The sequence below is a fragment of the Bos taurus genome, chromosome 21 (genome assembly GCF_002263795.3).
Source record: "Bos taurus isolate L1 Dominette 01449 registration number 42190680 breed Hereford chromosome 21, ARS-UCD2.0, whole genome shotgun sequence".
NCBI classification, from domain to species: Eukaryota; Metazoa; Chordata; class Mammalia; order Artiodactyla; family Bovidae; genus Bos; species Bos taurus.
The window spans coordinates 28394-99291 of record NC_037348.1 but is presented as its reverse complement, the minus strand read 5'-3'; the positions used below and the strand labels follow the sequence as shown (position 1 = coordinate 99291).

The window sequence follows — 70898 nt, the reverse complement described above, 5'->3', positions numbered from 1 at the left end:
CTGCAGTGATTTTGGAGCCCAGGAAAATAAAGTCTGTCACTGGTTCCACTTTTTCCCTTCTATTTGCCATGAATTGATGCTACCAAATGCCGTGATCTTAGTTTTTTGAATGTTGAGTTTCAAGCAGCTTTTCCATTCTCCTTTTCCACCATCATGAAGAGACTAGTTTTGCCTCGAGTTTCTGCCATTAAAGTGGGATCATCTGCGTATCTGAGGTTGATATTTCCCCAGAAATCTTGATTCCAGCTTGTGATTCATCCGGTTCAGCACTTCACATGATTTACTCTGCATAGAATTTAAATAAGCAGGGTGACAATATACAACCCTGTTGTACTCCTTTCCCAATTTAGAATCAGTCTGTTCTTCCAAGTCATGTTCTAACTGTGGCTTCTTGACATGCACACACATTTCTCAGAAGATAGGTAAGGTGATCTGGTTCTCCTATCTCTTTGAGAATTTTCCATGTTTGTTGTGATCCACGCAGTCAAAATTTTAGCATCATCAATAAAGCAGAAGTAGATGTTTTTCTGGAATTCTCTTGCTCCCCCATAACCGATCAAATGTTGGCAATTTAATCTGTGGTTCCTCTGCCTTTTCTAAATCCAGCTTTTACATCTGGAAGTTCTCAGTTCACATTCTGTTGAAGTCTAGCTTGAAGGATTTTGAGCTAGCATGTGATACCTTGCTAGCATGTGAAATGAGTGCACTTGTACAGTGACTGGAACATTCTTTGGCATTGCCCTGCTTAGGGACTGGAGTGGAAACACCATTTCCAGTCCTGTGATCACTGCTGAGTTTTCCAAATTGGCCGACATATTGAATGCAGTGCCTTAACAGCATCATTTTTTAAGATCTTAAATAGCTGGGCTGGAATTCTGTCACCTCTACTAGATTTGCTCCTCATAATTCTTCCTAAGGCCCATTTGATTTCACATTCCAGGATATCTGGCTCTAGGTGAGTGACCACACCGTCTTGGTTATCCAGGTCACTAAGGCATTTTTATATAGTTCTGTGCATTCTTACCACTTCTCCTTAATGTCTTCTGCTGCTGTTAGGTCTTATTTGAGATTTTTCTTGTTTTTCTATGAAGCCCTATATCACTATGAACTCCCCTCTAAACACTGCCTTTGCTGTATCCCATAGACTTTGTACATGTTCTCATTGTCTTTTGTCTCAAGGTATTTTCCATTTCCTCTTTGATTTCCTCATTGACTCGTCGGTCTTATAGTAGCATGTTATTCAGTCTCCAGGTAGTGGTTTTTTCTCATTTCCTTTTCTGTGGTTGGTTAATGGTTCATGCTGTGTGGTCAGAAAAGGTACTCGAGATAATTTCTGCACTCTGAAGTGTGCTGAGGCTTGTTTTGTGCCCCAGTTTGTGCTCTGGAGAATGTTCCTTGTGTGCTTGAAGAGAATGCGTGTTCTGGTGTTTGGATGCAATATCATGAACGCCTCAGTCAAGTCTTACTGGTCTATTTGTACCATTTACCATCTCTGCCGTCTTATTGCTTCTCTGGAAGATCTGTCCGTTGGTGTCAGTGGGGTGTAAAGTCTCCTATTGTTGTATTCCCATCCATTTCTCCTTTACGTCTGCTGGTATTGTTTTATGTATTGGGTGCTCCTGTATTCGGAGAAGACAATGCACCCCACTCCAGTACTCTTGCCTGGACAATCCCATGGGCAGAGGAGTCCATGGGGTCGCTGAGAGTCGGACACGATGAGCGACTTCACCTTCACTTTTCTCTTTCATGCACTGGAAAAGGAAATGGCAACCCACTCCAGCGTTCTTGCCTGGAGAATCCCAGGGACGGTGGAGCCTGGTGGGCTGCCATCTCTGGGGTCGCACAGAGTTGGACACGACTGAAGCGACTTAGCAGAAGCAGCTCCTGTATTAGGGGTATATATGTTGATGCGTGTGAAATCCTCCTGTGGTGATTCTTTTATCAGTATTTAGTGTCCTTCTTTATCTTTCTGTATGGTCTAAGTTTTGAAGTCTATTTTGTCTGATATGAATATTGTGATTTCTGCTTTCTGGTCATGTACATTAGAGTGGATATCTTTTCCATTCCCTCAGTTTGAATCTATGTATGCCCTTTGTCCTAAGGTCAGTCTCTTATAGGCAGCACATTTCCAGCTCTTCTTTTTTTATCTAGTATGCATTCTAATACATCTAGTAGGAGCATTTATTCCACTGCTATTTAAGATAATTATGAAAGATATGCATTTATTGCCATTTTAAACCTCATTTTCTAATTGGTTTTATATATTTCCTTTGGTCTTTTTTTTTTTTCTTTTCCTCTTGTGGTGGTCAGTCTAGTCAAGGCTATGGTTTCTCCAGTAGTCATGTATGGATGTGAGAGTTGGACTGTGAAGAAAGCTGAGTGCAGAAGAATTGATGCTTTTGAACTGTGTGGTGTTGGAGAAGATTCTTGAGAGTCCCCTGGACTGCAAAGAGATCCAACCAGTCCATTCTCGAGGAGATCAGTCCTGGGATTTCTTCGGAAGGAATGATGCTAAAGCTGAAACTCCAGTACTTTGGCCACCTCATGGGAAGAGTTGACTCGTTGGAAAAGAGTCTGATGCTGGGAGGGATTGGAGACAGGAGGAGAAGGGGCGACAGAGGATGAGATGGCTGGGTGGCATCACTGACTCGATGGATGTGGGTTTAGGTGAACTCCGGGAGTTGGTGATGGACAGGGAGGCCTGGTGTGCTGCAGTTCATGGGGTCACAAAGAGTCGGACACGACTGAGCGACTGAACTGAACTGAACTGAACTATGGTTTGAAGATTTCCTTATATTTTATGCTATTGTTGTATTATCTTTTGGGGTTTTGTTAATCTAGTGTATTTTTTTGATTTGTGGTTGCCCCATTTTTAAGTATTAGTGAGTGAAGTCACTCCGTCATGTCCAGCTCTTTGTGACCCCATGGACTGTAGCCTTCCAGGCTCCTCCGCCCATGGAATTTTCCAGGCGAGAGTACTGGAGTGGGTTGCCATTTCCTTCTCCAGGGGGTCTTCCTGACCCAGGGATCAAACCCAGGTCTCCCACATTGTAGGCAGATGCTTTACCTTCTGAGCCACCAGGAAGCCCTTCCTATATTAAGTATGCTCAGATCAGTTCAGTCGTTTAGTCACGTCCGACTCTTGCGACCCCATGAATCACAGCACACCAGGCCTCCCTGTGCATCACCAACTCCAGGAGTTCACTCAGACTCATGTCCATTGAGTCAGTAATCCCATCCAGCTATCTCATCCTCTGTTGTCCCCTTCTCCTCCTGCTCCCCAATCCCTCCCAGCATCAGAGTCTTTTCCAATGAGTCAACTCTTCGCATGAGGGGGCCAAAGTACTGGAGTTTCAGCTTTACCATCAGTCCTTCGAAAGAAATCCCAGGGCTGATCTCCTTTAGGATGGACTGGTTGGATTTCCTTGCAGTCCAAGGGACTCTCAAGAGTCTTCTCCAACATCACAGTTCAAAAGCATCTATTCCTTGGCACTCAGCTTTCTTCACAGTCCAACTCTCACATCCATACATGACCACTGGAAAAACCATAGCCTTGACTAGATGGACCTTTTCTGGCAAAGTAATGTCTCTGCTTTTCAATATGCTGTCTAGGTTGGTCACAACTTTCCTTCCAAGGAGTAAGCGTCTTTTAATTTCATGGCTGCAGTCACTATCTGCAGTGATTTTGGAGCCCCCAAAAATTAAGTATGTTAACCCTTCCTATATCTACTCACTTTAGAATGATAGTTGTTTAGGCTCAATCACATCCTAAAAAGTATTTATATTTTCTTACTCTCCTTTTCCATATTTGATGACTTTCATGTCGTTTTTTACATCTTCATTTTTATCCTTTTTCTGATCATTGTGGTTATTATTACTTTTCACAAACTTTTTTTATTTTTTAAATATGTATACTGGTTTATTTAAGTGATTTACTTTCCAGTTGTGATTTTCTCATTCTTATAGCTTCTTTCTTATTTTCTATTTAGAGAAGACCTTTAATATTTCCTTGGGACTTCCCTCGTGGCTCAGACAGTAAAGCCTCTGTCTGCAATGCAGGAGACCCGGGTTGGATCCCTGGGTTGGGAAGATTCCCTGGATAAGGAAATGGCAGCCCACTCCAGTATTCTTGCCTGGAAAATCCCATGGACTGCAGAGCCTGGTAGGCTACCGTCCATGGGGTCGCGAAGAGTCGGACACGACTGAGCGACTTCACTTTCACTTTAATATTTCCTTAAGGATAGGTTTAGGATTGCTGTATTCTTTAAGTCTTTGCTTGTATGAGAGATTCTTTATCTCTCCTTTCTGAATGATAATCTTTCTGGGTAAAGTATCCTAGGCCGTAGGGCTTTTCATTTCAGGACTTTGACTATATCTGCCTTCTGGCCTACAGAGTTTATGTAGAGAAATGGGCTGACGGCATAGCAGACGTTCTTTGTTTTCATCTTGCCACCTTAGAATCCTCTCTGAATCTTTAAATTGTGCCCCTTTTACTATAGTATGTCTTGGCGTAGGTCTGTTCAAGTTCATCTTGTTTGGAACCCTCTGTGCTCCTGTATCTGGATAGCTGTTTCCTTCTTTAGGTTTGAGAACTTTTCAGCCATATTTTCTTCAAATACTTTTCAATCCCTTTTTCTCTTTCTTCTCCTTGTGGATTCTCTATTATGCATAGATTTGCACACTTTATGTTATCCCACGGGTCCCTTACTCTTTTCTTTTTAATTTATTTTAATTGGAGGCTAGTTGCTTTACAGTATCGTGGTGGTTTTTGCCATACATTCACATGAATCGGCCAAGGCTATACATGTGTTCCCCATCCTGAGCCTCCCTCCCACCTCCCTCCCCATCCCATCCCTCAGGGTCATCCCAGTGCACCAGCCCTGAGCACCCTGTCTCATGCATCAAACCTGGACTGGCAATCTATTTCACATATGATAATATACATGTTTCAATGCTATTCTCTCAAATCATCCCACCTCGCCTTCTCTCACAGAGTCCAAAAGTCTGTTCTTTACATCTGTGTCTCTTGCTGTCTCACATATAGGGTCATCATTGCCATCTTTCTAAATTCCATATATATGCATTAATATACTGTATTGGTGTTTTTCTTTCTGACTTATTTTGCTCTGTATAATAGGCTCCAGTTTCATCCACCTCATTAGAACTGATTCAAATGTATTCTTTTTAATGGCTGAGTAACACTCCATTGTGTATATGTACCACAGCTTTCTTATCCATTCGTCTGCTGATGGACATCTAGGTTGTTTCCATGTCCTGACTATTATAAACAGTGCTGTGATGAGCATTGGGGTACACGTGTCTTTTTCAGTTCTGGTTTCCTCGGTGTGTATGCCCATCAGTGGAATTGCTGAGTCATATGGCAGTTCTATTTCCAATTTTTTAAGGAATCTCCACACTCTTCTCCACCGTAGCTGTACTAGTTTGCATTCCCACCAACACTGTAAGAGGGTTCCTTTTTCTCCACACCCTCTCCAGCATTTACTGTTTGTAGACTTTTGGATAGCAGCCATTCTGACTGGTGTGAGATGGTACCTCATTGTGGTTTTGAGTTGCATTTCTCCGATAATGAGTGATGTTGAGCATCTTTTCATGTGTTTGTTAGCCATCTGTATGTCTTCTTAGGAGAAATGTCTGTTTTGTTCTTTGGCCCATTTTTTGATTGGGTCACTTATTTTTCTTGAATTGAGCTTCAGGAGTTGTTGTATATTTTTTAGATTAATTCTTTGTCAGTTGCTTCACTTGCTATTATTTTCTCCCATTCTGAAGGCTGTCTTTTTACCTTGCTCATAGTTTCCTTCGTTGTGCAAAAGCTTTTAATTTAATTAGGTCCCATTTGTTTATTCTTGCTTTTATTTCCATTACTCTGGGAGGTGGGTCATAGAGGATTCTGCTATGAATTACGTCAGAGCGTGTTTTGCCTGTGTTTTCCTCTAGGAGTTTTATAGATTCTGGTCTTCATTTAGATCTTTAATCCATTTTGAGTTTCCTTTGTGTATAGAGTTAGAAAGTGTTCTAGTTTCATTCTTTTATAAGTGGTTGACCAGTTTTCCCAGCACCACTTGTTAAAGAGATTGTCTTTTCTCCATTGTATATTCTTGCCTCCTTTGTCAAAGATAAGGGTCCATATGTGCGTGGATTTATCTCTGGGCTTTCTATTTTGTTCCACTGATCTATATTTCTGTCTTTGTGCCAGTACCATACTGTCTTGATAACTGTGGCTTTGTAGTGTAGCCTGAAGTCAGGCATGTTGATTCCTCCAGTTCCACTCTTCTTTCTCAAGATTGCTTTGGCTCCTTGACGTTTTTTGTATTTCCATGCAAATTGTGAAATTATTTGTTCTAGTTCTTTGAAAAATACCATTGGTAGCTGGATAAGGATTGCATTGAATCTATAGATTACTTTGGATAGTTTATTCATTTTCACTACATTGATTCTTCCAATCCATGAACATGGCATATTTCCCCATCTATCTGTGTCATCTTTGATCTCTTTCATCAGAGTTTTATAGTTTTCTATACATAGGTCTTTTGTTTTTTTAGGTAGCCTTGAGAACCCCATGAACAGTATGAAAAGGCAAAATGATAGGAGATGAAAGAGGAACTCCCCAGGTCAGTAGGTGCCCAATATGCTACTGGAGATCAGTGGAGAAATAACTCCAGAAAGAATGAAGGGATGAAGCCAAAGCAAAAACAATACCAAGCTGTGGATGTTACTGGTGATAGAAGCAAGGTCCGATGCTGTAAAGAGCAATATTGCATAGGAACCTGGAATGTCAGGTCCCTGAATCAAGGCAAATTGGAAGTGGTCAAACAAGAGATGGCAAGAGTGAATGTCAACATTCTAGGAATCAGTGAACTAAAATGGACTGGAATGGGTGAATTTAACTCAGATGACCATTATATCTACTACTGCGGGCAGGAATCCCTCAGAAGAAATGGAGTAGCCATCATGGTCAACCAAAGAGTCTGAAATGCAGTACTTGGATGCAATCTCAAAAAAGACAGAATGATCTCTGTTCGTTTCCAAGGCAAACCATTCAATATCACAGTCATCCAAATCTACGCCCCGACCAGGAATGCTGAAGAAGCTGAAGTTGAAAGGTTCTATGAAGACCTACAAGACCTTTTAGAACTAACACCCAAAAAAGATGTCCTTTTCATTATAGGGGACTGGAATGCAAAAGTAGGAAGTCAAGAAACACCTGGGATAACAGGCAAATTTGGCCTTGGAATACAGAATGAAGCAGGACAAAGGCTAATAGAGTTTTGCCAAGAAAATGCACTTGTCATAGCAAACACCCTCTTCCAACAACACAAGAGAAGACTCTAAACATGGACATCACCAGATGGTCAACACAGAAATCAGATTGATTATATTCTTTTTAGCCAAAGATGGAGAAGCTCTATACAGTCAGCAAAAACAAGACCAGGAGCTGACTGTGGCTCAGATAATGAATTCCTTATTGCCAAATTCAGACTTAAATTGGAGAAAGTAGGGAAAACCACTAGACCATTCAGGTATGACCTAAATCAAATCCCTTATGATTATACAGTAGAAGTGAGAAATAGATTTAAGGGCCTAGATCCGATAGATAGAGTGCCTGATGAACTATGGAATGAGGTTCGTGATACTGTAGAGGAGACAGGGATCAAGACCATCCCCATGGAAAAGAAATGCAAAAAAGCAAAATGGCTGTCTGAGGAGGCCTTACAAATAGCTGTGAAAAGAAGAGAAGTGAAAAGCAAAGGAGAAAAGGAAAGATACAAGCATCTGAATGCAGAGTTCCAAAGAATAGCAAGAAGAGATAAGAAAGCCTTCCTCAGCAATCAATGCAAAGAAATAGAGGAAAACAACAGAATGGGAAAGACTAGAGATCTCTTCAAGAAAATTAGAGATACCAAGGGAACATTTCATGCAAAGATGGGCTCGATAAAGGACAGAAATGGCATGGACCTAACAGAAGCAGAAGATATTAAGAAGAAGTGGCAAGAATACACAGAAGAATTGTACAAAAAAGATCTTCACGACCCAGATAATCACAATGGTGTGATCACTGACCTGGAGCCAGACATCCTGGAATGTGAAGTCAAGTGGGCCTTAGAAAACATCACTACGAACAAAGCAAGTGTAGGTGATGGAATTCCAGTTGAGCTATTCCAAATCCTGAAAGATGATTCTGTAAAAGTGCTACATGCAATATGCCAGCAAATTTGGAAAACTCAGGAATGGCCACAGGACTGGAAAAGGTCAGTTTTCATTCCAATCCCAAAGAAAGGCAATGCCAAAGAATGCTCAAACTACTGCACAATTTCACTCATTACACATGCTAGTAAAGTAATGCTCAAAATTCTCCAAGCCAGGCTTCAGCAATACGTGAACCGTGAACTTCCTGAATTCAAGCTGGTTTTAGAAAAGGCAGAGGAACCAGAGATCAAATTGCCAACATCCGCTAGATCATGGAAAAAGCAAGAGAGTTCCAGAAAAACATCTATTTCTGCTTTATTGACTATGCCAAAGCCTTTGACTGTGTGGATCACAATAAACTGTGGAAAATTCTGAAAGAGATGGGAATACCAGACCACCTGACCTGCCTCTTGAGAAACCTGTATGCAGGTCAGGAAGCAACAGTTAGAACTGGACATGGAACAACAGACTGGTTCCAAATAGGAAAAGGAATACGTCAAGGCTGTATATTGTCACCCTGCTTATTTAACTTATATGCAGAGTACATCATGAGAAACACTGGGCTGGAAGAAGCACAAGCTGGAATCAAGATTTCCAGAAGAAATATCAATAACCTCAGATATGCAGATGGCACCACCCTTATGGCAGAAAGTGAAGAGGAACTAAAAAGCCTCTTGATGAAAGTGAAAGAGGAGAGTGAAAAAGTTGGCTTAAAGCTCAACATTCAGAAAACAAAGATCATGGCATCCGGTCCCATCACTTCATGGCAAATAGATGGGGAAATAGTGGCTGACTTTATTTTGGGGGTGCTCCAAAATCATTGTAGATGGTGATTGCAGCCATGAAATGAAAAGACACTTCCTACTTGGAAGGAAAGTTACGACCAACCTAGACAGCATATTAAAAAGCAAAGACATTACTTTCCAACAAAGATCCGTCTAGTCAAGGCTATGGTTTTTCCAGTTCTCATGTATGGATGTGAGAGTTGGACTATAAAGAAAGCTAAGCACCGAAGAATTGATGCTTTTGAACTGTGGTGTTGGAGAAGCCTCTTGAGAGTCCCTTGGACTGCAAGGAGATCCAACCAGTCCATCCTCAAGAAGATCAGTCCTGGGTGTTTATTAGAAGGACTGATGTTGAAGCTGAAACTCCAATAGATGGCCACCTGATGGGAAGGGCTGACTCATTTGAAAAAACCCTGATGCTGGGAAAGAGTCAGGGCAGGAGGAGAAGGGAACGACAGAGGATGAGATGGTTGGATGGCACTACTGACTCAATGGACATGGGTTTGTGAGGACTCCGGCAGTTGGTGATGAACAGGAAGGCTGGCGTGCTGTGGTTCATGGGGTCACAAAAAGTTGGACACAATTGAGCGACTGAACTGAACTGAACTGATTCCTAAGTATTTTATTCTTTTCATTTCAATGGTGAATGGAATTGTTTCCATAATTTCTCTTTCTATTTTCTCATTGTTAGTGTATAAGAATGTAAGGGATTTCTGTGGGTTACATTTATATCCTGCAACTTTACTACATTCATTGATTAGCTCTGGTAATTTTCTGGTGGAGTCTTTAGGGTTTTCTATGTAGAGGATCATGTCATCTGCAAACAGTGAGAGTTTTACTTCTGCTTGTCCCATCTGGATTCCTTTCATTTCTTTTTCTTCTCTGATTGCTGTGGCTAAAATTTCCGAAACTATGCTGAATAGTAGTGGTGAGAGTGGGCACCCTTGACTTGTTCCTGACTTTAGAGGAAATGCTTTCAAATTTCACCATTGAGGTTAATGACTGCTGTGATCATTATCTGCTTAATATGCTGATATATATCTGATCAATATGCTGCTTATCACATGCGGCTCTTATTATGCTGAGGCATGTTCCTACTATGCCTGATTTCTGGAGGGTTTTTATCATAAAGGGATGTTGAATTTTGTCAAGGGCTTTCTCTGCATCTATTGAGATAACCCTATGGTCTTTATTTTTGAATTTGTTAATGTGGTGCATCACATTGATGGATTTGTGACTATTGAGGAATCCTCGCATCCCTGGGATAAAGCCCACTTGGTCATGGTGTATGAACTTTTTAATATGATGTTGGATTCTGTTTGCTAGGATGTGTTAAGGATTTTGGCATCTATGTTCATCAGTGACATTGGCCTGTAGTTTTGTGGCATCTGTGTCTGGTTTTGGTATTAGGGTGATGGTGGCCTCATAGAATGTTTGGAAGTGTCCCTTCCTCTTCAATTTTCTGGAAGAGTTTGAGTAGGGTAGGTATTAGCTCTTCTCTAAATTTTCGGTAGAATTCAGCCGTGAAGCCATCTGGTCCTGGGCTTTTGTTTGCTGGAAGATTTCTGATTACAGTTTCAATTTCTGTGCTTGTGATGGATCTGCTAAGATTTTCTATTTCTTCCTGGTTCAGTTTTGGGAGTTATACTTTCCTAAGAATTTGTCCATTTCTTCCATGTTGTCCATTTTATTCGCATATCGTTGCGTATAGTAGTCTCTTATGATCCTTTGTATTTCTGTGATGTCGGTTGTGATTTCTCCATTTTCATTTCTAATTTTGTTGGTTTGCTTCTTCCCCCCTTTTTTTTTCTTGATGAATCTGGCTAATGGTTTGTCTATTTTATTTACCTTCTGAAAGAAACAGCTTTTGGCTTTGCTGATTTTGGCTATGGTCTCCTTTGTTTCTTTTGCATTTATTTCTGCCCTAATTTTTATGATTTCTTTCCTTCTACTAACCCTGGGGCTTCACTTCTTCTTTTTCTAGTTGCTTTAGCTGTGAAGTTATGTTACTTACTTGATTTCTCTCCTGTTTCTTGAGGGAGGCTTTAGCTGTAAAGTTATGTTACTTACTTGATTTCTCTCCTGTTTCTTGAGGGAGGCTTGTACTGGTATGAACTTTCCGTTTAGCACTGCTTTTACTGAATCCCATAAGTTTTGGGTTGTTGTGTTTTCATTTTGATTCCTTTTATGCATATTTTTATTTCTTTTTATTTCTTCTGTGATTTGTTGATTATTCAGAAGTGTGCCATTTAGCCTCCATATATTTGTATTTTTAATAGTTATTTTCCTGTAGTTGACATCTAATCTTACTACACTGTGATCAGAAAAGATGCTTGAGATTATTTCAAGTTTTTTAATTTACCAAGGCTAATGGCCCAGGATGTGATCTATCCTGGAGAAGGTTCCGTGTGCACTTGAGAAAAAGGTGAAATTCATTGTTTTACGGTGAAATGTCCTATAGATATCAATTAGGTCCTACTGGTCCATTGTATCATTTAAAGCTTGTGTTTCCTTGCTAAGTTTCTGTTTAGTTGATCTGTCCACAGGTGTGAGTGGGGTATTAAAGTCTCCCACTATTATTATGTTAATTTCCCCTTTTATACTTGTTAGCATTTGCCTTACATATTGCGGTGCTCCTATGTTGGGTGCATATCTATTTATAATTGTTATATCTTCTTCTTGGATTGATCCTTTGACCATTATGTAGTGTCCTTCTTTGTCTCTTTTCATGGCCTTTGTTTCAAAGTCTATTTTATCTGATATGAGTATTGCTACTTCTGCTTTCTTTTGGTCTCCTTCTGCATGAAATATCTGTTTCCAGCCCTTCACTTTCAGTCTGTATGTGTCCCTTGTTTTGAGGTGGGTCTCTTGTAGACACCATATATAGGGGTCTTGTTTTTGTATCCATTCAGCCAGTCTTTGTCTTTTGGATGGGGAATTCAGCCCATTTACATTTAAGGTAATTACTGATAAGTATGATCCCATTGCCATTTACTTTGTTGTTTTGGGTTCAAGTTTATAAACCTTTTCTGTGTTTCCTGTCTAGAGAAGATCCTTTAGCATTTGTTGGAGAGCTGGTTTGGTGGTGCTGAATTCTCTCAGCTTTTGCTTGTCTGTAAAGCTTTTGATTTCTCCATATTTGAATGAGATCCTTGCTGGGTACAGTAATACGGGTTGTAGGTTATTTTCTTTCATCACTTTAAATATGTCCTGCCATTCTCTTCTAGTTGAAGAGTTTCTATTAAAAGATCAGCTGCTATCCTTATGGGGACCCCCTTGTGATCCCCAATTTTGTTGTTTTTCTCTTGCTGCTTTTAATATTCGTTCTTTGTGTTTGACCTTCATTAATTTGATTAATATGTATCTTGGGGTGTTTCACCTTGGGTTTTTCCTGTTTGGGACTCTCTGGGTTTCTTGGACTTCAGTGGCTCTTTCCTTCCCCATTTTATGGAAGTTTTCAATTATTATCTCCTCAAGTATTTTCTCATGCCCTTTCTTTTTGTCTTCTTCTTCTGGGACTCCTATGATTCAAATGTTGGGGCACTTAACATTGTCCTTAGGGTCTCTGAGGCTGTCCTCGTTTCTTTTCATTCTTTTTCCTTTTTTCGTCTCTGCTTCATTTACTTCACTGTTCTATCTCCCACCTCACGTATCCTCTCTTCTGCCTCAGATATTCTGCTGTCGGTTCCCTGCAGAGTGCTCTTGATCTCAGTTGTTGCATAAATATTCATGATTGACGCTTTTTTATTTCTCCTAGGTCCTTGTTAAACTTTCCTTGCATCTTCTCAGTCCTTGTCTCCAGACTATTCATCTGCAACTCCATTTTGTTTTCAAGATTTTGGATCATTTTTACTATCATTACTCTGAAATCTTGTTCAGGTAGACTCCCTATCTCCTCCTCTTTGGTTTGGTTTGGTGGGCTTTTGTCATGTCCCTTTGCCTGGTGAATTTTTCTCTGCCTTTTCATCTTTTTAGGTTGCTGTGTTTGGGGTGGCCTTTCCTCTTACTGCTTTACTAGGGTTTTTTCTGTTTTGGGGGGGCAGGGCTGGCTTTCTGTGTGCTCTTTAAATTGGATACCTTTCATTAGTCTATCTTCCAGGTCACTTATTCTTTCTTCTACTGGATTCACCCTGCTATTCATTGCCTTGAGCTCAGCATTCATCTCAGCAAAGGAATTTTCTAATTCTTCTTGCTCCTCCTTGAGTTTTTAATTCCTTTTAACAGTAATCTGCCTTTCTGTTGATAGCCTTTCATAATTCCTTCAGTATTTTCATTACTTCCTTTTTGAACTTGGTGTCCTTAGGCTCAAGAGGTCTGACTCATTGTTTACTCCTTCTGGGGAATTCCCTTGTTCTTTTATGTGGGAGTGGTTTCTCTGATTCTTCATTTTGCTCATATTTCTCCCAGTCTGTGAGTTTAGGAAAAACAGTTGTCTACAGTGGTCTTCGTGGGCTATTTTATAAGGGAGTAGCCTGTGTGGGCTTAATATACTTTGGTGCAAAGGCTGTTTTTAGTGTGAATGCCTGCCGTCCCTTTCCACAGTGTGTGCAGGCTGTCAGTCATCCCCTTGATAGGAGGTGTGCACTGGGCATTGAGCAAGGCTTGCCCTTTGCTCTGTGGGTGTCACAACCCTGTTGGGGAAAAGTCTTTGCCCTCGCTGTTGGAGTAGAGGCCCTCAGATCTGTTTCTGAGCTGCATTTGTGATCTGTGGCGGGAGGTAGGTGTGACTGGAGCACCGCCACTGGAGAGCAGCCACTGAGTGCTCCTCCTCTGGAGCTGTTCATCCGGGAGTGTGCAGTGCTGTGTCACCCGTCACCCGAGGTGACAGCTCACAAAGCACACCTCTGCTGGCACTGCGCCTGGCCCCTCCTCATTGGTGGGAATGCTGGCCACCTACCCTGGTGTCCCTCAGTCATTGTTTTCACAAGGCCACCGGCTCAGATTCGCTGAAGGCAGGCTCCAGGAACACAGCGGTTGTGCGCCTGGACCTACCATGGAGGCAGCTCAGAGCCAGACCCAGCCCAGTACTGGCACACACACACCTACACAGCCCACAGCTGCCAAGAACAGACCTTTCCAGCTTCCGGAGAACCTGCTGTCCACCTGGATGACCTACAGCTGCTGAGTTCACAAAGATGGCCATGGTGATATATTCACAGCATACACAGCTGCTGGAGGGGATCTCAGCCCTGCTTCCTAAGTCAAACAGACCATGGGGCTCAACTGTGGTTTCACCCCACCTCCATGAGTGGGCAACCCACTGTGTCTGCTCCTGGAGCCTGCCGAGGCAGCAGCAGCTGAGACGTACACTCCTGAACCTGCCACTGTGGTCCTGTTGAGCACAGCCCCAAACTGCCAAGGTGCTATCCTGTGGATGACATCCCAGAGCCCACCACGGTGGTGTCCTGTTGGGCAAACCCTGGAGCCCACCACGGTGGTGTCCAATCAGGCACACCCTGAAACATGCCACAGTGGTGTCCTGTCGGGCGAACCCTGGAGCCCTCCATGATGCTGTCCTGTCGTACACACCCAAAAACCCAACAAGGTGGTGTCCTGTGAGGCGCACCCTAGAACCCATCAAGCTGGTATCTTGTGGGGCACACCCTAGAATCCGCCAAGGTGGTTTCCTGTGTGGCACACCCTATAACCCACCAAGGTGGTGCCCTGTGGGGCTCACCCTAGAACCCTCCAAGCTGATGCCCTGTGCAGCACATGGGGAACAAGGTCGCTAAGGCATGTCTTGCCCAGTCATTCACACGCCTCTCACCAATGGTGCTTTGCTTCTAAGGCAGCTCCAGACCTCTTCCACGTACTCCCCTGATTGCAGCCGTACCACACTCCTGCCCCTTCAGGCTGTCTCTGTGCTGCCAACACCACTTCTCTTCCTGAGTCCTCTAAAGCCCAAGTTTCATCCCTCAGTCCCTGCCACACACCTCCTGCCACAGGGAGCTGGTGTGGCTCCAAGCAGAAGCAGTACCACCAGCATAAAAGCAGCTGGCCATAAGTAGGCTGACGTGGCAGGTCAGTTATGGTGGAGGACGGTGGGGGGGGGCACCTTTGGATGTGAAAGCCAACTCATCACCACGCCTTCAAGGGGGATCTTCCTGTTGTGGGAGCTGAGCTTGCCACCTTATCTGGTTCTGTCCATCCTGAGACCTCATCCACAGGTCAGCCACTTTCCCCAGCATGGTGTGGGTGGTCAATCAGGACCCATGGGCACTGGGAGCCATCCAAGGATTCCAAGGGCACTTGGCTGTTCTCCTGGCCCTTCCCTTTACCATTGGCTGCAAATTTATGGTGGCAGGAGTCTGTGGGAACGATGAAGGAGAAGTTCACAGCAGGAAAGAACCTCAAAATCCAAGTCATGACTGCCCTCAGGAGAAAAGCTGGCAAACTACCTCAAACACGCATTAGACTTGGCAAGGCACACTACTGCATGCAAAGAAATTCACGCAAATTCCTGCAAACTAATGAGTGTAAGCACACTCGTGCAAGCAAGTGCACACAGCAATGACAGGGTCCCCTGTCAGGTGCCCCTCCCTGTCCTATCAGTGAGGGGGAGTGCCCACACCCTAGGCCCCACCTAGGGCTGTGGATCCCCCCTGGAGACTGTTGCCCAAGCATTGGCCTTGGCCTGATGTATGTAACCTTAGGGCAAAGGAGGCTTCATGAAGGGGGTATCGTGGTCACTGAGACCCTGATAAATGTGCAGGTCATTGTACTGAAGGGATAAGCATGTCCCACGGTCAGGGGGATTCTGCCCCAGGATCTGAGCCCCGGGGCTCCTGCCCTGTCACTGAAAACCCATCCACGTTGCTCACACCCTTTCCCTGGCAGCTCTCATGGCACCAATCTGTCCAGGCAGAAAGAAGAGGCTAAGACAAGGCACTCAGAAACAAGTCTACCTCCCTGGAATCTCCCAGAGGAGAGCATTCCCAGGTCCCGGGGTGCTGTGGGTGCAGCATCGTTCTGAACATGGAGGTGTGGAAGCAGCAGGGCTCCCCTTCCTGCATGAACAGCCAGGCTGCAGTAGGGGTGACTTGCTGCTGCTCTTCCTTCCTGCCGCAGGGCTGGGGAGAGGGCCCGTCATGCTTCCAGCCGTGGCAGCCGGCCCATAGTCCTGAGGGAATGGCCAAGACACCCTCAGAGACACAGCCCGCCCCCATACCCTCAGCATTGAGCAGGCTCCCACCCCGTCTCTGCACTTGTGAGGAGGCCAGCCAGCCTTGTCGTCCCAGTGAAGGTCAGGCCTCTGTCACCTGCAGCTGGAGGTGTCCTTCCCTTGGAGTACCATGGCACCCCTGGTCAGTGTCCTTCTCCCAGGACCGTAGGGACCTAGGAGACCTCTCAAAGCTTTAACCCCCCAACTGCCTCTTCTGGGCTGTAGGGGTGGAGGGCAAACAAGCCAGTGGACACAAGAATCTTTTGCTACTTTCTTTTTTTTTTTTTTTTTTATTTTTAAACTTTACATAATTGTATTACTTTTGCCAAATATCAAAATGAATCCACCACAGGTATACATGTGTTCCCCATCCTGAACCCTCCTCCCTCCCCATACCATCCCTTTGGGTCATCCCAGTGCACTAGCCCCAAGCATCCAGTATCGTGCATCGAACCTGGACTGCTACTTTCTTGAAATTTCCTTTTGAAACTTACAGCATGTGCTGGTTCTCCTCCCCCACCCCACCTTTTAAAAACTTTCTTAGTTGTTAGCTTTTCCTCTGGTTTTTACCTCCTTTGCTCACTGCTTGGGTGTCACTGGAAGGTTCCCACAGACTTCTTTTCCCTTTGGTGACTTCTTGCACAGGTTGATTTATCGACTGAGGCAGCAATAGCCCTGGTATAGCTTCTGACCTAATCAATGAAGTGTCAAGATTTTTCCTCTTGTGTTTAGGCCCATAAGGACCCACCTTCTGGAACAAGTGTCCAGAACAGTTTATGTCCCTGAGGGGATGCCCTCAGAAGCAGCATCTCACATACAAGCACTCTCCCCACAAACTCAAGGAAGGTCTTTACTGCTGCTGAGTCACTTCAGTCGTGTCCGACTCTCTGTGACCCCATAGACAGCAGCCCACCAGGCACCCCCATCCCTGGGATTCTCCAGGCAAGAACACTGGAGTGGGTTGCCATTTCCTTCTCCAATGCCTGAAAGTGAAACGTGAAAGTGAAGTCGCTCAGTCGTGTCCGACTCCTAGTGACCCCATGGACTGCAGCCCACCAGGCTCCTCCATCCATGGGATTTTCCAGGCAAGAGTACTGCAGTGCGGTGCCATAGTCTTTATCACTTGTAAAATCTCACCACATGCTTGACATCTGGTCTACCTCAGTGCAGGCTCTAGGAAACAAGGTCCTAGAGTGGGATTCACTTACGAAGTCTGCAGGGCTGTGGAGAGCCCTGGGCACACACACAGCCCCCACCCTAGGCAAGGTCTCTGATCACCCAAGCAGATGTCATCTCTGTCTTCTCCATCTCCTGAACGCTGTGAGCCAGAATTTCAAGGAGCTGAGACCTCCCTCCCATCACAGCTCACCCAGTGTTCTTCCCCTCTGCCTTGGACACCAAGGCCTGAGAGCCCTTGTAGCTCACTGGCTATTTTAGAAGCAATTGCATGGCTGTGCCCTGACTCTAATGAGGCAGCTGTGTGACCAGGGCAACCCTTCCTCCTGCCTCAGGGGTCAAGTTCTCAACTGGACTCCACACCCTGCTTAGGGCAGCCCAGTCAAGAAACACCTTCACAGCCTCATGCTCCAGAGTGGGGTAGGTCACCCACCCTCCAGAGTGGTGTGGGCGGAAGACAGGAGACTGACTCAGCATGGCCAGTGGGCCTGGTTCCAGCTGCTCCATCACGGAGATCCAGACGCGTCACCTGGCAAGTTGCTGGGGCACATGCCTGTAGCATCATGTCCTTTCTCTGGTTGGAGGAGGGTGGGGGCAGGACGGGATCCCAGAACTCAGCCACAGGATGCCATAGAAGGAGCCCAGCCTGGGCATGAACACGGCCAGTGTGCAAGCTCTGGACCTGCCACCCCTGCACTAACCTAAGCTCTGCACACCATTGCTGGGAAGAGGCCATTGTGGGGTGGAGAGGGGAGGCAGGCCAGACTCTGAAAGGCTCAAAAAGTCAAAGCCATATCCTGTCACTCGTGGGGGCCAGACAAGGGCAGGGCTGCCGCCCACACAGGGCCCACCACGCTGTGACCTGGCTGATCCTGTGCCAGCAGGGCCCCGGCTGCCTGGGGCTGGAGATGCAAGCCCGGTGAGAGGGCCTGGCAGGGCACCGCGGGCACCTCCCCTCCCCCAAGCAGGAACCAGAGACGCAGGAGGGCCAGAGCAGTTGTTTCCTGGAGGGCCTGGGGCAGCCACATCCCCCATTTCCTGAAAGGGAGACACGAGGCCCCAGAGCCAAAACCAGGTCTCTCAACAAGCCCCCCATCCTTCAGCCTCTTTGCTCGGCACACAGGTGGTGGTGGTGGTTTAGTCGCTAAGTCGTGTCCGACTCTTTGCGACCCCAAGGACTCTCGCCTGCCAGGCTCCTCTGTCCGTGGGATTCTTCAGGCAAGAATACTGGAGCCGGTTGCCATTCCCTTCTCCAGGGGATCTTCCCAACCCGGGAATCAAACCTGGGTCTTCTGCTTGCAGGCAGATTCTTGACTGACTGGGCGATGGGCACCCAGGTGGATGAATTAAAGCTTAGCTGGCAGTCCAAGTCCCTTTAAGGAGTGGGTGTACTTTCTCGCTCATGCTTTCCTTAAGCCTGTGCAGCAGAGTATCTTGCCTGAGAACTGGCCTTTCTTTAGGAGCTAATGATCACACAGCACAATGTCTTACTCATGGAAATGCTTTTCTGAGGCTCTATGTTAATGCTTATTGAGTCTTGCCTGGGACCTATTTCTCAAGACTTGTGTCCCTGATTACACAGCAACGGGATAGATCTCACCCAGAGACGTGCCCAGAACTCCCCGGCTAACCTCGTATGAACTTATCTCAGGACGTGTGCCTTGGGAAAGGGTCTGGTGGAGCTCTTACAACCTTGAGCCATGCTTCTTGCCTGTTCTCAGCAGCCAGTTGCGAAGTATTTAAGACTGAACTAGGCCGGTACTCTCCTACCCTCTCCTGATGTCTGTCAGAAGCTCTTTCTGTCACTTTCACTTCAATAAAACTCTACACAAAGCTCTAGTGACTGAGACTGTCTCTGGTCCCAGAGTTGAATCTTCCCCTTCGGAGACTGCAAAGGAGCCCGGCGGCACTGTTCAGCACGCACGCTAAGCAGCCACAGGTCACCTTTCAACCCAACCACAAAACCACCAGCCATTCTCCTCCTTCACAAGGCCCAGCCTCTAGTCGTGGCCTCAGCTGGACTCAGACACAGAGACTTCCCAACATGCTGTCCACTCACCCCCTCCCTCAGCAAGCCTCCAGGGCATGGTCACTCCCCCCAGTCCAAGCCATATCTGTGCCCTTCTCTCCCACCCCCAACAGTGGTCCAAGGCCGAGCATGCCCACCACGCTCACACCCGCCCCCCCTCCCCGAGGGCCCATATGTGGTGCACCCGTGGGTTCCTGCACCCCAGCCCCAGCTTTGATGCTGTTGAGGGCAGGCCCCCTCCCCTCCAGCCCTCAGGGTGCGTGCAGGTCTGGAGGGGGAGTGATCCTCTCCTTGAAACCATCATGCCCCTCCCCTCGCACCTGCCCAACTGCTGGGGGCATTTAGAGCTGAACCTCCTCCCCCCAGCCATGGGGGCACCCCGTGGTCCAGCATGCAGTGCAGCTGCAGCCCCTGGATGCCAGTCCCATGGAGGCCAGTGAGAGGTGGAGTTAAAAAGGGGCTTCTGCCAGCTTCACAGCCACGGCCAGAGAGAGCCCCTGACAGACCCCCAGGGCCAGCCACCCAGAGGGCCAGCAACAGCCCAGGCCCGCCCCCCACCCACTGCCCCCACGGGCCTTTCTCCAGCTGAGAACACAGCTCCAGTGCGGGTGGACACAAGACAGCTCGAATCTGCCCTCATTTCCAGAAGAGAAGGGACCCAGTGCAGGCCACCTTCGGCACCATGAGGATCACTAACAGAGACAGACTCTGTGTGTCCAGCCCAGGAATGACCATGGGGATCTGTGGGCAGGGTTCCCCAAGGGGCTCTGTGGCCGACCGCCCCCCCCGGCCCCAGCTCGCCCGCGGCCAGCCCTCAGGGTTTTGGCCAAGCCAGGAACCACAGTGGAACTCGGTGGGGCCACAGAGATTGACAACTTTACAAAAACCCCTGAGCAGAGCGGCCCCAGGGAAGCCAGGGGGTCTCACTCTGAGGGTTCCCTGTCAGCGCACACGGGTCAGATCAGCCAGGAGCCTGAAGGCACTGGAGAAGAGCCACCTGAGCTGACGGTGAAGGGGCCTCCCAGGCGGGCACGGAGCCAGGCCCAGCCCAGGCAAGGGGCCAGGTCCCCAAGGCCTGGAGTGCAGGGAGTCCAGGGAATCAGGGGTTGAGGCGGCGAGCCTCGGGAGGGGCAGGGAGCATGTGACCTCATGGGAACAAAGCAGATCAGGAGACAGCAGACACTCAAATCCCAGACCAGGGGCCTGAGGCGGGCAGGTGCTTGTGGGGTGGGGGGCAAGTGTCTTCAGGAAGACAGACTTGCAGCTCCTGGGGGCTCCCTGGGGACCCTGGGTGGGTTTCCGTGCTCCCAGCACGGGGCCAGCCCACTGTGACTATGCTGACTTCCATCTCTGTGGCCAGGCTGCCCTGGGCACCGTCTCCTCAGCTGAATCTGGTGTCTAGTGTCCAAGTCAGGGGACAGTGGGACTTGGGTGGACTTGGGATGTGAGTCAGGGCCAGCAAGGAGGTAGGGTGTGTTTTTGTGGAAAAGAAGCAACAGAATGGAAGCCATGCTGCTGGGACATGGATCTCTGGGGCCAGCGCACCCCGGTCACCGTGTCCTTGGGGAGTGTCTCCCTTGCAGCACTGCCTGGGCCTCAGGCAGTTCCCTGGGGTCCGTGCAGCCCCACCGTGCCCTGAGCAAGGTAGGGTCCTGGTCCAACGGGGTCCCGCCCTTGGATCTGCCGGAGCCCCTGGAGATGAGCCAGCTGAGGCCTGAGGGGAGGACAGGAGCTGGCTGGGCGGGAGGAAACGTGGGCAGAGCCCGACGGGGCAGGGTCTGTTCAGTGAGGGCAGGGGAGACCGGGCCTGGCCTCCCTAGGGTTCATGTCTTGGGGGCAGCCAGGACTGTGTCCCTCAGCAATGCTTTTGACTCCTGGGGCCAGCGCGCCCCGGTCTCCATCTCCTCAGGTGAGACGGCTCTCTGCCCGCTCCGTCCTGGGCCGGGGAAGATGTCTCCAGGGGCCCCTTGGTCTGGGGCAGACCCTCCGTGGTCCCTGGGGGATCTGCGTCTGAGGCCGTTTGCCTCTCTGCCCTGTTGAGGTGGCGCCTCTGCCTGTGGAACACTGGCTTTGCATGGGGGCAGAGGACGCCAGGCCTTGGGTTTTTGCACAGCCCCTAGCGGGGCCCACGGCACTGTGACTACGTCGATGCCTGGGGCCAAGGACTCCTGGTCACCGTCTCCTCAGGTGAGTCCTCAACAGCCCTCTCTCCTCACTCTCTCTCAGGGTTTTGGTGCACTTTGGGGAAAATCGAGGGTGTCGGGTCTAAGGGGCCTGGGGCAGCCGGGGGTCTGAAACACTGAGGGCCCAAGGGCCCAGGCTTACAGCACCGAGGAGCAGAGGCTCCAGGCACCCTCTCCTCCTGGGCTCTGTAGCCAGGGCTTTCTCTGGGGGCCTCAGCCACCCTTGGGCTCTGGACTCCCAAGGTCCCAGCTGTGCTGGCCTCATGAGGCCACAGGTGAGGTGGTCCGGAGGCCTCAGCCGGCCACGAGCTCTTGCCTGGGGTCCCAGCATCATTGTCACCGTGTAACAACTGGCTCAAGCACTGGGGTCGGGAAGCCTGGGCACTGTCTGCTCAGCTGAGCCCTCACCACCCCACTTCACTGCACCCGGGGAGACCCAGGGTGTCAGAGATCCAGGGGCATTCTGGAGGTCAAGAAAGGGAGCTGGGGAGAGGGTTCTGGTGACAGGCAGAGCCAGACCTCCTCGCCCCAAGGACACCGCGATGTGGGTACGAGGTGGCTCCTTTGGCGGGTCTGGCTGCCTGACTTGAGCAGGACCAGGGGCTTCCGTCGCTTTCTGGGGCAGGCGGCTGCTCGAGGCTGGACTTAGGAGTCTGTGGTTCACGGTCAGCCGGCCCAGGCAGGCAGTGGTCTGCCTCTGGGGACCAGAATGGGACATAGTGTCTCTGGCAGAGTCAGGGTCACACACAAGTGACTTTGACCGACGGCTTCCCTGTGGCGCCTGGAGATGGCGTGGGGGCCCAGGCGCCTCGAGCCTTGCCAGGCTCCCGAGGTTTTTGTTGGGCGAGGCTGGAGATATCACCACTGTGATTACTATAGTATATATGTTTGCGGCCGAGGGATCGAGGTCACCGTCTCCTCAGGTAAGAGCGGCCCATCCAGGGCCTTTGCTTTATCTCATTTCGTGCGATTTTTCTGAGCATCACTGTCCGGTCCTCTGATGTGTCCTTGTCCCCTCCTCCCCGGGGGGACTCGGCAGACTGGCCAGGAGGGGACCAGCTGCCCTATGCATTTCAGAGTCTCTATTTTCTGATGCCTTTAAAAAATCAGAATTTCATTGGCATTCAGAGGGGGCTTGGGCGGGAAGGGCCACCAGTGGGGGAGGCCCAGGCCCCCCTTGGCAGCAGGGCAGCTTGGGATGCGGTGGAAGGCAACTTGCCACGGTCCTAGCATCTGCAGAGGAGCATGTCTGGATAATTAGGGCCTCAGGAACGCTGCCCGCGGTGGGCACAGAGAACGCCCTCCTCGGGTGAGGTGTGTTCTGCACTAGACTGTGTTTAAAATTCTTTATTGGGTAGGAAGAGAATTGTCTAGGTGAGGACGGACATGCAGTGTCCCGATCGTGGCGAGAGAGGGGAGCCCGGGGAGGTGACGGGCGCTGGGCTTTGTGAGGCCAGTCTAAGAGAGAAAGGCCGTTCGCCAGAGGAGGTGTGCTTGCGAACACCAAGACAGGGCATCTCTGAAGCGATTCCTGATAGTCTGAAAAATTGAAACTTTAAAAAGAAATGTTTAAAGTATTTTAAATTTTTATCATTTAATTAACAACCGCAAATCATGGCTTTGGAGAGTTGAGACAGGTACAAGTTTGGCCGAAAAGTACTAACTAGGTTCCATCGGCCCTCGGCCCCAATTCAGGGCTGTTTTGAGAATAATAAATTCAGCTTATTTTTTTAATGTAATTGGTGGTGCCGAGTTAGTCAAGATGGCCACGGGCAGGACTGACCACCTGCAGCAGGTGGCAGGAAGCTGAGAGTCTGTTTTTGGAAGCAAGAAAACACAGTTGGTAAATTTATAGCTTCTGGTTCCCAAAAGGTGGTTTGCGGCTGGTTTTGCCCAGCCCCACAGAACCGAAAGTGTTCCCCTGAGCGGAGCAACACCTGGCTAATTTGCATTTCTAAAACAAGGCGCAGATGCTGACCGAAACTGGAAGGTTCCTCTTTTAACTATTTGAATTTACTTCAGCTTTAGCTTATCAACTGCTCACTTATATTCATTTTCAAAGTCGATGTTTAAGAAATTAATTTGTCTCAGGTGTATTTTATCAATGCAATCGTATGCTCTTTAATGAGTTACTCCTTCAAGGTAGTTAAGCTGAGACTGTGCGCACGCCGTGTGCACTGAGTGTGCTCACAATCGTAGCTGGCCGGCTCCCTCCTGGCGATGAAGCAGCTTTCTCAGTGCGGCTCCCTCACTGCAGAATGTTCAGGGCCGCCTTTCGGGTACCCATCTCAGGACAGACTTGGGTGAAACGGGGGCATTCGTCGTGAGTTACTCTGCTACACTACTAGCTGGGGGATTGAGAGGATGCCCAGTGGGGTGGGAGTCAGCGGGGCCTGGGACGGCCCGCAGCTGGGGACGTGCGGGCCTGGCCTCTGCCGCCAGGCCAGTGGGCAGGTCACGAGTTAGCACAGTGAAGGGATTCAGAGGAATCCACCCAGGTCAGAGAGCCCACGGGACATGCCAGGGACTAGGCGCCGAGCTGTGAGGGGCAGGAGCCGGTGCAGCCAGACTCGCTGCCCCGGGACGTTTGTATGAGTTGTTTTTGTTTCTACTTGAAAGGGAATCTGTCTTTACCTACTGCCTGCGATGCCGGGGTGCTTCACACCCACAGGGACCACTTCCTGCGTCCACACTTAGGTGTTCAATGCAGCTTTGGGGTTCAGATGGTCTCTGTTTGCTAGAGAGTATCCTCTTTCTCAGCAGAACTTTGTGATAAAGACAGAATTGGGAGCAGGTTCAGATAAGATGCATTTCCCGTGGTTTTTAATGAGGACATTGGCCAGAGAGCAGTTAGTCACCAGGACTCTTTTAGACTCGGGGCAGGATCTTAGGCCCACGGCATGTGCCCAGGAGGCCAGGCCCCAGGGACGTATGCCCAGGCTCTCCTCTCCCAGAGAAGCAGCGCTGCCTGCTCAGCAGAGACAGGGCCTCTGTCTGAGGGTGGCAAGCGTGTCTCAGCCTGTGAGATGCAGTAGGGAAGCTAAAGTCGTCACGATGCTTTTCACCCAGAGTGGAGGGTGGTGGTGACTGACGGCTGGGAGAAGGGCCGGCTGGGCCTGGTGTGGGGATGGAGGCATCGGGCACCCAGGAGAAGCAGGAAGAGGCTGGAAGGGGTGAGCCCAGCTGGGCAGCATCCGCAGACCAGGGGCTTTAGCCGAGGCCACGGGTCCGGGATCTGACCCTTTCTCGTCAGGACCACTGGGCTTTCACGTCTGTGAGGGCAGCCTGGGCCACCGACAGCAGGTGAGCTGGTCTGGGCTGAACTTAGCTGAGCCAGGTTGGGCTGGGCTGAGCTGCACTGAGCTGCGCTGGGCTGAGCTGGGTTGAGCTGGGCTGAGCAGAGCTGGGCAGAGTGGGTGAGCTGGGCTGAGCTGAGCTAAGCTGAACTGGAGTGGGTGAGCTGGGCTGGGCTGGGCTGGGCTGGGCTGGGTTGAGCTGGGCTGGGCTGAGCTGCACTGAGCTGGGCTAAGCTGGGTTGGGCTGGGCTTAGTGGGGCTGGGCGGAGTGGGTGAGCTGGGCTGAGCTGGATTAGGCTGAGTTGAGCGGAGCTGGGCAGAGTGGGTGAGCTGGGCTGAGCTGGGTTAGGCTGAGTTGAGCTGGGCTCAGCTGGGCTGAGCTGGGTGGAGTGGGTGAGCTGGGCTGAACTGGGTTAGGCTGAGTTGAGCTAGGCTCAGCTGGGCTGCGCTGAGCTGCACTGAGCTGAGCTGGGCTGGGCTGGGCTGAGCGGAGCTGGGAGGAGTGGATGAGCTGAGCTAAGCTGGGTTAGGCTGAGTTGAGCTGGGCTTAGCTGGGCTGGGCTGAGCGGAGCTGGGAGGAGTGGGTGAGCTGAGCTAAGCTGGGTTAGGCTGAGTTGAGCTGGACTCAGCTGGGCTGCGCTTAGCTGGGCTGGGCTGAGCAGGGCTGAGCAGAGCTGGGCGGAGTGGGTGAGCTGGGCTGAGCTGGGTTAGGCTGGGCTGAGCTGGGTTAGGCTGCGATGAGCTGGGCTGAACGGAGCTGGGCGGAGTGGGTGAGCTGAGCTGGGCTGGGCTGAGCTGGGCAGAGTGGGTGAGCTGGGCTGAGCTGGGTTGGGCTGAGTTGAGATAAGCTCAGCTCGGCTGAGCTGGGCAGAGTGGGTGAGCTGGACTGAGCTGAGCTGGGCTGGGCTGAGCTGGGCGGAGCAGAGCTGGGCAGAGTGGGTGAGCTGGGCTACACTGGGCTGGGCTGAGCTGCACTGAGCTGGGCTGGGCTGAGCTGGGCTGAGCGGAGCTGGGAGGAGTGGGTGAGCTGGGCTAAGCTGGGTTAGGCTGAGTTGAGCTGGACTCAGCTGGGCTGCGCTTAGCTGGGCTGGGCTGAGCAGAGCTGGGCGGAGTGGGTGAGCTGGGCTGAGCTGGGTTAGGCTGAGCTGGGCTGAGCGGAGCTGGGCAGAGTGGGTGAGCTGGGTTGGGCTGGGCTGCGCTGAGCTGGGCTGAGCGGAGCTGGGCAGAGTGGGTGAGCTGGGCTGAGCTGGGTTAGGCTGAGCTGAGCGGAGCTGGGCGGAGTGGGTGAGCTGGGTTAGGCTGGGCTGGGCTGGGCTGGGCTGGGCAGAGTGGGTGAGCTGGACTGAGCTGAGCTGGGCTGGGCTGACCTGGGCTGAGCAGAGCTGGGCGGAGTGGGTGAGCTGGGCTGGGTTGGGCTGGGCTGAGCTGAGCTAAGCTGAACTGGGCTGGGTTGAGCTGGGTGGAGTGGGTGAGCTGGGCTGAGCTGGGTTGAGCTGGGCTGAGCTGAATGGAGTGGCTGAGCTGGGTTGAGCTGGGCAGAGTGGGTGAGCTGGGCTGAGCTAGGTGGAGTGGGTGAGCTGAGCTGAGCTGAGCTGAATGGAGTGGCTGAGCTGAGCTGGGTTGAGCTGGGCAGAGTGGGTGAGCTGGGCTGAGCTGGGTGGAGTGGGTGAGCTGAGCTGAGCTGAGCTGAATGGAGTGGCTGAGCTGAGCTGGGTTGAGCTGGGCAGAGTGGGTGAGCTGGGCTGAGCTAGGTGGAGTGGGTGAGCTGAGCTGAGCTGAGCTGAATGGAGTGGCTGAGCTGAGCTGGGTTGAGCTGGGCAGAGTGGCTGAGCTAGGCTGAGCTGGGTTGAGCTGGGCTGAGCTGAATGGAGTAGCTGAGCTGGGCTGAGGGGGGCTGAGCTGGGCCAAGTGTGTGGGCTGGGCTGGGCTGGGCTTAGTTGGGTTGACCTGGGCTGAGCTGAGCTGGGCTTGGTTGAGCTGGGCTGAGCTTGGCTGAGCTTTGCTGGGCTGAGCTGGGCAGAGTGGGTGAGCTGGGCCGGGTTGGGTTGAGCTGGCCTGAGCTGGGTTGAGCTGGCCTGAGCTGGGCTGAGTGGGTGAGCTGGGCTGGGCTGGGCTGGGCTGGGCTGAGTTGGTGAGCTGGGCTGGGCTGGGCTGAGCTGGGGTGAGCTGGGCTGGGCTGGGTTGAGCTGGCCTGAGCTGGGCAGAGTGGGTGAGCTGGGCTGAACTGAGCTGAGCTGGGTTGAGCAAGGCTGTGTTGAGCTGGGCAGAGTGGGTGAGCTAGGCTGAGCTGGGCTGAGCTGGACTGAGCTCGGCTGAACTGAGCTGAGTTGAGTTGGGCTGAGCTGGCCTGGGCTGGGCTGAGCTGGGCTAAACTGAGCTGAGCTGGGTTGAGCTGGGCTGGGTTGAGCTGGGCTGGGTTGAGCTGGGCTGGGTTGAGCTGGGCAGAGTGGGTGAGCTAGGCTGGGCTGGGCTGTGCTGGCAGAGTGGGTGAGCTGGGCTGAGCTGGGTTGAGCTGAGGTGAGCTGGGCTGAACTGAGCTGCACTGTGTTGAGCTGCGCAGATTGGGTGAGCTGGGCTGAACTGAGCTGAGCTGGGCTGTTTAAACTGGGCAGAGTGGGTGAGCTAGGCTGAGCTGGGCTGAACTGAGCTGAGTTGAGTTGGGCTGAGCTGGGCTGAACTGAGCTGAGCCAGGTTGAGCTGAGCTGGGTTGAGCTGGGCAGGGCTGGGCTGTGCTGGCAGATTGGGTGAGCTAGGCTGAGCTGAGTGGGCTGAGCTGGGCTGTTTAAGCTGGGCAGAGTGGGTGAGCTAGGCTGAGCTGGGCTGAACTGAGCTGAGCTGGGCTGAGCTGGGCGGAGTGGGTGAGCTGGGCTGAGCTGAGCTGGGCAGAACTGGGCTTAGCTGGCTGAGCAGGTGAGCTGGGCTGAGAGGGTTGAGCTGAGCTGAGCTGAACTGAGCTGGGTTGAGCTGGCCTGGATTGGGCTGATCTGGATTGAACTGGGCTGAACTGAGCTGAGCTGGGCTGAGCTGGGCTGGGCTAGCCTGGGCTTAACTGGGGTAAGCTGGGTTAACCATGGTGGGCTGAGACTGGGTGAACAGAAGGGAACCCACTGAGCTAGCTTGACTTGGGCAAATTGTTGAGATGCTTTGGGTACATTTAACCTCCACTGAGGCTGGTGGGTCTAGATGGACTGAGCTGACCCCACTGGACTGTTCTGGTCAAGAGTGGGCTGGCCTCAGTGATCTGATTGTGCTGAGGACTGGGAGCCTGAGTGTGTATCAGTCTTATTGATGACCCCAGACCCCCAGGGCAGGCCCCAGGAGGCTAATCGCGGGCAGTGAGGGTGGGCTGGCAGGGCTGAGTGTGCCCTCCGCTCCACTGTCCCAGAGAGAAGGTGGAGCTGCCCACACCCCCGACCAGCAGGATGCCTCTCACCCCCCTCTTCTCCTGTGTCCTCTCTCGGGTCCCCAGAAGGTGAATCACACCCGAGAGTCTTCCCCCTGGTGTCCTGCGTGAGCTCGCCATCCGATGAGAGCACGGTGGCCCTGGGCTGCCTGGCCCGGGACTTCGTGCCCAATTCAGTCAGCTTCTCCTGGAAGTTCAACAACAGCACAGTCAGCAGCGAGAGATTCTGGACCTTCCCCGAAGTCCTGAGGGACGGCTTGTGGTCGGCCTCCTCTCAGGTGGTCCTGCCCTCCTCAAGCGCCTTTCAAGGGCCGGATGACTACCTGGTGTGCGAAGTCCAGCACCCCAAGGGAGGAAAGACCGTCGGCACCGTGAGGGTGATCGCTACAAGTGAGTCAGGTACGTCCCGTGGTTGGGTGCGGGGGGAGGGTCCAGGCCCCGCTAACCCCTTGTCCTTCTCTGCAGAGGCGGAAGTGCTGTCCCCAGTCGTGAGTGTCTTTGTCCCGCCTCGCAACAGCCTCTCTGGTGACGGCAATAGCAAGTCCAGCCTCATCTGCCAGGCCACGGACTTCAGCCCCAAACAGATCTCCTTGTCCTGGTTTCGTGATGGAAAGCGGATAGTGTCTGGAATTTCTGAAGGCCAGGTGGAGACTGTGCAGTCCTCACCCATAACTTTCAGGGCCTACAGCATGCTGACCATCACGGAGAGAGACTGGCTCAGCCAGAACGTGTACACCTGCCAGGTAGAACACAACAAGGAAACCTTCCAGAAGAACGTGTCCTCCTCATGTGATGTTGGTGAGTGCAGCCCTGGGGGGCGGGCGCTCACCCTCAGGTCTGCAGACACCGCCCCAGACCTGCCAGCTGCTCCCTGAGCCTTGGCTTCCCAGAGCGGCCAAGGGCAGGAGGGGCTGTGCAGGGCGGCTGGGGGCTGGCGCCCCTCCAACAGGACCCCAGGTTCACAGGGGACTCAGCCAAGTGGGCCCTGCTCTTTGGGCGGACCTCTCCCTTCACCTGATTTCACTCCAAGCAACTCTCTCCCACCTCCAGCACCACCATCTCCCATCGGGGTCTTCACCATCCCCCCATCCTTCGCCGACATCTTCCTCACGAAGTCAGCCAAGCTGTCCTGTCTGGTCACAAACCTGGCCTCCTATGATGGCCTGAACATCAGCTGGTCCCGTCAGAACGGCAAGGCCCTGGAGACCCACACGTATTTTGAGCGACACCTCAACGACACCTTCAGCGCCCGGGGTGAGGCCTCGGTCTGCTCGGAGGACTGGGAGTCCGGAGAGGAGTTCACGTGCACAGTGGCCCACTCGGACCTGCCCTTCCCAGAAAAGAACGCCGTCTCCAAGCCCAAAGGTAGGCCCTGCCCTGCCCCTGCCCTCCACCCCAGACCCTCCCCCGGCTTCTGCCTTCTGAGGACAGCAGGCAGGGCCAGCAGAGGACCCACGCTCGCCGATCTCACCACTGTGACCCCCTCCCCCACCCAGACGTCGCCATGAAACCGCCGTCCGTGTACCTGCTGCCTCCAACGCGGGAACAGCTGAGCCTGCGGGAGTCGGCCTCCGTCACCTGCCTGGTGAAGGGCTTCGCGCCCGCGGACGTGTTCGTGCAGTGGCTGCAGAGGGGGGAGCCCGTGACCAAGAGCAAGTACGTGACCAGCAGCCCGGCGCCCGAGCCCCAGGACCCCAGCGTGTACTTTGTGCACAGCATCCTGACGGTGGCCGAGGAGGACTGGAGCAAAGGGGAGACCTACACCTGCGTCGTGGGCCACGAGGCCCTGCCCCACATGGTCACCGAGCGGACCGTGGACAAGTCCACCGGTAAACCCACCCTGTACAACGTGTCCCTGGTCCTGTCTGACACAGCCAGCACCTGCTACTGATGCCTGGTCAGAGCCCCCGGGTGACCGTCGCTGTGTGTGCATGAGTGCAGACTAACCGTGTCGGTGCGCGAGATGCTGCACTCTATAAAAATTAGAAATAAAAAGATCCATTCAAAGCTGCTGGTTGTGAGTGAGCAAAGCTCTCCCTGCTAGGCCCGTGGCTGTCTGCCCTCACCTTGCAGACCACCTCCATCATCTGCACCCCCGCCTCCCCACTCACTTCCAACCCACGCCCAGGAGCCCCGGTGCTCCTTGTGGGACGCTCACAGCAGGCCGAGCCCATGCTCACTGTGCCTCGAGTCGCGTCCATGGCCACACTGGGGGCACACGGGTGTGCAACACACACACATGCACAGTCACATACATACATGCAGAGAGACACATGTGTGCACACACATGCACGGACATGCAGACAGCACACACATGGACAGAGACCTGGGCACACGTGACACAGACATGTATGTGATGGACCTGGGTGAGCAGGCACACAGACATGGACACATGAACATGTGGACACACGGACACATGAACATGTGGACCCACAGACACATGTACACGCGCACTCACACGCAAGTGCACACAGTCACTCATAGGCACATGCACATGGGCGCTCACAGACACACACGCATGAGGACGAGTCATACACATGTAGACACACACGCACAGATGTACACACGCTCATGCACACATGAATGCACTGCACATACCCAGGATCACACGCTCGGATCCCAGCCCTTGCACACCCGTGCTCACTCAGTGCCCTGTCTGGTGGGGTCCCTCTGCACCACGCCTGTGCTCTGCTTGTCCCTCTGTCTCAGCTGGGAGGTACATCTGGAGGCCGGCCCAGCCCCGCAGAGGGCCACTCTGGGCCTGGCCGGAGGCAGCTCCTCAGGAAACTCATGGCCCCTGTCCAGGAGGGATGCTTCTCCCAATCCAGGCCCTTGTGAAGGTGGCAGGGCCCCAGCTCTCCCCTTTCCCTGTGAAGAGACAGAGTCAGGCGTGTCCTGACAGAGCAGGCCATGCCTGGGAGGCCCCCCTTGGAGTAGGCAGCTGCAGGGCCACTCATGAACCTGGAGTGGTGGGCACTGATCCGACGGGCGAGCGGGTCTCCTCTGCCGCCCACACCAGTGCCCCTTCAGGCTGACTCCCGACCTCCCCTACACTCCTGGCTCTTTAGGGACCAAGGGCCCATCAGTGTAGCGACTGCAGACCTAGGTGACTGTCCTCAGCCTTTGTCCCAGCGTCACTCTCCCTGGGCCTCAGATGTCTATCTGACCTCCTGATCCCACAGCTGTGAGTCCTGCACTCCAGGCCCCAGCCAGGGCCCCACAAGGCCTCTCTCGTACATGCCATGTCTTCAAGGCAGAGAGAGATGGAGGCCAGAGGGATGGGCCCCTTGGGCAGGCAGACATCTGCCCCCAGAGCTTGTCCTCACTGGCTAGGGAGCCGACCTCAAACCACCAGAGACAGGACGCCCCACCACCGCTGTCAGCCCCAAGTGGCCCTGAGTCCTCCAGAGGGGTCGAGGACACCTGGCCACTCCCCCACCTCCAGCCCAGCGAGACCCCACCCTTGTGTGTACGTGTGTGCTCTGTCTCGCTCTGTGCCACCCCGGCGCTCCTAGGGCCAGGCACTCGGGGCCACTGCTTGGCTCAGCCTCAGCCACGCTCTGCCCCTGCAGGCTGTGGAATTGGGCGGCCAGGGGCCTACCAGTCCTGGCTAAGATGCTGCCTGACAAGTCCTGGAGCTCCCAACTGCCCCGGGGGTGCCGGGGAGGCAGGCACACGCCTGCTCACCTGCCCGCTCGCTTCTGCAGTCCCCCAACCCTTCTGACGGGTCAGGGCGGCTGAGGGGGGCCAGGCCGGGCTCTGCGGGCAGCTCAGCCGTGTGACCACCATGCCCTATCTCCCACAGAGGGGGAGGTGAGCGCTGAGGAGGAAGGCTTTGAGAACCTCAACACCATGGCCTCCACCTTCATCGTGCTCTTCCTCCTGAGCCTCTTCTACAGCACCACGGTCACCCTGTTCAAGGTAGGCCGCCTGGTCCCGGGGAGGGGGTGAGGCCACAGAGCCCCGGGGCCGCAGACCCCCAGTGCCCACGCACGCACTCACGCTGTCTCTGTCGCCTGCAGGTGAAGTGACGGCCAGCCAAGAACATGGGGCACCGGAGACGGAACACGAGGGGCTGCCTTGGGGCCGGGTCCCTGGCCTATGTGGCTTGTCCGCTTGTACTGAAATTTTCCCTGCGTCCTCTCCAGCTTCAAGCTGTAAGAAACTGGCTTTTCTCGGAGCAGCTGAGTGCCATGGCCAAGCATGGAGCCCGCAGTAATAGGCTCCACCTGGCCCTGCTTTGCAATGTCGCATTTGTGGCCTTGAAATAAACAAGTATACTTTATCTTGTGAAACCGCTTCCTCGTGAAGGTTTTTTTTCCCCCAAGCCACACTCCTGTGTGCTGCAAATCCTGAGCGCTGAACCCATTGCTGACGGGAAAGGGACGTGTGTCTCCTCCCAGGCCAGTGGCGCCACGCCGGGGTGGTGTCTTGGGGCTGGTCCAGATGCAGGAACATGGCCGAGTTGCAGATCCCAGGACTGGTTTCCCAAGGTGGCCTGAGCCGGGGCCGCTGTGTGCATCCGTGAGGACCCTGCCACCAGCCCCAAGGACACCCCGCCCCTCTCTGCCGCCATTCCCGGAATCCCAACCACGGCAGGGCTTGTCAACCTCGGGTGCACGTGGTGTGTGCAGGAGGGACTCGGGAGGAGGGCCGGTGTGTGTGCAGCCACATCGTGCCCTGAGGGAGCGCGAGACCTCACCTGCAGGCCAGAAGACGGTGCCTGGAGGGTGAAAGGAAGTCTCAGGTGAAGCTGCAGGGAGGTGCAGGACTGGAGAGGCACGGAGGAAAGGCCTGGAAAGGGGGGGCAGCTGGCAGCGGGGCAGGGGACAGGGGCATTAGCCCTCGGAGATAGGCTGCGGGGGTCCAGGTGGGGGCCGACAGGGGCGGCGGCACGCTCGAACCCGGGGAGGTCAGGTTAGCTGTGACGGCAACGCCAGGGTAGGGTGGGCGGTGGGATGGGAGAGGAGACCCTGGGGGCCAGGGGAGGGAGCTGGGTGAGGGCGATCTGGCTCTCCAGGGAGGCAATTTCAGGGGCTGGAAGGAGACTGGGGCTTCCCAGGACGCCTTTCATGGGGCCGCCAGGGGCCTGACAGTGACTGTCCAAGGGAGTGGAGTGGACCTGGTCCCAGAGAAGGCCGCCTCCCAGCAGTAGGCTCCTGGAAGGCAGTTCTGGTTAAACGGTGTCCTTTGCGGCCCAACCCATCAGGCGGGGGAACGTTGGGTGAGGGGCTCCACGGCAGGCAGGGTGCCTCCAGCAGGGGAGGGGGGCGGCTGCACGCAGGCCGAGGGACTCAGGCCAGGACCTGTGGGCTTGTCTGAGGGCCATGACGACAAAGAACCACAGGCCAGGCGTGAACAACAGGAGCTGGCTCTCTCCCAGCGTGAGGGAGGGCCCAGGGCCGAGGTATCAGCAGGGCTGGCTCCTTCTGGGGCTCCACGGGGAGTCTGTTCCCTGCTCCTGGTGGCTCTCAGCACCTGTAGGAATGTATTTCATTCAGAGCCTATCAACTGCTCACTTATATTCATTTTCAAAGTCGATGTTTAAGAAATTAATTTGTCTCAGGTGCATTTTATCAATGCATTCGTACGCTCTTTAATGAGTTACTCCTTCAAGGTAGTTAAGCTGAGACCATGCGCACGCCGTGTGCACTGTGAGTGTGCTCACAATCGTAGCTGGCCGGCTCCCTCCTGGCGATGAAGCAGCTTTCTCAGTGCGGCTCCCTCACTGCAGAATGTTCAGGGCCGCCTTTCGGGTACCCATCTCAGGACAGACTTGGGTGAAACGGGGGCATTCGTCGTGAGTTACTCTGCTACACTACTAGCTGGGGACTGAGAGGATGCCCGGTGGGGTGGCAGTCAGCGGGGCCTGGGACCGTCTGGAGGGACAGTCTCTGCTCTGAGTCCCCAGGCTGGCCAAGGCTGGGGGCTCTCCTGGGACTGCCCACACCTGGGGACGTGTGGGCCTGGCCTCTGCCGCCAGGCCAGTGGGCAGGTCACGAGTTAGCACAGCGAAGGGATTCGGAGGAATCCGCCCAGGTCAGAGAGCCCACGGGACATGCCAGGGACCAGGCGCTGGGCTGTGAGAGGCAGGGGCCGGTGCAGCCAGACTCGCTGCCCCAGGACATCTGCACAACCCCCCTCAACTTAACATCTGTTTACGTCTTCATAAGCCCAGCGTAAGTTGAAAGTGTTTTGAAATTCCATTTAATGTGCTTCGCAGGCCAAACACCAGGACTTATCTTCACCTGCCTTAAAAGGCTCAGAACACTTACATTAACTGACACTTGGGTAAAATCATCTAACTCAAGCCTTGTTGTTGCTCCGTTGCTCAGTCGTGTCCAGACTTTTGTGACCGATGGACTATAGCACAGCAGGTTTTCTTGTCCATCACCAACTCCCAGGGCTTGCTCAAACTCATGTCCATTTAGCCGGTGATGCCATCCAACCATCTAATCCTCCGTCGTCCCCTTCGCCTCCTGACCTCAATCTTTTCCAGCATCAGGCTCTTTTCAAATGAGTCAGCTCTTCACATCAGGGGGCCAAAATATTGGAGCTTCAGCATCAGTCCTTCCAGTGAATATTCAGGACTGATTTCCTTTAGGGATTGACTGGTTGGATCTTCTTGCAGTCCAAGGGACTCAAGAGTCTTCTCCAACACCACAGTTCAAAAGCATCAATTTTTCAGCACTCAGCTTTCTTCACAGTCCAACTCTCACATCCATACATGACCACTGGAAAAACCATAGCCTTGACTAGATGGACCTTAGTTGGCAAAGTAATGTCTCTGCTTTTCAATATGCTATCTAGGTGGTCATAACTTTTCTTCCAAGGAGTAAGCATCTTTTATTTCATGGCTGCACTCACTATCTGCAGTGATTTTGGAGCCCAAAAAAATAAAGTCTGACACTGTTTCCCCATCTATTTCCCATGAAGTGGTGGAACCACATGCCATGATCTTCGTTTTCTGAATGTTGAGCTTTAAGCCAACTTGTTCACTGTCCACTTTCACTTTCCTCAAGAGGCTTTTTAGTTCTTCTTCACTTTCTGCCATAAGGGTGGTGTCATCTGCATATCTGAGGCTATTGATATTTCTCCTGGCAATCTTGATTCCAGCTTGTGCTTCTTCCAGCCAGCGTTTCTCATGATGTACTCTGCATATAAGTTAAACAAGCAGGGTGACAATCTACAGCCTTGCTCTTTAGTTCCTCTTTGCATTCTGCCGTTGGAGTGGTATCATCTGCATATCTGAGTTGTCAATATTTCTCCTGGCAGTCTAGGTTCCAGTTTGTGATTTATCCAGCTGGGAATTTCATATGATGTACTCTGCATATAAGCTAAATAAGCAGGGTGACAATATATAGCCCTGACGTCCTCCTTTCCTGGTTTTGAACCCGTTCATTGTTCCATGGCCAGTTCTAACAGCTGCTTTTTGACCCGCATGCAGGTTTCTCAGGAGGCAGGTAAGGTGTCTGTCATCCCATCTCTTGAAGAACTTTCCACAGTTTCTTGTGATTCACAGGCAACGGTTTTTATGTAGTCAGTGAAGCAGAAGTCGATGTTTCTCTGGAATTCTTTTGCCTTTTTTTTCTCTGATCCAGTGGATGTTGGCAGTTTGATCTCTGGTTCCTCTGCCCTTTCTAAAGGCAGCTTATACATCTGGAAGTTCTCAAGCCTATTTTATTAACGGAAAGTGCAGATCGTCTGGTATAATTTACTGAATAATGAACACACACACACACACACACAAAAAAAAAAAACCAGAGGGGTTGTCAGGGCCCAGGGTGGCCGTGAGTGTGAGTTGCTCACCCTCCTGAGCACCGGAGGTCTCGGCTGCAGCCGCGGCACTGCCCAGCTTCCACAGCAGAGGACAGACTGCACATCGCAGGTGGGAAAGATCGAAATTCGAAATTCAAAGTGCAGTTTCTCCTGAATATGTGTTGCTTCCACAGCATCATAAAGTCAAAGAGTAAAACATTGAGTCATGAATCAGGGACCTTCTGTACGAGGTGATTTTGTTTTTACACCAAGGGGAATCAGAGGTCTATTTGTCTGAATTCCTCAAGTGACCACTGCCCAGCCCGCTCAGCTTGACTTTCCCTAAAGACTGTTTCTAGGAGAAAGCAGCCAGGGCTGCTCCCCTTCCCTACTGTCTGGATGGCTCAGGGACTTCACACCCACAGGGACCACATCCTGCGTCCACACTTAGGTGTTCAACGCAGCTTTGGGGTTCAGATGCTCGCTGTGTGCTAGAGAGTATCCTCTTTCTCAGCAGAACTTTGTGATAAAGACAGAATTGGGAGCAGGTTCAGATACGATGCATTTCCTGTGGTTTTTAATGAGGACATTGGCCAGAGAGCAGTTAGTCACCAGGACTCTTTTAGACTCAGGGCAGGATCTCAGGCCCACGGCACGTGCCCAGGCAGCCAGGCCCCAGGAACATGTGCCCAGGCTCTCCTCTCCCAGAGAAGCAGCGCTGCCCCCTCAGCAGAGACAGGGCCTCTGTCTGAGGGTGGCAAGCGTGCCTCGGCCTGTGAGATGCACTGCTGCTGCTGCTAAGTCGCTTCAGTCGTGTCCGACTCTGTGTGACCCCATAGACGGCATCTCACCAGGCTCCCCCGTCCCTGGGATTCTCCAGGCAAGAACACTGGAGTGGGGTGCCATTGCCTTCTCCAATGCATGAAAGTGAAAAGTGTAAGTGAAGTCGCTCAGTCGTGTCCGACCCTTAGCGACCCCATGGACTGCAGCCCACCAGGCTCCTCCGCCCATGGGAATTTCCAGGCCAGAGCACTGGAGTGGGCGCCATCGCCTTCTCCAGTGAGACACACTGGGGAAACTGAAGTGGCCAGCAAGCTTTTCACCCAGAGTGGAGGGTGGTGGTGACTGACGGCTGGGAGAAGGGCCAGCTGGGCCTGGTGTGGGGATGGAGGCATCAGGCACCCAGCGGAAGGGGTGAGCAGGCTCCCAGGAGGAGAAGCAGGAAGAGGCTGGGAGGGGTGAGCCCAGCTGGGCAGCGTCCACAGACCAGGGGCTTTAGCCGAGGCCACGGGTCCAGGATCTGACCCTTTCTCATCAGGACCACTGGGCTTTCAGGTCTGTGAGGGCAGCCCTGGGCCGCCCACAGCAGGCTTGAGCTGCGCTGAGCTGGGCTGAGCTGGGCTGAGCTGGGCTGGGCCAACTGGGTGAGCTGGGCTGGGCCAACTGGGTGAGCTGGGCTGAGCCGGGTTAAGCTGAGCTGAGTTGGGTTGATCGGGGCTGAGTTGAACTGGGCTGAGCCAGGTTGAGCCAGGCTAGGCTGAGCTGGGCTGAGCTGGGCTGAACTGGGTTAAGCTAAGCTGAGTTGGTTGATTGCTGCTGAGCTGAACTAGGCTGACCTGGTTTGAGCTGGGCTGTGCTGGGATGAGTTGGATTATCCATGGGGGGCTGAGACAGGTCCGGCAGAAATGAACTGCCTGGGCTTGACTAGAGCAAGCTGATGGGATGCTCTGGGCTTGCTTAGCCTCTGCTGAGCGTGCTGAGTCTAGCTGGGCTGAGATGGCCGTGCTGGACTGTCCTGGCCAACACTGGGCTGACCTCAGGGATATGGTTGTGCTGAGGACTGGGGGCCTGAGTGTGTATCAGTCTTATTGATGACCCCAGAGGCCCGGGCCAGGCCCCAGGTGGCTGAGCCGCGGGCAGTGAGGGTGGGCTGGCAGGGCTGAGTGTGCCCTCCGCTCCACTGTCCCAGAGAGAAGGTGGAGCTGCCCACACCCCCGACCAGCAGGACGCCTCTCACCCCCCTCTTCTCCTGTGTCCTCTCTCGGGTCCCCAGAAGGTGAATCACACCTGAGAGTCTTCCCCCTGGTGTCCTGCGTGAGCTCCCCATCCGATGAGAGCACGGTGGCCCTGGGCTGCCTGGCCCGGGACTTCGTGCCCAATTCAGTCAGCTTCTCCTGGAAGTTCAACAACAGCACAGTCAGCAGCGAGAGATTCTGGACCTTCCCCGAAGTCCTGAGGGACGGCTTGTGGTCGGCCTCCTCTCAGGTGGTCCTGCCCTCCTCAAGCGCCTTTCAAGGGCCGGATGACTACCTGGTGTGTGAAGTCCAGCACCCCAAGGGAGGAAAGACCGTCGGAACCGTGAGGGTGGTCCCCAGAGGTGAGCCAGGCTCTGCCCATGGCCGGGGTGGGGGTGGGACCAGGGGAGCCCACCCCCGCCCTTCCTGTCCACCTTGCAGCCCCTCCCCTAGGGCACAGCGCATTCTGACCCTCACCTGCTCCCTGCTCCTCTGGTTTCAGCATCGACTCCAACCCCGACCACTCCATTGCCTTCTCTGATATCCGGGTCAGAGGGCTCCAACAAGGCGGTCAGCACGCAGAGCAGCCCAGGTGAGCAGCCCCACCCACGCACACCTGTCTGCCCGTCCCTCCGCTGCCCCTTCAGGCCGCCCTCGAAGACTTCTCTGTTGAGTCCTTAAGTCACACCTTGAGCCAGGAAGTCACACCTGAACTCAGGGGCACCGACTGTGGGCCAGGCCCGGGCTCGGCACTGGCAGATGCCACCTCAGGCCCCTGTGTGGCCCTCAGCCCCTCGTGAACGGGTGAGGTGCCCAGATCACACTGGGAGACCCATGGTGAGAGGGAGGCCCACAGGCCAGCTCTGGACTCCCCTGGTCCAGCCCACACATGGAACTGAGTGTGGAGCTGAGACCCTCACAGACACTGTGCCGCCTGCCAGGCTGCCCTGCCCCCAACCTGCACCTGGCTCCAGCTTATCTGAGTGCCGGGCACCCAGCTGGGGCCCAGAGTCACCCCTCACCCTGGACGCACCCCTGGCCCAGAGCAGGAGCTGCTGGAGGGAGCTGGGCAGTTCCCTCACCGGCCCCCGGACCACTGGCGACCCTCCAAATGGGACCATGGCTGTGACGTCTCCCTGGGTGGCCCCCCACCCAGCCTGTGGGCCATGATGCCCACAGTCCAGGGCAGAATCTGCCACCGATGTGCACGACCCCTGGGTGTGGGGTGACCTGGTCAGGCACACAGGGTGGGCCGAGTCAGGAGAGAGGTGGGCCCTGCAGATTACAGGGTCACCTCGGGGTCGGGGGGCCCTGCGCACAGCCCAGCCCTCCCCGAGCATCAGTGGTCAGCCCTGACCAGACTGCTGCAGCCACGCCGCCCACCCAGCAGCCTTGGGGGTGGGGGCTGAGCTCCGCAAGCACAGGCTGCCCCCTCCTGCCCCAGGGCTGGACTGCCCTCCCATGGGGAGTGACCCTCCTGGGGCCCAGGGCCTGCTGACTGCATGAGCCCAGCCCTCCCCTCAGGCCGTGGCCCCTGACACAGACACAGTGCAGCTCGAGCACAGCCTGAAGGCCAGATGAATCCCGAAGCCAGATCCCTGCAGCCGGGGCTGGCCTGCCCAGCTTAGAGGGATGAACAGGACAGAAGTCCTGTGTGGTGGCAGCACAGCCTCAAATATCTGCTCTCTGGGCCTTTATAGAAAAAGCTGGCTGACCCCTGGCTGTCAGAGACCCGTGGCCAGTCGCTCACGAGTCCTTTTCGTTGTAAGCTGTCCTGGCGATGGTCATGAGGGCAGCCCCCAGGCACTTAGCATAGATACTCGCAACCATCAAGGGGGCAGCCAGGGTCCCACCGGGACCGGAGCAGAGCCGCGGACACTGGTGGAGGAGACCCCCAGACGACGGCCACCCCTGGGGCTGAGGATGTGGGGATCTTCAGCCCCCGCTATCTGTGGCGCCCGGAGGAGACCCTGACTCCCCCCATTCTCCACAGCACTGACCACCAGCCACAGACAGACAGAAGCCCAGACACTGGCGTGTCCAAAGGAACCCTGCAGAGGTCAGTCCCTGGGGACAGAGGGGGAGAAGGGTGGAGTGCTTTCGGGGGCACCAGAAACAGCCTGCTTGCAAGCAAGACCGCAGCCCAGTGGTGGGCAGACGCCTGCCCTCTGCACTGCTGGAAGCAACAGAGTCCAGGGGTCCCTGGGGAGAGGGCCGGCCTGGGGCCAGGCGGGTGCCGCTGGCCAGCCCTCAACCCCACCGCCCCCCCACCAAGACCCCCACACCTCTCCTCCCCCTCCCCGCAGAGTGTCAGAACCACACCCAGGCCCCCAGAGTCCACCTGCTGCCCCCAACCCCCCAGGGCCTCTGGCTCCTGGACAAGGCCGAGTTCACCTGCCTGGCCACGGGGGAGGCCCCGCTGGATGCCCACTTCTCCTGGGAGGTGAACGGGCAGCCCCACGGCGGGGCCTTGGAGGAGGGACCCACCAGGCACATAAACAGCTCCTGGAGCCAGAGCAGCCGCCTGGCCCTGCCCAGGTCCCTGTGGGCCTCGGGCTCCAACGTCACCTGCACACTGAGCAGCCCTGGCCTGCAGTCGCCGGTGACCCTGACGGCTCAGAGAGAACATGGTGAGGGCAGCCGCGGGCCCCACGGCACCCCGGCCACCTCCTTCCCCCGGGGACCCACCCCCTGGAGCCCCAGCTCGCGAGCATAACGCGGCTTCTCCCCGCAGCCGCCTCAGTGCCTGGCAATCTGACCCTCCGCACTGTGACCGCGCCTGGCCCCTTCTCCCCTGCCTGGCTCCTGTGCGAGGTGTCCGGCTTCTCACCCGTGGACATCCTCCTCACGTGGCTGGAGGGCCAGCAAGAAGTGGAGCCTTCCCAGTTTGCCACGGCACACACCACAGCCCAGGCTGGGCGCGCCTCATCCCACACCTGGAGTGTCCTGCGTGTCTCCAGCCCCCTGGACCACGCGGGGGCCACCTACACCTGTGTGGTCAGCCACGAGGCCTCCCGGACGCTCCTCAATGGCAGCTGCAGCCTGGACACTGGTGGTGAGTCACATGGGCCTGGGCCTCCATCTGAGCGGCCAGGACACGGGGAGGGGAGTGAGGGGCAGCCCCAGAGGCGCCGGGCAGCAGGGACGTGGCCGCTCCATGTTGGGGTCCTGGGGCTCTGGAAGCCCGACAGCTGCCCCGCTGGCCCCAGACACACGTCCACACGCTGCGCACCAGTCCAGGAAGGGCGGGAGGTGTTGCCCTTGGTCCCCAGGACCAAGCAGCCATTTCCCACCAAGATGTGCCCGCCACAGGGCACAAAGCAGGGGCCTGCCCTGGGCTGGGAGTGAGGGTGGCCACCCTCAACAGCTGCCCTCTGGGGGCGTCCGAGGCTCCCCGCTCCCAAGCCGCCCACCCTTCCGGGAGCCCAGTCGGCACCTGGGAGGCCGCGTATGCCCAGGACGGGGGCTGGACTGGGGCTCCCAGGGGGTCTGATTCGCACACACCCACAGCGGCCCCTGACCGTGGGCCTCCTGGAGGAACACAGGGGCAGGCGCCACGGAGGAGGGTGTCTGGGGGCCCAGGGCTCGCCCTCCCCTCTGAGGTGTCCTCCCCCGGCACTGCAGCATGCAGCCCGGCCCCGCGAGACCACAGTAGACACACCAGTCAGGGAGGTGGCAGGACGCACGGGCCGGCAGGCGTCCAGCCCACCCAGTGGGGGGGCCGGCAGGGAAGGTGTCCGCCGGGGGCCCGAGGCAGTGGGCACTGGGAGAGGAAGGCTAGGCTTGCCCACGGTCCAGGACCTAGCCTGCAGGCCTGAGCTGCTGTGGGCCCCACGCTGAGTGGGGAAGACATGCAGACCACAGCCCAGGCCCCGACACCTCGCGAGAGACGGGCCTCGCATGGTGTGCCCTGAAGGCCACGCAGGGTGCCCAGGGGCCCGCCGCAGCATGCCCACACCCACCCCCGCCACACGCCCCCCAGCAGGCCCCCCGCCCACACCCCTGCCCCACACACCCCGTAGGGCCTCCTTCTTTAGACCCAGCCTAGCCTCACCCCGGACTGGCGGCCTGACACAGCCCGGGCACTGTGCAGCCTCAAGTCACAAGACACTCTGAACCGGCCTCCCCCAGAGGCTTGACCCAAACTTCCCACTTTCCTATGGGAGCCAAAGCTACATCCAGCAGCCAGGGCCACACTCTGTACAGGGCGAGTGGCAGAGGCTGCGGGAGGCCTGGCCAGACCCCAGGGCCCCTGGAGAGGTGAGGGGACAGCCCCGCTCCAGGGGCCGCAGCCGGCACCAGCCCCGGCCCCAGGGCTGACCAGCCGCCGGGCCTTCCCTGGTGGGCCCTCCTCCAGACCAGAGGAGGACGGCCAGAGCCGCACCCTGTAAGGCAGCCTGGGTCTCCACAGCCGGGACGGCAGCTCCTCCTCGCTGGGCCAGCTGCCCCCCACTTCTAGCACTGCTGCCTGAGGGGCCTGCTGCTCTCCTTGAAGGACTTCCACGGCCCCCCAACCCACCCCGTCCACCTGCATCTGAAGGCCACCCCTCCGTCTCGGTTCCAGGCCCAGCCCACCGCCACTGCCCTCTTCTCAAAGGAGGCCACTCGCAGCTCGGCCCAGGCCTGCAGCTGTGGTGGTCATTCTCACAAAGTAGCAGCTGGAAGGCTCCCCCGGGGGCCCCTGGCCTCTGCTTCCTGGTCCTGCTCTGGGGCCCCAGGCTCCTCAACCACGGGCCGCATCTCCCGAAAGCCTGCGTCAGCCCGGCCCCCCAGACTGCAGCCGGGGCCCTCTGCCCTCTGTCATCACAGAAGCCAAGACACCCGCCCAAGTCCTGCGCCCCTCGAATCGGCCCCTTCTGTCCGAAGACCCCACCCCAGTCCTCCTGTCCCTGCCGGTCTCACGGCCCAGGGCTGTCCCCCTTCAGCCCACCCTCCTCTCAGCTGCCAAGGTGACCTTCAAACACCCATCAAAGTTCTGCTTCCACGTAGGATGTAGAAGCCAGTAGGTCAGCCACTCTGGTGGTAACAAAAGGTCAATGCCAAATAAACCGTAAAAATCATGTTTATTTAAAGTCTCAGACGAGCCAAGGACTCAGTGTCCAACTGGCCCAAATTCCTAGGTCAGAAGAGGCTGCTGGCAGGTATCCTTATCCTCAACAAAGGCGGACAGAGGCCTGGGCATCCGTGAGACGAGAGGGACGTGACGGAACCAGCCAGGGTTTAGTTCCCACACAGGCTGGCCCAGGGTGTGGGTACAGGCTAGCCCCCGAAAAATCCCCTGGGCCCATGACCCTCCACCCAGGGATTCTGCTGTGAGCAGCCCCTGAGAGCAGGTGGGGCCACAGCAGGAGAGGTCCAGGCTCAGAGCCTTTCCCGCCAGGAGGAGGGGCCTCACCCCACTCCCACGCCAGGAGCCAGTAGCCAAGGAACCCGCCACCCAGCCCAACTCAACTCCTGGTGAAAACACAGCTCCTCACCCTCCCTGCCCGACAGAGGAGAGTGCGCTCACTCCACAGAAAGTATACACGGGTCATCAACTTCACGCTCACTTTCTGTCTGTGCACCATGGCCGGCGTGCAATCAAAATTCCCTCGGCGTGCAAAGAAGCAGAAAACCTTCACCGTAGTCAGTATGAAAACAGCAAATAAAGCTAGACCGCAGGTGACCCAGACCTTGTGCTGAAAACAATTGCAGTCATGCTCTCGGCTTAAGCTGTGTGGGTGGCTCCTGTTGCCTTGAGAAAAACGTCCGACCCCACAGTTTCACGGGCTCTTCCCAAAGGGCTGCCCCAGCAGAGACAGGTGAAGGGGCGTGACCTTTCTCGCCTGCAGTTCTTCTCAACGTGGCTTCTCCAACCAGAGTTCTTTCCCGCCTTCTCACCCCGGCAGCTCCTGCCTGTCATTCACACGAGCTCTCCTGTGCATCTGAGAAGACCTCCCTGACTCCATGGCTGGGCCATGGGGCAGCCGGGACCCCTGGCCTTTACCCGAACGGAGCGCATCCAGGGGGTCCTGTCATCGCATTTAGCCGCCTCACCGACCCCCAGACCACTCACCCCTGTATTCCATGTGTCTAGGACAGGTTCCTTCAGGTTCTCCATGGCAAAGGGCTGCTGCCTTTGAAAAATTTTCCGATGAATCATGGATCCATACCATTGCCACAATATGAACTCATTAGCGGAAAACTAAGACAAATGGAAACCACGATGCATCGCTGTTTCATCATTAGATCCCACAGAGGGCGAGCACAGTCTCCATGCTTACTTCCTGTGCCCTGACCAGTGGTTCCTGGACGGCAGCCCTGCAGAGCCCACCTCCCACACCTCTGGTCAGGCTCAAGGCGGACCCCCAGGGAATGAATGCTCATGGAAAGAGGGACTAGGAAGTCCGGGCCGGGTGATGGGTCCCGGGACTTAGCACTTCCTCCCTGCCCCGGGCCCTCCCACTGGACTGGAGCGCGGCTCCACACGAGGGTTCTGAGCTGGCCGGCCCATCCTGCCCCGGCCCCCACCCCAGGTGCAGCAGGACTGACTTCTGAGGCACAGACTGGGCCCTGGCTTAAAGCCTCTGGTTCCCAGCCTCGACCTGCCCGGGCCTCCTGTGGACATCTCGGCCAGCTCCCCGCTGCAGTACGCAAGGCTCCCGTCCACTCTCCCGACTCAGGGCCCTCGTGACGCCGTTCCTCCTGCTGGGACACCGCCCGGCCTCACCTTTCACCCTCACACAGCAGCTGCTTCTACGAGAGGCTGTCGCTGCAGCCTGCAGGGCGGGGCCTGAGGATCCACATCGGCATCAGGGCTGCCCACCCGCCGCCCGCACTCATGCTGGCATGAAGGCCGGCTTCAGGCCATCTGCCCCACTGTGCTTGTGCCCCATCCAGCTCTGTGCCCCATTGGGCCCTGTGACCCCGCTGTGCCCCGTCGGGCCCTGTGACCCCTCTGTGCCTCATCAGGCCCTGTGACCCCTCTGTGCCCCATCAGGCCCTGTGACCCCTCTGTGCCCCATCAGGCCCTGTGACCTCTCTGTGCCCCGTTGGGCCCTGTGACCCCGCTGTGCCCCGTCGGGCCCTGTGACCCCTCTGTGCCCCATCCGTGCCCCGCAGGGAGAAGGTTGTTCACACGGGGCCCCAACGCCACTGGAGCCGTGTGGGGGGCTGTGGCCGTGCCCCACGGGCAGACTTCTTGTGGTCAGCAGCGTGCCGTGTGCTGGGGTGGGCGTGGGTCAGCCCTCAGCAGCGCCCACTCCCCCACAGGTCTGGCCACCTGGCCACCGTGGAGCCAGGACGAGAGCAGCGATGACGGCACGGATGTGGAGGATGCCAGCCCACTCTGGCTCACCTTCCTGGCCCTCTTCCTCGTCACTGTGGTCTACGGCGGCTTCGTCACCTTCATCAAGGCAGGTGGCCCGGGCAGGTGGGGCCCTATGTCCAGAGCCAGGGCCCCTAGGGTTGGCCAGGATCTCTGAGGAGCCACCCACTCAGCCCTGGAGCAGGACAGGCACTAGGACCTACTCCCCAGGGTCACGGGGACGTGGGGTCCCCAGCTCGGCTGCCCAGGGGCCCTAGGTCTCAGAGCCCCAGCCCCTTCCTGACCCCGGGGCTTTTGCTGCAGGTGAAGTAGCCCCGGAGAGCAGACGCCGGGTCCACACGGACAGAACCTGGCCTCCACACCACCCACTGCTCCCAGAGGGCAGAGGAGCCCACACTGGACCCCACCCTGCGCACAGAGGCCATGGAGCCCCACACTCGGTCCATCACAGAGCCCAGCCCCCAGACCAAGAGGAGGGCATCATGGTGCAGAGAGGGGGCCCCAGGCTGGCCCTGCAGCCCCAGAGCCCGTGGTCTTGGCTGCAGACACCCCCCCCCCACCTCTGTGCCCACCGTCTGCTACATAAAGAGCTTTGGTCTTTCCTCCTGCCTCCCACTTCTGTGCCCCAGCCCTCAGATCTTGCAGGTGAGAGCGCCCAGGAGGCCGAGGGCAAACACCCGAGCGGGTCCACCCACACAGGAGAGGCGGGCAGGGTCAGGCACACAGCAGGGGGCTGCCTCGGGAGGAAGATGCCGAGCCGACTGCGCTGAAGGGACTGGGCACGCCAGATGCGTGTGTCCACACCTGCACACACGGGTGCACACACAGGCAGCCCTCACACTTAAGCATGTGTGCACCTACAGTGGGGCCACACCCTGCACACACAAGCACACCCACACGCGTGCAGACACACAAACACGGGGCACATGCGTGTGGGCACGCGTGCGGAGGTGTGCATCCACACACATGCACACACGTGGACTCACACTCAGAGACGTGAGAGCACACGTGCCCACGCACCACTCAGGTGTGTGCACACTCACACACACAGGAGAGGGCCCTAAGTGGGGGGAGCGGGAGAGGCTGGGCACACAGAGCCCCCATCAGACGGGCAGGAGGCACCCCTCACGCCCTCACGGAGGGCAGGGTGTGGAGGAAAGTGCTGCCTGAAGGGGCTTGGAGAAGACGCTGGCACTGGTCAGCTCCTGGTCACTCCTGGCCCTCGTGCCGCTGTCCAGAGTTCCTGCAGCAGGCGGGTGTGACTCTGGGCCCAGGCAGCCCCCAGGCAGGGAGGCCAGTGTGGCAGACACCCTTCCTCGGTGCTGGCCTCGGGCGAGTCCTGTCTGGCCTCCCCTCTCAGACCAGGAGGAGGGCATCCCGTCTCTGGCCAGTCCCAGTTTTGGACACGGTGTCTCACTCCTCTTGTCGGCTCCAGACTCCACACCATTCGTTCCCCTGCTCACTGGTTGGGTCCCCTGCTCACTGGTTGGGTCCCCTGCTCACTGGTTAGTTCCCCTGCTCACTAGTTAGTTCCCCTGCTCACTGGTTTGTTCCCCTGCTCTCTGGTTGGGTCTGGTTCTCCCTGCTCACTGGTTAGTTCCCCCTGGTCCTGGGCTTCCCCCTTGGCCCCCATCCGCCCCCCCACCTGGCGTATGGCCAGCAGCGCCTGTCCACAGCTCCTGCTCGCCTCTCATCCCAGACATGGACCTTACTGCATGTGTCAGGCCTGGAGGTCAGCAACGCATCTCACTCCCAATACACCAGCACCACAGTTCTAGACAGCAGGCCGACCCGCCCTACGGACACCAGTCCTGATCCCGCAGCCTCCAAGTCAGGGCTGAGCTTGGCTCCTGAGACGGGAGGGGGGCCCGGCACCTTGGCCTGGAGCCATCACCAGGCCCTCACAGGAGCAGCCGGGGGGCTGGCAGAGCAGAAGGCCTGAGAGGCGGACGAAGGACACAAGTCTACTGACTCTGAGGATGCAGGAGGGGCCATGAGCCGGGTTGAAGCTCTGGCAGGCAGAAGCACCAATGCAGAACCTTCCTGGGGTCTCCGGAGGACAGGCAGCCCTTACCATGCTTGCCAAGGCACAGCAAGACTGTTTCAGATTTGTAGCCTCACTGTGTAGGGAACAAATGTTTGCAGTAATTTGCTGAAGCCACAAAAACAAAGACACCAACTGTCTCTCCAGATCAGCCCTTCCCACTCGAGGCCATTATTGCTCCAGGAGAGGCCGGTGTCCTCCTGCCAAGGCCCCCCCATCCTCCCAGGGCTCAGGTGCAAGCCCTGGGAACTGATTCCCTTCCTCGTGGCAGCCCATCCCAGGGGAGGCACAGACCTTGCCCTCTGCCTGTAATCTCCACCAGGAAGCTGAACTTGCCGCCATGGCAGACCTGCTGCCCTCACGGGGGCAGTCGCCATGCCTGTGGGTCCTCAGGGACTTCCTCCGGTCAACCACCCACCCACTGCCCTGTGCCCTCTACAGCCCTCTCCTTCCAGCAGCGAGCAGCCCTGTCTCAAGATCTCAGATGAGGCCTCAGCTGGTCCACAGCCAGAAAGGGCCTCACGTTTTATCGGAAATTCGTCTGCAGGTCCTGGGGTTCCTTGCAGTACCCCCTCCCTGCCCCGGCCTCCTGTCCCGCCGCCCCTGCCTGCTCCCTTCCCTGCTGAGCTCTCAGCTCCCGCCCTTCCTGCACATTCTACGGGTCACACACTCGTCACACCAGCAGGTTGTCTCTTTATCCCAGAAAGCTAACCCCAAGAGCACAGGGACTCCCGATGCTCCGTGTGAGCAGAGACCGTGTGCAGCAGATGCCAGCAAGTACGCATGGAGAGACAGAGACCAAGGGCGCCCAGCACAGAACAGGCCACAAGGTCCCTGACTGACCAGAGCGTCCCCATAGTGACGGCCCTCCTAGACCGCCCCCTCGCCCACTCTTCCCATCTCAGTGAGTGACCACCTGCCAAGTGGGCCCCAAAGGATACCTCGAAGTTGTCTCCAGAGCTGGGGTGAGGCTGCTCCCGAGCCCACAGCCGGCAGGGTATTTCCAACCCTACATTCGTCTGGCAACCCCCGCTCAAACCCCATCATGGGTTCTTGTTACATCAAAAATGGAATCAGGGCTTCCCTGGTGGCCCTGCAGTCAAGCATCAGCCTTGCTTCAAAGGGGCCATGGGCTCAACCCCTGGTCGGGGAACTCAATGCCATGCAGCAACTGATCCCACAGCACAAACAGAAAGTCCGTGGGCTTCAGCGAAGACCCGAGGCAGCAAAATTAATAAAAATAAAACAAGAGAATGAAATCTAAATTTTCACGTCTGGAGCCCCACACTGGCCACGCACCCTGCTCTCAGCCATCCACACCTGTGGCCCACTTTCCACAGGTGTCCCCACCTCTGGGAGCCCTAGGGGCTGCCCGCCCCAGCCTGGAGAGCAGAAATGGCAGTTCCAGGACCCGCAGCCCCTGAGGCCTGTGTGAAGGGAGGAAGCAACGTTCGGCCAGAGGGTTGAGGGCCTCGGAGCCTCCAAGGAAGACTCGCCCGTGGCCCCCAAGTGGCTGCTCCCCTGGAGCCCTGTGCAGCCTCACGCCACCCCCCGCTGTCCCCAGACCCACGCTTCTTGCCCCGCCTCCCGGGGGCTCAAGCCCTGGAACCCCACCTGCAGGCCCTGGGAGGCTGGGAGGGCTGTGGGACCCCAAGGCCCACAGATATGACCTCCTGAGCCTGGGGCACTGGTCTGAGCCAAGGAGTCTGGACTTGAGCTCTTTTCTGTCCAATAAACACTTTCACAGAATGCCTCAAAGCACAGCGTGAAGTGGGCTGTCACCCACAAGCTCCTCGCACCCCTCCTAGCGCGGAGCTCCCCTGACCACAGGAAAGTGTACGAGCCGCCTGCCAGCAGACTTCCCCTTTCATCTGCCCGGAGGCCTATCTGCAGGAGGCAGGTGCCCCGGGGCCTCCGCGTGGCCAGCCTTCTCCCTTCCCGGCACCACCGCGGCCCAGGCTCCACTCTGCCACGAGCGTGGGGCCATTACCCCCTCACTCTGCAGCCCGCCTGCCTGCACACCCTCCTCCAGGGCCACGAACATCTGTTTCCAGCCGAGGCAGCAAACAGCACCCATCCGCCCTCCCTCACCTAAATCAAGGCCTGACAAGCCTGGTCCCAGGCTGTGGGACTCACTTCCCAGACACTTGCACGGGGTTCAACTGCCTGCCCATCCCTTGGTGTTTGGGGGGAACAGTCTCAGCCAGTCCTGCTCCCCAAGGCTTATGGACCAAGGCCTCCCCAGACCTGGGCATGAGCGTGCCTGCACACTCCAGCCAGGGCCCACATCCGTTCCTGGCCCACGGCCAGGCCCATGTTGCTGAGTCTATTCTGGATGACTTTTGGTGGGACAAGGCCTCAAAAGAGAGCCTGGAGATGGAAGAGCAAAGAGTCGGGACCCCTGGTCTCACCATCAGCACAAAAGCAAGGTCAGGACCAGCAGCATCCATGCAAATCAAAACTCAGACCAAAGGAAACGATGGGAGACTATTTATGTTCTGCTGGGGCACACAGGCGTTTTCTCAGAATGACACCACGGCCAGGAACTTTAAAAATAACATTGATAGATCTGCCTACAGAGAGAGAAAATTTTAATCTATAAAGAGAAACTCACAGTAAGCAAAGTTAAATGCTATGAGAGACAGATTGGCTAAAGTATGTAACCTGAAAAAGCCTGTATCAGTCAGGGTTCCTCAGAGAATAAATATCTGAGATAAACAGGTGAATGTACATGTGTACGTTGATATAAAGATATAAGGGAGAGAGACGTTAAGCAACTAGCAGCCCAGAGACCACGGGAAGAGGTGGTGCTACAGTTTGAGTCCAAGGGTATAATTCCTGCTCCCTTGGGGAACCGACTGAGTAGAGGAGGCCCACCCACGTGCAACAATCTGTTTCATTCAACATCTACTGATTTAAATGTTAAGCACATTTTTCAAACACCTTCACCCTTTCCATTAGTGTTTGATCAAATATGTGGACCCTGCGACCTAGTCAAGTTAATCCATAAAATTAACCGTCACACAGTCCAACTAAATAAACATTGAAATAAAAAAACGAGTGGGACAAACTTCAAGTAAAAGTTTTCAGTGGGAGGTAGAGAGATCATCTCCAGTGGGTTGTAAACAACAAATAACCAGTAAAACACATGAAATTGTCAAAATCCACAAATAACCAAAGAAAATTTGCTCTCAACAATGGCCCACCCATGCGAATGGCAGCTATTCATGTAGACCCACTGCATGCCACACAGGCGTTAAGATGAAAACACACGCAGAGTGACCACATGTGGCACCGCTATCTGACAGGGTAGAAATGACACAGTTAGAAATCAGCCAGCGCCTACGAAGGGCATGGCCGCCAGGCAAGGATGGGCACCCCAGTGCCTGGCAAGGTCTTGGCGGAGGCAGGCTTTGTGCAGGTCTGGGTGGCACATCCAGGCACAAGGAGCAGGAGTAAAGGTCCGAGGGACAAACATCTTTGCAAGGTCAAGGGGCAGTGGGAAGGCCAGCGGGGCCAGGTGAACAGATAGGAGCCTGCGGAGGAGGGGTCAGAGCAGCCTGACCACATGGGGCAACACCAGCACTTTCGAGATTTAGACTTTGTTCTGGGGTGACAGGAAGCCCCTGGAGGCATCTGGGTGGGGTGGGGTTTTCCAACCTTTCACTGGAAAGCAGGCTGTGCAAGAGGAAGGGTGGAAGTTCAGGCGCCCTCAGGATCTGTGCAGAGGTCCTGATGGGAATGTAGGAGGAGGTGGGGGTGCGGAGGGAAGAGAAGCCCTCAGATCAGGCGTGAGCCCAGAGGCTGAGCCAAGGGTCTGCAGAGAGAGGGCTGCTCCCATTGGGCCTCCTGCCTCACAGCATGAATGCAGTGCCATTTGCTGAGGGCCAGGGTCAAAAATTCTCCTTTCAGTGATGAGGGTGTGAGCTGCCCATCAGAGGTCCAGGAAGGGATGCTGGGTGGGAGGCTCTGGGAGCCGGGACTTTGGGGCTGAAGATGAAGTGAGAGGTGGAGGAGCTGGGCTGGGGCCCTTAATTCACAGCAGAGTCAACACAAAGGGCAGCCTCGAGGTCACAGGGAGCAGGGGCAGGGAAGGCGGGAGCCTGCAGGGTGAGGCAGCAGCCTGAGAGGGAGGGTGACAAGGCAGAGCCCCACCCCGCCCCTGCTCCCGATGGTCTGGTCAGAGGCTGTGGGGGTCCCAGTGGGCTCCCAAGTGCAGTCTCTATAGAGAGGTGGCCGGGACACAGCTGGACTGGGCTCAAGACCTGAGAGCAAGGTCTGGTGGCACAGCCTAGCTGCCCCACTCTCACCAAACACAGACCTGGCCTGTAAAGTTCAACGTGTCCTGGGCACAGATAAAATGCCAAATACCAAGACCTTGGTGCCAAGTTCTCTGAAAGCACTGCAAATGAGGAAGACGTCTCAGACAAGGGGATAAAAAAAAATACCCCTACACGACTCAAGGGTTAAATCAAGAGCAAAGTAAATTACTTAGTAAATTGATATTGGCAGAAATTAAGAAGTCTGACCACACCAAGTTTTAGGATGTAGATCCATGGAATCTTTCAAGCATTGCTTCTGGGAAGTCAAATTGGAAAAGTCAGTTTGGAAGAAAGCTTACCATTGACTTCAAACGTAGCATATTTTCCGTGAACCCGTGTTTCACTCCAGGAAAGTCATACGATGTACAATTGGGCCAGACAGGGCTCTTTTAGGAGTCCTGGACCACCATGAGCACCACGGATAGAGAGTGTGAAGAACTAGACTCTGCACATCTGTGGGAGAAGCTAGGAGATAAAAGATCTGCAGGTCCACTCTAGAGTCATGGAAGTCACCAGCAAAACACCCTGAAGGCAGTCGATGACAAGGTCTGCGGAGGGCTCTTGCCTCTGAAACAGGCAGAGGGTCTGAAGGTGCCACACTTCATCAGGGCAGGCACTTGGAAAGGAAATCTGTCTAACGTAACCATTTGGAACTCTGGGGTCTACTGAAGGCTTCAACTTCCAGATGAAGACTTGGTGGAACACTGTGATGAATTTTGGTCAAGTGCAGAAGCTAACCAGTCCCCAGCTGCAGCCACATGGCAGACAGCTGGACATGGGCTCCTGGAGTAACTTGCACATAGCTTAAAGGGGCCAGGCACTGGGCAAAAAGGATGCAGTCTTCCAAATATCTGAGATCTATGCTGCAGTTGCTCCTTCCAATCACAGTGTGTGTGTGTGCCCAGTCCTGTCCAATTCCTTGTCACCCCATGCACTGTAGCCCATCAGGCATCTCTGTGCATGGGATTTCCCAGGCAAGAATACTGGAGTGGGTTGCCATTTCTTCCTCCAGGGGCTCTTCCAACCCAGGGATCAAACCTGTGGCTCCTGCATTGCAGGCGGATTCTTTACTGCTGAGTCACTGGGGAAGCACAGAGGTGCTTATAAAGACGAGGGCGGCTTCTGCTGCATCACCTTCCCCAACTGTTGTGAGTCCCTCATCCCTGGCTGAGGTGGCTTAAGGGGCTGGAGCCCTCTTTTCCCCAACCCTTACCTTTATTCTTCCTGTTTACCTTTGGGAACCATCAAAGACTAAGACATTCAAAGGCAACAATGTATTCAGGGAAAATTAGAAAGTGGACATGCATGTCCTGGGATGGCACAGGCTCAAAAAACACCCAAGACGATGGTAATTTACACCTCAGGGTAGTCATTGGCACAGAGGCAGCCTACCATAACGAAAAAGAAAAAAACCCAAAACAATAAACCGAAACACTACCAAAAATATTTCAAACCCCAGAGTGGTAATAAAGGGATCTGATTTCCAGAGTCACCACATTATTGTTTTCAATTGTCAACCTTTCAACCAAAAGATTACAAGGCATACCAAAAAACAGGAATGTATGGCAACTCAAAGGGAAAAAATTAATCAACAGAAAATGTTTCTGAAAAAGATTTGATGGCAAATCTATTAGATAAAGTCTTTAAAATGGCCATCTTAAAGATGCTCAAAGAATGAAATGAATACGTGGAGAAAGTCAAGAAAATGATGTCTAAGCAAAATGAAAATGTCAACAAGGAGCTAGAAAAGCTAAAAAGAAACCAAAAAGAAACGCTGAAGAAGAAATGTGGAGAATAACTGAAACGAAAGATTCAAGACAGATCTGAGCAATGATTCTTTGAGAAAAAAGAATCGTTGAGCTAGATGATAGGATACTGGAATTACCATTTTCTATATGAGGAACAGAAAGAACAAGATTGAAGAAAAGCAGAGACTAAGAGCCCTGCAGGAGACACTAAGCGGACCACACACACCATGGTAGTCCCGGAAGAAGACAGAGAGCGTATTTGAACAAAAGGACTGAAAACTTCTGAAACTTGATGGAAGACACCAATATAAATATCCAGGCAGCTCAATGAGCTCCAAGTTAAATGACCTCAGAGACTCATACCAAGACACATTATAATCAAATTTCAAAAACCAAAGGTAAACAGAGAAACTTGGAAGCAGTAAGACAGAAGCAACTTATCACATATGAGGGCTTCTCCTAAGGTTGTAAACATATTTCTCATCAAAAACATCGGAAGCCAGAAGGCAATCAGCCAATATATGTGAAGCGCTCAAAGAAAAAGCCAGGCAACCAAGAATTCTGTATCTAGCAAAACGTCCTTCAATAGTGAGTAAGAAGTTAAGACATTCTCCGATAAAAACTGAGTGAGTTGATGTCCATTTGACCTGTCTGCAAAAATATCCAAGGGAGTCCTGCAGAGTGCAGTGAAAGAACACCACACAGTAACTAGAAGCTGTGCGAGGAAATAAAGGTCCTGGAAAAGGTAAATACGTGGGCAATTGCGAAAATCTGTATTTTTATAACCGAAGTTTGTAACTCCACACAGCAGTAGTAGGGTTGGTGCTCAGTCACGTCTGACTCTTTGCGATCCCACAGACTGTAGCCCACCAGGCTCCTCTGCCCGTGGGATTCTCCGGGCAAGAATACTGGAGTGGATTGCCATGCCCTCTCCGGAGGATCTTCCTGACCCAGGGATCAAACCCCGGTCTCCTGCATTGCAGGCAGATTCTTTACTGTTTGGACTACAGGGAAGAGTGTAACTCCACATACTGTTTTCTATTTAATACATGATTTAGGACTAGTAAGTTTTAATTAGTCTAAAAACTAATATTACTGAAACTTTGACTTATAATTCCATGTGCTCTTTATCATATAATTTAAAAGAGTAATTGTTCCTAAACTAATACAAGATCATATATCAATTAGATCTCAATAAAGCAGGAAAAAGAGAGAGTAATACATTTAAAAGAACTCTTACATTGTGTGTTGAAATATGTAATGCACAAAGATGTGAATTTGTGACATCGACAATCAACTGAGGGGAAGAAGGGTTTGCCTGTTATTGAGGTGGTTGTTGCTCACTGTCGTTTTTTCACTGTCGTTCAGTCATTCAGTGCATCCAGTTCTTTCAGACCCCATGGACTGCAGCATGCCATTCTTCCCTGTCTTGCACTATCTCCCAAAGATTGCTCAAACTCATGTCCATTGAGCCGCTGATGCCATCCAGCCATCTCATCCTCTGTCACCCCCTTCTCCTCCTGCCCTCAATCTTTCCCAGCATCAAGGACTTTTCCAATGAGTCAGCTCTGCACATTAGGTGGCCAAAGTATTGGAGCTTCAGCTTCAGCATCAGTCCTTCCAATGAATATTCAGGACTGATTTCCTTTAGGATTGACTGGTTTGATTTCCTTGCTGTCCAAGGGACTATTAAAAGTCTTCTCCAGCACCACTGTTCAAAAGCATCAGTTCTTCACTGCTCAGCCTTCTTTATGGTCTCACATCTGTACATGAATACTATGGGAAAACCATAGCTTCGAATATACAGAACTTGTTGGCAAGGTGACATCTCTGCTTTTTAATATGCTGTTCAGGTTGGTCATAGCTTTTCTTCTGAGGTGCAAGCATCTTTTAATTTCATTGCTGCAGTCATGGTCTACAGTGATTTTGGATCCAAGAAAACAAGTCTGCCACTGTTTCTATTTTTTCCCCATCAATTTTCCAGGAAGTGACAGGACTGGATGCCATGATCTTATATTTTGGAATGTTGAGTTTGGGGCCACTTTTTTCACTCTCCTTTTAACTTCATCAAGAGGCTGTTTAGTTTCTCCACCCTTTTGGCCATTATGGTGGTGTCATCTGCATATCTGAGGTTATTGATATTTCTTCTGGCAATCCTCATTCCAGCTTGTGCTTCATCCAGTATGGCATTTTGAGTGATGTACTCTGCATAAAAGTTAATGTTCAAGGTGATAATATACAGCTTTGATGTAATCTTTTCCCAGTTTGGAACCAGTCTGTTGTTCCATGTCTGATTACAACTGTTGCTTCTTGACCTGTATACAGACTTCTCAGAAGGCAGGTAAGGTGGTCTGGTATTTCCATCTCTTGAAGAATCTTCCACAGTTTGTTGTGATCCACAGAGTCAAAGGCTTTAGCATAATCAATGAAGCAGAAATAGATGTATCTCTGGAATTCCCTTGCTTTTTCTATGATCCAGTTGATGTTGGTGATTTGATCTCTGTTTCCTCTCCTTTTCTAAATCCAACTTGGGAGGTGGTCCTAAGATGGTGGAGGAATAGGACAGGGAGACCACTTTCTCCCCCACGAATTCATCAAAAGAACATTTAAACACTAGGAAATTCCACAAAACAACTTCTGAATGCTGGCAGAGGACATCAGGCACCCAGAAAAGCAGCCCATTGTCTTTGAAAGGAGGACACTTCATTGCACTCCAGAGAGAAGAAATCCAGCTCCACCCACCAGAACACCAACACAAGCTTCCCTAACCAGGAAACCTTGACAAGCCACCTGTCCAACCCCACCCACAGCGAGGAAACTCCACAATAAAGAGAACTCTACAAATTGCCAGAATACAGAAAGGCCACCCCAAACACAGCAATATAAACAAGATGAAGAGACAGAGGAATACCCAGCAAGTAATGGAACAGGATAAATGCCCACCAAACCAAACAAAAGAGGAAGAGATAGGGAATCTACCTGATAAAGAATTCCGAATAACGATAGTGAAAATGATTCAAAATCTTGAAAACAAAATGGAATCATAGATAAATGGCCTGGAGACAAGGATTGAGAAGATGCAAGAAAGGTTTAACAAGGACCTAGAAGAAATAAAAAGGAGTCATTATATAATGAATAATGCAATAAATGGGATAAAAAACACTCTGGAGGGAACAAATAGTAGAATAATGGAGGCAGAAGATAGGATTAGTGAAGTAGAAAATAGAATGGTAGAAATAAATGAATCAGAGAGGAAAAAAGAAAAACAAACTAAAAGAAATTAGGACAATCACAGAGACCTCCAGGACAATATTAAAAGCTCCAACATTCGACATAAGAGTCCCAGAAGAAGAAGACAAAAAGAGAGACCATGAGAAAATACTTGAGGAGATAATAGTTGAAAAATTCCCTAAAATGGGGAAGGAAATAATCACCCAAGTCCAAGAAACCCAGAGAGTCCCAAACAGGATAAACCCAAGGCAAAACACCCCAAGACGCATATTAATCAAATTAACAAAGATCAAACACAAAGAACAAATATTAAAAGCAGCAAGGGAAAAACAACAAATAACACACAAGGGAATCCCCATAAGGATAACAGCTGATCTTTCAATAGAAACTCTTCAGGCCAGGAGGGAATGGCAGGACATACTTAAAGTGATGAAAGAAAATACCCTACAGCCCAGATTACTATACCCAGCAAGGATCTCATTCAAATATGAAGGAGAAATCAAAAGCTTTACAGACAAGCAAAAGCTGAGAGAATTCAGCACCACCAAACCAGCTCTCCAACAAATACTAAAGGATATTCTCTAGACAGGAAACACAAAAAGGGTGTATAAACTTGAACCCAAAACAATAAAGTAAATGGCAACGGGATCATACTTATCAATAATTACCTTAAATATAAATGGGTTGAATGCCCCAATCAAAAGACAAAGACTGGTTGAATGGATACAAAAACAGGACCCCTATATATGTTGTCTACAAGAGACCCACCTTTCAAAACAAGGGATACATACAGACTGAAAGTGAAGGGCTGGAAACAGATATACCACACAAATAGAGACCAAAAGAAAGCAGGAGTAGCAATACACATATCAGATAAAATAGACTTTAAAACAAAGGCTGTGAAAAGAGACAAAGAAGGACACTACATAATGATCAAAGGATCAATCCAAGAAGAATATATAACAATTATAAATAGATATGCACCCAACATAGGCGCACCACAATATGTAAGGCAAAGGCTAACAAGTATGAAAGGGGAAATTAACAATAACACAAAATAGTGGGAGACATTAATACCCCACTCACACCTATGGATAGATCAACTAAACAGAAAATTAACAAGGAAACACAAACTTTAAATGATACAATAGACCAGCTAGACCTAGTTGATATCTATAGGACATTTCGTGCCAAAACAATGAATTTCACCTTTTTCTCAAGTGCACACGGAACCTTCTCCAGGATAGATCACATCCTGGGCCATAACTCTAGCCTTGGTAAATTAAAAAAAAAATTTGAAATCATTCCAAGCATCTTTTCTGACCACAATGCAGTAAGATTAGGTCTCAATTACAGGAGAAAAACTTTAAAATTCTGACATATGGAGGCTGAACAACACGCTGCTGAATAACCAACAAATCACAGAAGAAATCAAAAAAGAAATCAAAATGTGCATAGAAATGAATGAAAATGAAAACACAACAACCCAAAACCTGTGGGACACTACAAAAGCAGTGCTAAGGGGAAGGTTCATAGCAATACAGGCACACCTCAAGAAACAAGAAAAAAGTCAAATAAATAACCTAACTCTATGCCTAAAGCTAGGTGGAAACTAGAAAAACTAGAAAAGGAAGAAATGAAGAACCCCAGGGTTAGTAGAAGGAAAGAAATCTTAAAAATTAGAGCAGAAATAAATGCAAAAGAAACAAAAGAGACCATAGCAAAAATCAACAAAGCCAAAAGCTAGTTCTTTGAGAGGATAAATAAAATTGACAAACCATTAGCCAGACTCATCAAGAAACAAAGGGAGAAAAATCAAATCAATAAAATTAGAAAAGAAAATGGAGAGATCACAACAGACAACACAGAAATACAAAGGATCATAAGAGACTACTATCAGCAATTATATGCCAATAAAATGGACAATGTGGAAGAAATGGACAAATTCTTAGAAAAGTACAACTTTCCAAAACTGGACCAGGAAGAAATAGAAAATCTTAACAGACCCATCACAAGCACGGAAATTGAAACTGTAATCAGAAATCTTCCAGCAAAGAAAAGCCCAGGTCCAGACAGCTTCACAGCTGAATTCTACCAAAAATTTAGGGAAGAGCTAACACCTATCCTACTCAAACTCTTCCAGAAAATTGCAGAGGAAGGTAAACTTCCAAACTCATTCTATGAGGCCACCATCACCCTAATACCAAAACCTGACAAAGATGCCACAAAAAAAAGAAAACTACAGGCCAATATCACTGATGAACATAGATGCAAAAATCCTTAACAAAATTCTAGCAATCAGAGTCCAACAACACATTACAAAGATCATACACCATGACCAAGTGGGCTTTATCCCAGGGATGCAAGGATTCTTCAATATCCACAAATCAATCAATGTAATACACCACATTAACAAATTGAAAAATAAAAACCATATGATTATCTCAATAGATGCAGAGAAAGCCTTTGACAAAATTCAACATCCATTTATGATAAAAACTCTCCAGAAAGCAGGAATAGAAGGAACATACCCCAACATAATAAAAGCTATATATGACAAACCCACAGCAAACATTATCCTCAATGGTGAAAAATTGAAAGCATTTCCTCTAAAGTCAGGAACAAGACAAGGGTGCCCACTTTCACCATTACTATTCAACATAGTTTTGGAAGTTTTGGCCACAGTAATCAAAGCAGAAAAAGAAATAAAAGGAATCCAAACTGGAAAAGAAGTAAAACTCTCACTGTTTTCAGATGACATGATCCTCCACATAGAAAACCCTAAAGACTCCACCAGAAAATTACTAGAAATAATCAATGACTATAGTAAAGTTGCAGGATATAAAATCAACACACAGAAATCCCTTGCATTCCTATACACTAATAATGAGAAAACAGAAAGAGAAATTAAGGAAACAATTCCATTCACCATTGCAACGGAAAGAATAAAATACTTAGGAATATATCTACCTAAAGAAACTAAAGACCTATATATAGAAAACTATAAAACAGCGGTGAAAGAAATCAAAGAGGACACTAATAGATGGAGAAATATACCATGTTCATGGATTGGAAGAATCAATATAGTGAAAATGAGTATACTACCCAAAACAATTTATAGATTCAATGCAATCTCTATCAAGCTACCAACAGTATTCTTCACAGAGCTAGAACAAATAATTTCACAATTTGTATGGAAATACAAAAAACCTCGAATAGCCAAAGCGATCTTGAGAAAGAAGAATGGAACTGGAGGAATCAACCTACCTGACTTCAGGCTCTACTACAAAGCCACAGTTATCAAGACAGTATGGTACTGGCACAAAGACAGAAATATAGATCAATGGAACAAAATAGAAAGCCCAGAGATAAATCCACGCACATATGGACCCTTATCTTTGACAAAGAAGGCAAGAATATACAATGGATTAAAGACAATCTCTTTAACAAGTGGTGCTGGGAAATCTGGTCAACCACTTGTAAAAGAATGAAACTAGAACACTTTCTAACACCATACACAAAAATAAACTCAAAATGGATTAAAGATCTCAACGTAAGACCAGAAACTATAAAACTCCTAGAGGAGAATATAGGCAAAACACTCTCTGACATACATCACAGCAGGATCCTCTATGACCCACCTCCCAGAATATTGGAAATAAAAGCAAAAATAAACAAATGGGACCTAATTAACCTTAAAATCTTCTGCACATCAAAGGAAACTATCAGCAAGGTGAAAAGACAGCCTTCAGAATGGGAGAAAATAATAGCAAATGAAGCAACAGACAAACAACTAATCTCAAAAATATACAACCAACTCCTACAGATCAACTCCAGAAAAATAAATGACCCAATCAAAAAATGGGCCAAAGAACTAAATAGACATTTCTCCAAAGAAGACATACAGATGGCTAACAAACACATGAAAAGATGCTCAACATCACTCATTATCAGAGAAATGCAAATCAAAACCACTATGAGGTACCATGTCACGCCAGTCAGAATGGCTGCGATCCCAAAGTCTACAAATAATAAATGCTGGAGAGGGTGTGGAGAAAAGGGAACCCTCTTACACTGTTGGTGGGAATGCAAACTAGTACAGCCACTATGGAGAACAGTGTGGAGATTCCTTAAAAAACTGGAAATAGAACTGCCTTATGATCCAGCAATCCCACTGCTGGACATACACACTGAGGAAACCAGAAGGGAAAGAGACACATGTACCCCAATGTTCATCGCAGCACAGTTTATAATAGCCAGGACATGGAAGCAACCTAGATGTCCATCAGCAGATGAATGGATAAGAAAGCTATGGTACATATACACAATGGAGTATTACTCAGACATTAAAAAGAATACATTTGAATCAGTTCTAATGAGGTGGATGAAACTGGAGCCTATTATACAGAGTGAAGTAAGCCAGAAGGAAAAACACCAATACGGTATACTAACGCATATATATGGAATTTAGAAAGATGATAACAATAACCCTGTGTACGAGACAGCAAAAGAGACACTGATGTATGGAACAGTCTTATGGACTCTGTGGGAGAGGGAGAGAGTGGGAAGATTTGGGAGAATGCCATTGAAACATGTAAAATATCATGTATGAAACGAGATGCCAGTCCAGGTTCGATGCACGATACTGGATGCTTGGGGCTGGTGCACTGGGACGACCCAGAAGGATGGTATGGGGAGGGAGGAGGGAGGAGGGTTCAGGATGGGGAGCACATGTATACCTGTGATGGATTCATTTTGATATTTGGCAAAACTAATACAATTATGTAAAGTTTAAAAATAAAATAAAATTTAAAAAAAAATAAAAAGGAAAAAAAAAGAGTCGGACATCACTGAGCAACTTTCACTTCACTTCACATGTATATTTAATATATATATATGCAAATTTAATATCAAAATAAGAGACCATCTTATCAGTCCACCTACATTCTTGGGATCAATCCATTCTTTGTGGGGCACTCATGGTCTGTGCACACATGACTCCAAGACTTCGGGCCATAAGGTTACAAAAATGAACATGATTTATGCCCTAAAACATGAGGTCATGGGATGATGGCCCAGAATGCTTTTGCAATCTGCAAACTACTTACATAAAGTGACTTTGCTGCCCGCGATGCTTCCTTCTGCACATCAGGCAAAGGCTGTTCCGTGTTTGTGCCCAAGACTGTCGAGACTGCTGTCCGTGGAGCTCCCTTGGTCCAGCCAACTGTTTCAGCTGCTGTCCATGGTTCTGCTTTTGTTTTTCTGCACAACATAATGCTATTTTTAAACAAACAGACTTTGTTCTTTTTAAATAGTTTTAGGTAAACAGATACATTGAGCAAGAGGTATACTCCAGTTCCCCCTACATGTACCCACAGTTTCAGCTATTATTAATATTTTGAATCAGTGTTCTTCATTTGTTATAACTAAATAAATGCTTTCAAACTGTGGTGCTGGAGAAGATTCTTGAGCGTTCCTTGGACTGCAAGGAGATCAAACCAGTCAATCCTAAAGGAAATCAATCCAAATAGTCATTAAAAGGACTGATGCTGAAGCTCCAATACTTTGGCCACCTGATGCAAAGAGTTGACTTAATGGAAAATACACTGATGCTGGGGAAAATTGAAGGCAGGAAGAGAAAGGGATGACAGAGGATGAGATGGTTAAATGGCATCACTGAATCAACGGACATGGGTTTGTGCAAACTCCGGGAGAAGGTGATGGACGGGGAAGCCTGGTCTGGTGCAGTCCATGGGGTCACAAAGAGTCAGACACAACTGAGCTACTGAACAACAACAACAATTTTTTACAGCAATTAACCAAAATTAATACATCACTTAACTAAAGTCCATAGTTAACATCGTGGTGCTACAGTAGTTACGTCACATGTAGAATTCTTTGAGTTTTGACAAATTCATGATGCCATTTGCATCCAGAAGCCTGCAGGCTGCTGTCCATGGAACGGCCTTGGTCAGATATGCTGTTTAACCTGCTGCTCCTGTGGCCGCCACTTCAGCAACACACAACACAGTCTTACTGCCCTCACGACCCCCTGCTTCACCCACTCATTTCTCACCCCTCCCTTGCAAGCCTCTGGCAACCACTGATCTCTATTCTGTCCCTATAGATGCATCTTTCTGAGTTGGAATCACAGAGCATGTAGTCTTCTCCAGCAACAGGCATGTAAGATTGCTCCATGTGTTTTTGTGGCTTGACAGCTTATTTACATTTTATTAACTTTTTTTGTGATAGCTTCATCTGTATATAACTGATACATAAAATACCTGCATATATTTAATGCATACATGACTTTGGACATGTGCACACACCGTGAAACCATCGCTGCAATCAAAGTATAGCCACATCCATCGCCTCTGGAAGTCTGCCTTTGGGCTCATTGTTTGGGAAGCCTGTGTGTGTGAAGCAGACTTAACATGAGATTGTCTCTCTGACGAATGTTGAGGCACACGGTGCAGTTATTAACTGCAGGCACCGTGTCACATGGAGGTTCCTGGAATTTAACTCATTTTGCATAACTGGAGCTACACCCATTGAAACAAAGGAATAAAAGAATGTCACTACAGAAATCAATGAAACATGGGGACTTCCCTAGTGGTCAAGTGGCTAAGACTGTGCTTCCAGTGTAGGGGGTGCGGATTCAGTTCCTTGCAAGGGAACTAATTTTATATGCTGCTCCATGAGGCCAAAAAAATCAGTGAAACTAAGATAAAAAGATAGAAAAAAGAGGAACAAAGTAACTGCAAGACAGATAGAAAACTACTGACAGTGTGCACAGTGATGAAAGGATCAGTTCACCAAAAGCAGCTTGTTCCTTTTATTGCACAATACTATTCCAGTATCTTGATGCACTACAATTGACTAATTCACTCACCTACTGAGGAAAGTGAAGAGGAACTAAAGAGCCTCTTGATGAAAGTGAAAGAGGAGAGTGAGAAAGTTGGCTTAAAGCTCAACATTCAGAAAACGAAGATCATGGCATCTGTTCCCATCACTTCATGGGAAATAGATGGGGAAACAGTGGAAACAGTGGCAGACTTTATTTTGGGGGGCTCCAAAATCACTGCAGATGGTGACTGCAGCCACGAAATTAAAAGACGCTTACCCCTTGGAAGGAAAGTTATGAACAACCTAGACAGCATATTAAAAAGCAGAGACAGTACTTTGCCAACAAAGGTCCGTCTAGTCAAGGCTATGGTTGCCATTCACGGGGTCGCAAAGGGTCAGACACGACTGAGCGACTGAACTAAACTGAACTGAACTGAAGAATATCCTGGTTCCTTCCAAGTCTGGGCAAATATGAATAAAGTATCCATAAACATTTATCACCTCTAAGTATCTGTGTGCAGGTTCTAAGGAGGACGTGAGTTTCAGCTCATTTGGATAAATATCTAGGAGTGCAATTGCTGAGTAGTGTAGTGAGGTCACATTTAGATTGTTAAGAAATTGCTAGACTATCTTCCAAACTGGCTACACTGCTTTGCATTCCCTCCAAGAGTGGATGAGAGTTCCTATTGCTCTACATCCTCACCAGCACTTGGAAATGTCAGGTTCTCGTTCTTCGTTCCCAGACTCTCACCCTTCTGAAGTTACGCGGCGGTGGCTTAATCTGCATCTAGCCATTGCGTTTAGCCATGTGTTCAGTCATTGTGGTTTAATCTGCATCTCTGATGACAGGTGAGGTGGAGCATCCTGGCACGTGCTTAGGTGTGTCTGTAAGTCTTCTCTGGGGAGAGGTCTGCGCAGCATCTCTGATGACAGGTGAGGAGGAGCATCCTGGCACGTGCTTAGGTGTGTCTGTAAGTCTTCTCTGGGGAGAGGTCTGTGCAGATCTTCTGCTCGTTTATAAGGCAGGGTGTCTGTGCCTCTGTTGTTGGGTTTTAACCATGCTCTGCCCATTTTGGAATCAAGCCCTTTATCAACCATGAGTTTTGCGTGTCTCTACCCTTTTGTGGCCCATCTTTTCATTCTCCTGACCATGTCTTTCACAGGCAGACATGTTTCTTTTTTTAATATAAATGTATTTATTTTAATTGGAGGCTAATTACTTTACAATATTGTTTTGGTTTTGCCAGACATTGACATGGATGCGCCATGGGTGTACATGTGTTCCCCATCCTGAACCCCCTCCCACCTCCCTCCCCATCCCATCCCTCTGGGTCATCCCAGTGCACCAGCCCCGAGCACCCTGTCTCATGCATCAAACCTGGACTGGAGATTCATTTCACATATGATAATATACATGTTTCAATGCCATTCTCCCCAGACACGTTTCAATTCAATCAAGTTCAACTAATGAATTTTTGTTTTTCACTAAGTGGGCATTTGGTATTGGGTCTAAAACTCACTGCCCAAACCACAGTCATCTAGGTATTCTGTTATTTGCTATAAAATTTCTAGTGTATAAAACGAAATGTAGCTTTGTCTTTTGCATGTAGGTCAATGAGTTAATTCTGTGACAGTGTTAGGTTTACATTTTGTGCAGGTGGATGGCACTGTTTCAGCACTGTTTGTTTGAGAAGACTACCCCTTGAGCATTAGGCTTCCCCAGTGGCTCAGCAGCAAAGAATGTGCCTACGATGCAGTAAACACAGGAGATGCAGGTTTGATCCCTGGGTCAGGAAAATCCCCTGGAGGAGGGCATGGCAACCTGCCCCAGTATTCTTGTCTGGAGAATCCCATAGACAGAGGAGCCTGGCAGGCCACAGTCTGTAGGATCGCAAAGAGCTGGACACAACTGAAGGGACTTAGCATAGCGTGCAGCCCCATTAAACGACCTTAGCTCCGGTCCAGAGCTTGGAGGTAGACCTGGGTGGGGAGAGGTCACCCCTCACCCGGGTTCCTTAGCTGATTATATAATGTCCTGCCGCTGAAGGGGCTGTGCAATCAGATGGCTTGAATCATCCAGAGAAATATTATTTCTGAGAGAATTCTGCACACAAACTGATAAGAAGACGTAAGGGTGGAATTAAGTCACTCTGGGACATGCAAGATCTCCAAAAATTTCACCCCAGACACCCTCTCTCAGGAAGCTAAAGCAGACAGCCCTCAGAGCAGAACCCTCCTCACAGGCTCCCCGGGGTCTGCAGTCCAAGCATTCACACACAGTGCCCAACGCACTGAGAGGCCAACCAAACTAAAACGTCGGAGTTTGGAGCAGAGAGAGGTTTATTGCAGGGCCATGCGGGCAGAAGAGGTGGCTCATGTCCTAAGAAGCCCTGACCTCCCCATTTCGGCAGCAGAGGGGAGGCGTTGTGGGGGACTGATCAGTTGTGCACAGTCCTCTGATGCATGGGTGAGCGGCAGTGTGGAGGTGTCACGGGGTGGACACTGCTGGCCTTGGGCTCCAGGTGGCTGCAACTCTGTTCATGATCATCATGGGCATCAGGTCGGCCCTGGGCTCCAGGAGGAGACGGTGTGGAGGTGTCACGGGGTGGACACTGCCGGCCTTGGGCTCCAGGTGGCTGCAACTCTGTTCATGATCATCATGGGCATCAGGTCAGCCCTGGGCTCCAGGAGGAGACAGTGTGGAGGTGTCACGGGGTGGACACTGCCGGCCTTGGGCTCCAGGTGGCTGCAACTCTGTTCATGATCATCATGGGCATCAGGTCAGCCCTGGGCTCCAGGAGGCTGCAGTGTGGAGGTGTCACGGGGTGGACCCTGTCAGCCCTGGGCTCCAGGAGGCTGCAACTCTGCTCATGATCTTCATGGTCATCAGGTTTGCTTGGTGCTCGTGCTCATGCCACTTTGAGGTAAAAATTATTTTTGAGCTGCAAGCAATTAAAAAAGCAAACATAAGAAAACTCTCCACTGCCCATCTTCTACCAGGAAGGGCAGGGCGATTCCTCAGAGTACAGCAGGGCTTTGTCAACCAGAGGCCACTGGACGGTGTGCAGGGCAAGCCTGACTCATGTGTCCCCCGCACCCCGTGCCCCACCTGCCTTCCTGAGTGCCCCACTCCAGGAGATCAAAGTCCCCTTCCTCTGCCTTGTCACTTGTCTAGAGCTCAGGTCCTCTGTCGAGTCTGTGGAAGCCCGTGCTACCATGCTGTGGTATCAACACGAGTGCCGTGTGTGTGCGTGTCTGCACGTGTGTGCTCACGTGTGCATGTCTGTGCAAGCGTGTGTGCCTGTGTGTGTGCATGCATGCGTGCGAGCATGTTCCTAACCTTCTGGCTGCTCTCCCAGTCGATCTGTCCTGCAGAGTCACAGGGCCCAGCCAGGGAACCCCATGTAGGTGGGGCTCTTCCCACCCCACAAGAGCAAGCCCCTCCCCAGACCTGAAGGCCACTAGCAGTCTGTGGAAGGAGGCAGCCCTGGGCCCTGAACCAAGAGAGGGAGTCAGCTTCAGCCTCCCCTGCATTTCCCTACAGCTGGTGCTTCCAACAAGCTGACCCACCCACAGCCCAGGAGGAGGGGGTCAGAGACCACCTGAGGATCGCAGTGGGCAGGTGGGGGAGGCAGGGAGGAGTCCAGAACCTGCTGCCCCCCACCCCGGGGAGATGCTGGGGTCTGGCCGGGAGCTGACCCCAGAGGGAACCATGGGCGGCCTGGTGGGATCTCCTGAGCATACCACACGGGCATCAGCTCAGGAAGATGGCCCACTCCAGCCTCAGGGGCCGACGCTGAAGGGGGCGGCCACCCCTCCCGGAGCCCCTTCAGGGCTTTTAGAACCTTCTGTTTTGTGGAGTCAGATGGACATGATTCCACATGTTGCTTCCAGGTGACCCTGGGGGTGACATGTGAGGGGACCTGCAGGCCGTCCATAAGGCCAGGACAGGCCGAGGCTGCTCTGGGGTCCAAGGCTGGTGAGGACAGCCTGCAAATTGAGTCAAGAGGCACCACATCACTGGTACAGTTGCCAGGGAGATGGGGGTTCAGAAGGGAAAATACATGTTCTGTGCCCCTGGAGGTCACACCTTGGGGGGGGGGTCACATCCAGGGTCACACAGGGGTCACTCAGAGAGGGAAACCTATGTTCTGTACACCTGCAGGTCACGCCTGGCGGGGGGGGGGGGGGGGCATGTTCAGGGTCACACCGGGGTCACAGCAGACAGCTGCTGGGGTTCAGATAAGTATCTCAGTTAAAGAGGAGGGCTGCCCTCATGGGGTGCCCGGGAGTTTGGTTCCTGGTTGCTCTCACATACCACAGACGCCCAGTTCCCTCATACGGAGCGGGTGGCATCGGCGTCCACCTTGGGCACACCCGCCCTCGTGTGACCCTGCAGGTCACCTCCAGGTTACCTGTAACACCCAGTGCAGTGTCACAGCTGGTAGGGTGCCAGCGTGCGGCCAGTCCAGACCTCCTTTTCGGAACTTTCTGGATTCCCTTTTCGAATATGTTTTTAATCCACAGTTGGTTGTACGAGAGAATGCAGAGGGCCTGCTGTACTGGCTTGATCAGCAGACAGCCTTTTGATGGGTCTCCACTCTTCATTGAGCGGTCCCCACCCCCACCAGCTGCAGGGCAGGGTCTCAGCTTCTGTGTGAGGACCCAGGCCCGGCCAGTGTACCATGGGGGCCGCAGATGCACAGGTCGCCCGGCGGTCACTTTTCATGTATGGATCCCGCTGAGCACCCCGGACTCCGACAAGTCATACAGTGGTCGACACAGGTCACTCCCAGAGGCGGAGGGCCGGATGCACGGGAGAATCTGTGCTCGAGGGGCGGGGAGTGAGGCTGGAGGAACCACTGGAGGCCTTCCACAGGGGTCTCACGAACATTCTCACTCACTACACTCTGGACCAGGATGTGCTGAGACATGAACTGACTGGAATCCCGGCCTGACATAAGCACGCACTCTGTCCAGGGATGCAACCACCAGCCGGGGACACCCATCACCCCCACAGGAAGCAGCCCAGGACGCAGCCCCCTCCCTGTGGGCCAGACCTGCAGGACTCAGACCTCCATCTCTAGCGACAGCCCCGGAAGCCCTGCCCCACGGTGACGTCCCCCCATGGCCCAGGCTTCATCAACACCCCATGGCTTCCTGGGCTTTGTCCTCGCTTCCCACTGAGGACCAAGCAGAGAAAGCTGGACAGGACGTGGCCCAACCTTCACACTGGGGTCCATATCTTGTCAGCTGTCCAGCTTCCCCAGCCCTGAATCCCCCATCAGGACCCCTGAGGGCCTCTTTTTCCTATAGAGAAGCTTTCCACACACAGAAAATATTTTAATCTGCTAACATACATGATTGCATGCTAAAACACTTAAGTTGTGTCAAAGTCTTTGCAACACTATGGACTGTAGCCCTCCAGTCTCATCTGTCCGTGGGACTCTCCAGGCAAGAGTACTGGAGTGGGTTGCCGTGCCCTCCTCCAGGGGACCTTCCTGACCCAGGCCTCGAGCCTGTGTCTTGCGTGTCCTGCACTGGCAGGCGGTCGTTCATTTCTAGTGCCACCTGAGAAGCCCCAACCTGCTATCGTGCACACTGTGTGCTAAGGATGCTACAGGCCCTCACACGCACACAATGCTGCTCGCACACCGTTAACAAGTCATCCAAGCACACAAAGGAAAGCCGTCGAGCAGCCACTCCCACGCAGCCCAAGCCCTGGCTGCAGCGGCTCGGAAGAAGCAGCCTCTGCTTTTCCCCTTAAAACATCCCCAGTGCTTCAGGAGACAGATTTCCTCACAGCAGCTCAGGGTCACAATGACGAACAGCCCCAGCATATCCTGAGACGTGATGCAAACAGGGACAGAGATGAGGCTGGCAGAGCAGCCTGGGCAGGGGAGGGAGTTGCCAGCAGACCAGCAGACAAGAAGGGAGATGGGGTGAGGGGGCAGCCGCCAAGCAGCCTCGTGGGCAGGCAGGGTCCTGCTTGACTGCAGCCCGGACGCTCGAGGAGGACCTCGCACGATTGGTCACACAGCCGAGGATGCAGGCAGCCCTGGAGGGCATCCACAGCACACACGAAGAAAGCCAGGCTCCCTCAGAGACTCTGAGTGGGTGCTCCCACCCCCAGGGCTGAGCAGCCTCCGGACAGATGATCCACAGCCTCCCCAGGGCCACCTCACCTGCCGGCACCCCACCTCCGCTTATTCCATCAGCCTTTGACTTCCTGAGAGGCATCAGTCCCCACTGAAGGGCCTCGAGGGGCTTCTGTTTCCTGGGTTAAACCTGGATGTGCACAAGAACGAAAAGTCCTTCCAGAAACAGAACCTGAGGGTGGGACAGGCACCGTGCTCTGTCCTGGGAACAGCGGCCATCGGGATCTGGGATGGCAGGTGTGAGGCCCGGTACCCGGCAGCCATGGGGCAGCCAGGAAGGAGGTACAGAAAAGAGGGTTCACAGGGGTCGGGTCACACAGGTGCCTTTACAGCAGGTTGAGTCAAGAATGAGCCAGGTCCCACACACGTTGGGGACTCACCACTGGGCTGAGGGACACCTGAAAGGCTGACTCCTCTGCTGTGACATCCCGGTTGGGACCCAGCCGCCAGGAACACCTCAAAGCCTCTCTCTGCTCTCAGAACCGCAAGGTGGCTTTTTCTCAAAGCAGACCCAGACTTCACCATGCAGGTTCGCAATGTTGCAACACTAAGTAAATGGCCAGCCTCACCAGCTCCCTCCAGTAAAAGGGTTTGTCTAGAAAGAATGGGACCTCGAGAACCGGGCTGTGCACACTGTGTGGATGTGATAAAGCCCAGGCCTTGAGCACCCACATCCCATTGTCACCTGTCACCAGCCACAGCAGCTTGCCCCAGCTGCTTGGAGACAAAAATGTCCTGCAGGGATTCCCAAGAGGGACAGACCCTCCTCACGAAACCCCCAGCAGCAGGGGGCCAGGAGGAGGGAAGCAGCACCCTCAGTGCCCTGGACCACGTGGCAGTTTGTCCCCCAGAAACCTGGGCGACAGGTGGGTGGACCCCACGGGCCTGACCCTCTGAGCCCAGACATTGTCAGGCCTTTTTCCAGACTCATCACTTGTGGTGAGCTGAGCAGGTCACGATTTATGTGGTTTGTGAGCAATGCAGGCGCCTGTGAGTACAGCTTGCAGGGCCAGTGACCAGAGGCCAGGATGCTGACACAGATCCAGACCCGCCTTCCACGGCCCCTCCCCACGGTGCTGGCCAGGTTGGGGGGCAGGCCCGAAGCAGCACAGCAGGCACGCTGCCCACCAAGCATGGAGGAGGGGCACCCTGCCCCCCGCACACAGCGCATCTGGGGTGGGGGCTATGGGGGCTCTGAAATTCCGTACCCCAGGCCTAACACTGAGGCCAT

At 52.6% G+C, this 70898-nt stretch overlaps 2 gene segments (V, D, J or C); both read left to right on the top strand.

The window, feature by feature from the left end:
* Positions 1–21932: 21932 nt before the first annotated feature.
* Positions 21933–32534, top strand: LOC101902461 (Ig mu chain C region membrane-bound form-like). The segment is given in 7 exon segments: positions 21933–22463; positions 28306–28629; positions 28705–29037; positions 29290–29604; positions 29736–30068; positions 32045–32160; positions 32262–32534. Coding segments are annotated over 7 exon segments (1566 nt in total).
* Positions 32535–37773: 5239 nt separating this feature from the next.
* LOC100301422 (immunoglobulin heavy constant delta-like) lies at positions 37774–45920 on the top strand. The segment is given in 8 exon segments: positions 37774–37849; positions 37922–38374; positions 38515–38604; positions 40006–40071; positions 40319–40642; positions 40747–41067; positions 45264–45406; positions 45622–45920. Coding segments are annotated over 8 exon segments (1482 nt in total).
* The last annotated feature ends 24978 nt before the right edge of the window (positions 45921–70898 follow it).